The following is a 72089-nucleotide window of genomic DNA, read 5'->3' on the forward strand; positions in this document are numbered from 1 at the left end:
ATATTGCTTACCAATATATTACTACAAAAAAGACTATTTAAACTAAAGACATTCCACAATTTAAATATTTTTTTCCTAGATCGTAAACATATTAGACTGTTTGTATATGATAATTATCTAAATATAGTTTCTGCTAGCAGTCATTTGGGTCCAAACCTGGTTTAAAATCTACAATCTCAGTGAAACGGTATTTTTCTATAATAGCTGTTGTAAAACAACTTTTACTTTAATATTAATTAGTTTAAAAATCAAAATTGCAAATCTTTTTTTAAATTGCAGTACTTAATGAATACTTATAAAAAAGATGCTTCTATCATTTAAAGAATTAAAGCCCTGATGTTAATTTTATTATACTATTTTGGACTTTGAGAAACGGAGAATATGGGTTATGGAACATATACGTGTCCATAATGTTTTAAAGCATTAGGAAATAAGTAGTTGAAAATTGATGTTAAGGTATGTGTATTTTGGGTTTGGATAGGTTTTTCTTCTTTAAAATACCTTAAATATTATAAGGTTTTTTGAGTCAAATTTTGATTTTATTTTTAGATTTTTACCTCACATAATTGACCAAAATTACAAGTTCTAAACTTATAGTTTTTTGATGTGTATAATAGTAATTTAGATTTAGTAATTAATTTAATTAGTAGCTGACAAAAAAAAAGTATAGAAATTTAAGAAAATACTTGAGGTAAAAATCTATTTAATTTAGAGGTAAAATTGTACTTTATAAGTTTCATAAATCTGAGACAGACATTACTTTTTATTATGAAATTGAATATATGATGATTTACAGTGTTGTCTGATATTGGCTATATACAAGCACCAAAATGTCCATAGAAGTAGCTTGAATGCAGCACATAGTAAGATTAGTGAGTTATAAAATTTTTAGTTATATATACTTTTAATGTTACTACTGATAGTAATTTTTAATGTTTTACATTAAATACGCCTGGTAACAAAGTTCAACCTCTAAATTTTTTTTTATCTATTGATAATACTTAAGTTGTACTGTGCATTCGTGAGCTATTTGCTTTTAGTTTTGTGCACCCAGGCAAATGAACTAAATTCTAGGGATTTTCACATATTTTTCAATTTTTTGTAGTGATTTATAGGGGTTTTTCAGAATGTTGCAATTTTACAGGGTTTATAGGGAAGTGGGAACCCTGTGCTTAGCGATTTTTGTTTAAAATTACTTTTTTTTAAACTTTCTCAAAATTCAAGTTTTTCTAGGTTATTGACAACTATGTCATATATTTAAATTTGATTTAGTGATTTAGTTTAAGTGTTTTGTTTTTTCATTAAAAATTTTGAAAAAAAAAACTTGATTGTTATTTAATTATAAAAAACTTTTAATTTTTTTAGCTTAAAAGCATTCAGGACAGTTTAAAAGGTCACCAAAGAAAGTTTTGTTTTACTTAAATAATTGTAAACAAAGTATTTATAATTACAAACTTAAAATAAAGTTATTTATGATAAATTTAGAAAAAAAAAATTAGAATGTGTTTGTGTTGACAACAGATTTTTAAAAAATTTTGTTTAACAGAAAGAAGTGGCAATCTTTTACAATCCTGAACTTCAAAGAGTGCAAAATTTCAGTAAATAAAATGAAAAGCTTTAAGTACGCAGATCTTGGAACAAAAAAAATCTGTTAAGACAGCAACAATAAGTAAACACATCTGTTTACAAGTTTAGCTGATTATAATACAAGCGTCATTTTATTTACGGTATAATATTTACATTTTATACTAAAGTTATTTAGTTTTTACGCTTACTCGCATCCTTTATTTTACTTGTACATAAATTTTTGTACATCATCCATTACAATTTTCAAAACTATTTTTTTTATATATATTAGTATGAATGGTGCTATAGCCCAGTGGTCGTCAAGGTATACACTGGTGCACACTAGTGTACACAAAACTTTTTTTTGGTGCAAAAATTTTTAGGGTAAATGAAACTCATTTAGGGGTGCACGAAGTTTGTGAGATTGCCAATAAAAAAACATATAGTTAGATTAAGTATGTAGTCAATCTTTAATAAAACATTTAAAGAACACTGATTTAGGAATTTTTGGTAATTGCGGAGAAGTGTTCAATTATTAAGTATGTTAGACAAAGCCATATAAGTAAAATATCATTCTGAAAAAAAGGTAAACAAATAAAGAGGTCAATTAAGTAGCGGCTCAGATAAAAAGTTTCAGCTTCATTTATTAAATGGTTTGCATGTAGATACAAACTGAGTTAAGAATTTTAAGAAGAATTGCACAAATAGAAGTGTTTACGTAGTCCCACCACTAGCGGTGCTTATAAAAATTAGACCTTGGGGTGCACCGATTTTATTTTTTGCATCTTGTTGTACACAGAATTTGATTAGCTTGACGACATTTGCATAGCCCATAGAAAAACTGGTACATTTCGGCTTTTTTCTCATTTATTTTAGAAAATCTGACGATAAACAGACAGTTTCTACTTAATATTTTTTCATATATAATAACATTCTGCACATTCCTTATGTAATTTCTCATAAAACAAATTATATATAGTCATTTAAATGTTTTCAGTATGTTTTGTTATGTTGCAATAAATATTGAATAAAAAAAATTGTTCAAAATTTGCCATAAAACTATTTAATCTGCATTATGCCCATGCACAGTTTTTATTTTACTGAATACTTTTTAAATATTTAGCATTGATTTTTCTTTTCGAAATATTTTCTAAAAAACAAAAAAAAAAGCCAAAATGTACCACTTTTCCTATGGGCTATAGCACCATCCACACTAACCCAATAGAAAAAACAGTTCGAAAAATAGATTTTATAAGCTAAATGATGATGTATAAAATATTTTTTTACGAGTATTAATAAGGACTCGAGTAAGAAGAAACTTAAGAACTTTATTAAAAACCGTATAAGTTTTACCGTAAATATAAAGATGCTCATGTTTTATTTCGTTTGTTTTTTGTTTAACATCTTTGTCTTATACAGACAATAATAATTTTTAAGACTGTTTAAATCTAGTTAAATATTTAGTTTACATTTATTGAAAAATTTTAAGAACACTGGATATTTAGTAGGGGTAGGTGTCAAATGTGCTTTTTTCTAAGCGGGTAATAATTTTAATGACGAAAAATTTAAGTATATTTTTATAGAAAATTATTTAAGATAACAACAAAATAATTGCAAACACTTGTCTTTACTTAACGTAAATATGTAATGATACTCTCACTTTATTAAAATGAGATAGACTCTTTTAATATAAGTTGTTATTTAGTACTATTATTTTTTAACTATTGATTTATTATTTTATTTATTACATTTTTTTTATTTATATATAGAAATTTTAAAAATTCTATTTAGTACATTTCGCTATAAAAGACTTTAAAGTTAAGTTATATTTTGTTACTTCATTTATTTTTCCAACAACTTTTTATCTTGCTTTGATGCAAAATTACGTGACTAGTTCGTATTAAAATTAACTCATTCAGTTAAAACAATGTACGTAAGTTTAAAAAAAGTAATAATTATAATTTCAAATGTTAATTTAGTAGCCATTTATATTTAAGCTTGTTTATTTAAACACAATTGTTTTTTTGACCTTTTAGTCAAACTTATTTACTTTTTCTAACTCTATCGCCCTTTTTTAGACTTGAAGTAGCTTTAATGTCAAATAATCTGACTAAACAAAGTCAAGTTGTACCAGCAAAGAGTCAACTTGACTTTAATGAAAAAAAATATGTAGAAGCTAAAGAAATTTCGCTTAATTGCAAGATTGCTGATGGAAGATCTAACAGCACAATTTTCGTAAAGCTATGTAAGAATAATAGTAAGAAAGTTTTTGAAAAGAAAAGTATGAAAATTGTGAACAACATTTCCATAACAGGTTAAACTATTTTAAAATATTCTGTTTAGATTAGAGTTAATTTGTTACACTGTTATTACATAACAGCTTAGCTTCATAGTATTTAAATAGAAACAATATAAAACGAAGACTTTTCGACATAAACTGTTAATTTTTAAGACATTTAAAAAATAATTTTAAAACTAAGTACCTAATCATTCTTTTTAATTAGTTTAAACTACGTTCTACAAAAATTTAAGCAACCTACAAAGAGTGCTAGTAAGTCGTAACAGCTTAAAAATGAAGTAATTTATAAAGATAGAAACCATCATACTTTTCATTTTAATACATTTTTAGCTGTTTTTTTGCAGCTCAAGATATTCTATTTAAAAAAATATTTGTGTTTCTGATTAGTTTTTAAGTGTATTGAGGGATATTTTCAATGATAATTTTTTAATAAATTCTACTTGAAATACATACTTTGTTACCCACGTAAACAAAAATAATTTTTTTGTTTTGATTTATTTGTTTGAAAACTACGTTTAATCCGAATCTTTTAGACGCATGAGTTTAAAGTTTAAAAAGAATTTTTTTAATTTTATATTATTTTGAATGAAAAGTTGTATTTTCAATATATTTCAAACATAAAAAATATTTAGTCACGTTAAATAAAAATTAGTTTTGTAATCTAAGGATATTTAATAACTAAAGAAAAATGAAAATATTCTCAACTAAGTTAATTTTTAAAGCTTATTTGATCTACTTATGGAAGTATTATTATAAAATTGTGATCAGTTTTATATAAAACATAACAACTTTACTTCTTATATTTCAACAAAAATAAGAACGTTTAGTTCACAACTAAAATTCTAGAATTTTTTTACAACTGTAAAATGCTTTAGAATGTAGTTCAAAAAACTTTTTTGACATATCATTTAGTGTCTTGTAGTTATTTGCGAATTTTTAAAAGCCAAATCTTTATAACCAAACTATTAATATTTTAACAAATTTTTATTTATCATTTTAGGTTTAGTAGAAAAAGATGAAATCAATAATGTTATGGCCGTAAAATTGAACAAGCTTTTACTAATGGAAGACGAAGAAAACAGAATAACAAAGCTGGCCGGAGGCGGGATAGAGGTCAACAACGTGTCTACCTTTTACCAGTTTGCTAAAATCTATAACTTGTCTGTTTTAGCAACAACAACGCTAAACTACATAGAACGCTGTTTCACAATGGTTGCCGGGTCGAGCAACTTTCAACAAGTCGGTTTCGGCTCAATCAAATCAGTTCTTGCCAGCTCGAGCTTGCAGATAACTTCCGAGGTGGAAGTGTGGACAGCGGCGCGCGACTGGATCGGCTGCAACGTCGCTGAAAGAAGAAAACACGCGCGCAGCCTTTTGTTGAAAACTCGTCTTTCCTTGCTGTCAGACTTTGCTTTGAAAGAGGTTTTGGAAGCTTCTCCGTCGTACTTGGAAAGCGTGGAGCGCGCAGAAATGCTGAACAAGTTTCCAAGAGACGCCTCTGGTGGACGCGATTTTTCTACTGCGAGACACTGCAGTCAAAACAAGTTTGACATTTTGCTCAGCGGAGGTTTCAGTTACGAAACCAGAAGGCTGACCGATCAGCTGAATCAGATTCACGGAACCAACTTCAACCTTTCGAAAACTCTCCGGCCGATGAAGGAGGCGCTGGGAAGGTTCGAAACGGTGTTTTTGAAAGGCGCAGTGTACTTTTTCAGCGGCGTGGACGCCAAACTCAACTTGAAAGTTCAATTCAAAAAGTTCAACCTTTCCACAAACGAGTGGAGCGGCGAAAACTTGGAAATGTGCGACGACCGGCAGGAGTTTTGCGCGTGCGCCTTCATCGACTCCATCTTCGTCGTGGGGGGATGCGACGGGGAAGGGCGCGAAACGAGCCGCTGCGATCAGTTCACCGGCGGAAGATGGCGGGAAGCGGAGGGGTTGCGGCGAGCCAGGAGGTCGGCGGCTTGCTGCGTGTTCCGAGGAAGACCGACGGTGTCGGGGGGAGTTTTCGGCGACGCGGAGCTGTGCAGCGTCGAATCGTTCGACCACGCGGAAGGAAGGTGGCGCCAGACGGCGAGCATGGTGCGCGGTATGAGCGAGCACAGCGTCGTGGCCGTCAGGGGCAAGTTGTTTGCCGTCGGCAGCGAATGCTTCCAGGTTTTCGACGGCGAAAAGTTTGCTGTTTTGAAGTTGCCGCTGGACTCCTTCGAGTGGTTCCTGAAAGCCGTTTTGGTCGGGGACAAAATTTGCGTGTTTCGAGATAATAGAACTTCCGTGTTTTGGTACGATGTTAATGGGGGTGTTTGGTCAAAAGAAACATGTCAAGTTATTAAGAGTCTCAAGTGTTATTCTTGTCTAGCTATACCTTTGTTCTAGAAAGCAAGAAACTGATAATTGCATTAAAAGGTTGTTTATAAAGTAAAAATAAAAAAGACAGCGTGATTAAGAAAAACAAACTTATATATATATATATATTTAAAATATTGCTGCTTTTCAGCTAAAAATACAATACTGAAGTTACTTTAGTAGAAACTACTTTAAATACTTGAAATTTATAAAACTTTATTTGACATTAGAATAATTTCTTTCAAACTATATAAATTGATTCTTGTTTCGTTTTACTAAAACATCAAGAAAAGCTAGTTCATCATTGTTTTCCTTTTCTGAAGTAAATTTTATTGAAGAATGTGCTTTGTTCAACACATCAAAAAGTTCATCTATGTCTTTCTCGTCTTTTCCAAGTACAATACATTTAATTCACAAATGTATTCCCAACATGATGGAATAGCAATGGGCTCCCCGTTAGGGCCAACTTTGGCAAACATATTTATGGGCTTTATAGAAAGAAAGGTGGTCTCTAAATACAAAGTAACATATTATAGATATGTCGACGATTGTTTTGTACTTGGAAAAGACGAGAAAGACATAGATGAACTTTTTGATGTGTTGAACAAAGCACATTCTTCAATAAAATTTACTTCAGAAAAGGAAAACAATGATGAACTAGCTTTTCTTGATGTTTTAGTAAAACGAAACAAGAATCAATTTTTGACAACCGTTTTTAGAAAGAAAACTTTTACTGGTAACTACTTAAGCTTCCATTCATTCTGTAGCATGAAGAGAAAAACAAATTTAATAAGAACACTTTGCCATCGAGCACATAAGATCTGTTCAAGAGAATTAATTGATGATGAAATAAAACAGATAAAATTGATATTAAATCAAAATGGTTATCCACAAGAACTTGTTAATAAAACTATAAATTTACATCTTAATAGTTTGAACAAAATAAAGCCAGTAGGGCCTGAGAAATGCTTGATTCCTTTAGTATTGCCTTATGTCAATAAGAACTCAGGAGTGTTAGAAAGAGAGATTTGTAAATTAGTAAGTAGGACGTATCATTCAGCTAAGCCAATTGTTATTTTTATATCGAAACCAATGTTCAGACCTGGAGGAAAAGATCCGATAGCAGAATTTAAACAAAGTATGGTAGTTTACCAGTTTAACTGCTTCTGTGAAGCCAGTTATGTCGGAATGACCTCAAGACAATTTGGCAAAAGAATAAAAGAACATATTCCAAAAAGTATTGACGAATTTTGTAAGAGTAATGAGAAAATTAAATCTATTAGAGTAATAAATGCTTCAAAAAGATCTGCTATTTCTGAACACTTAGTAAATAACCTTGATTGTGCTAGTAATTATAATTTAAAAAGATTTAAAATTGTTAACAAATGTTTTCACATTTCGGATTTAATTAAACTTGAGGCTATTTGTATTTTATTAAGAAAACCTAAGTTATGTAAACATAAAGATTTTGATTATACTGTTTCGTTGTTTTCTTAAATTGTTTTATAAGTTGTTGCTTTGCTCTGTTTTATTATTATTTTTTTTAGTTGCATTGTAATTATAAGTACTTATGTATTGTTAATTACTCTTTGCTTTATTATTATTAATTACGTTGATTGCATTTCCACTATATAAGTTAAATTTCAAACTTTATTTTTATTGCTTAGTATTCAACTGATGAAAGAAGCATGAAATATATCTTGTTCTAAAAAAATTGAGTCTCATTTATATAGTTTGAAAGAAATTTATAAAACTATTAAATTTTCTAAATGTTGGATAATATAGATTAGATTCTAATTCCACCCCTCAAGCTTAAGAATGAATGTTGGAGAAATATTTTATATACTGACTTAGTTTTGGTTTTTCTTTGATTTTGCTGGAAATTATTATTCCACTTATTTGTAAAAAAAAAGTTTTATAGTATAACAGGGTAGCTGTCAAATTTCCACGAGCGTCCAAATGACAGAAGACAGTTTTGCACAAGGGGATAAAATTGCACGATCATAAAATTGCACGAAGAGACTTTTGACGAGCAGAAAATTTTGTACAGAAAAATTTTTACACTGGTCAAATTTTTTCTATTTTTTTTTATTAATTTTGATTTATTTTATTTTTTTTTTTTCGTTTTTACCCCTAACCCTTACCCTTGGTCGGTAAGATTTATTTTGTTTTTTTAATTGTTTAAATTTTTTTTTGACAATAATTTTTATTAGTAATTTTTTCATTTTTACTATCACTGTTACCCTTAATCTCGGTCGGTAGCTATTTTTTTATTAAACTATCTTTTAAATTCTGTTCATTTATTTATTTTTCTGTTTTTCTTTTACTCCCGTGCAAAAATGTAACTCGTGCAAAATTGACCCTTGGTGCAAAATCGTCTTCGTGCAATTTTGTCCCCTCTTGCAATTTTATTGTCCTGCAGTTTTGTCTTTGTCGATTTAGACCCGTTTCCAGGTAAATATATTTGTATTAACAACATAAATTTATGAGTTTTTAATTTTATATTTGAAATGTTACCATTTTGAACTTATTTTTATGTCCTCTTACTTTTTATGCATAAAATACATTATGTTACAAGTATTTTACACAAAACACATACAATCTTATTGGATGACAAAGTGCCTTTCAGAATAAGAAATTAATTTTAGTTAACGTTAATGCATGTTTTGTTATGCAGACTTGTTTATCTTCTGTTAAAAGCCATAATGTAATTTTTTTTTTAATTTAAAGCATTCTGTTTAGTACTTTATCATAACAAAAATTAGTTTTTATCAAAGAATGCTTTTGTTTCTAAAATTATTTTATATATAGTTAGTTATGAAAACTTGTATTGAAAACTATTATTTTAGCATTTCTAAATTTTAAGCCAATACATAAAATAAGGTTCAAATTGTTTAATTTGTATAAATTAAAAACTTTTATGAATAATAATTACTGAATCAAACGCCTAACATATTGATCTTCAAAAGTTTGTACAAACACATTATTAACTAGATAAGATCACCGCTTTAGCGTGAAACAATTGTTAAGTAATAAACTCAATATAACTTTTGTCTTAATTGTAACTTTTAGATATATTGGTATTTTTAACAAATAAAAAAAACAAATACATAACTTTTAATTCTACTTCTTAATATTATTAAACTTGATAACATCATGTGATACAATACGAATAAATTTGTTAACACAAGCATTTCATATATGGTACTTTTATTTTCCATATGAACGGGTAGCTTGAAAATCATGCAAGTATTTGCATAAAAATAGCAAATCGTTTGCATATAAGCATTATAAGACAAGGCAAAAGTGAAAAAAGATATTTGTTAAACGCTAACTTAAATATGTATTGTAGTTTGACTAAGAAAAAACTATTTATTGTTTAAATTGTAGTTGTTATCGAAACTATTTTAAGATAATTTAAGACAAATAAAAAGTTGATAAGGTCTTCGACAAACATAAAACTGTAACCTTAGAACTGGAGTATGACTGGATAACCGAAAAACTTTTTATATAACAAATCCTTATTGTTTATTGAACGACAGATACGCACCCAAAATATTTCGTCAAAATTTTATTAAACAATAAATAATTTAGTACTATACAAAGAAATTAGTTTAAGTTGTTAATTTTGAAACTATAAAAAAGTCTGTACTTCAAGAATGTATTAATAAACTTAAATGGAAAATTGACAACTTTTTGTTTTGTTCGTAGATTTTAGCCTTAAAAATTACAGTGTAAATAAAATTTAAAATGTTTTATTAAGGTGGAATATATTTAAGTTGGATAAAAAAGATAGTTTAACAGTTGTAGACTAACATTTAAGAAGAAAAATATTTTATTTTTATTATGTAAGGACTAAAAAAATTAAATTATTTACGTATGTACTTAACATTTCGTCAGATATTATTGTATTTAAATTATAAATAATTTTTACTAAAGATTTTGAATTAGTAGTATTAATGCATGTTTATACAGCAACATATTTTTAAAATTATAAATTAACTTTTTTCAAAAACCTAAAATTGGTAATTCGACCTTAGTTTATGGCATTTATAAATAAAAATAGAAACATTTTTTGGTAAAAGTTAGTTTTTTTTTCTTAATTTTGTAAACTAAGTGTCGACTTTGTTATATAAACAGTTTAAATTACCGTTAAAAGTTAAAGCTTTTATAAAAATATTAAGACTGAACTTTCATAAATTAGTTTTTAAAAAGAACATTGTTTCACTCCTACAGTAAACAATAATAGTTCTCCAGTTATTAAATAAATACAAAAAAAAAAGGTTAGAACAAGCAAATTGAAAGTATCATAAATCAAAATAACATTAAAACAAAGTTATGTAAAATTAAGAATATAGAATATACGGCGTAAAAAAAATTATTTGAAATAAAAGTTAACTAAAAAAAAAAAGCAAGATTTAAATATAATAACAATAGAAATTAGCGACCAAAGTTATAAGGACTTATCCTTTGTACATACAAATTTTTCAAATACTTGGCATCTAATGTATTTTACTTAGTATATTCATAAACTTGTTAGGCTTTTTTAAACTTTTTTCACAGCTAAACAAAGTTAAAGAAAAGCTTTCAATAACGGAAATTTTACGAATAAAAATGATCAAAAAAAGACTGTGTTTGTTTTTCGCATTGAAAACTCATATCGAAATAAGGCTAATATAAAGCTTTTACTTTTAGAAGTAAGGTATTTAATAAAAAATTAAACTATTTTTTTTGAACATTAAAGGAATAGGTTTAGTGATTAAAGTTTTAGTAAAATCTATAAACTAGTAGCTTCACTTACTCAAATTTTTGTTATTGTATTAGCTATATTATTTATTGACTGATTATGTTTGTATACTTTAAAATCAATTTAAAAACAATTTTTATTGTTTTAATTGGGCTAAAAGTGCTTAAAACCTAAAATAATAATGATTTACTTGATAGTTTAATATTTAATTTATTTTAAAAAGTACATATTAATATATTTTTCAAACAACTATTAGTTAAAAAAGTTAATAACACGTATTGTTACATTTTTTAGTATTATTAAAAGATTTTTAGTTGGAATTTGAGTAGTCTAAATTTAAATTGTTGTGCATCCTTCATAGAAAATTTTTATGTTATTCACTTTAAAGCTATATTTAATTAAAGTAAACCTAATCAAAAAATTCTTTTTTTTTAAGTTTAGTACAAAATGAAAAATAAATGACTTTCTTGCTAAAGTTTTATAATCGAACATGTTACAACAATGATGAAGTCTAAAATATATCAAAACAGTGAATAAAACTATTAACATGAATCTACAGTTATAGCTAGGCAAATACTAACACATCTTTCCCTGATTTTATCTACAATCGAGATGAAACGATTCATTTACCTAGAAAATTAAAATATTTAAAAACATTTTTTTAAACTAGGTTTTAAAATGTTTAAACAAATATTATCTATAAGCTTAAGAAAACCAGTACAAAGACTTCTAAAATGAATAAATACTATAAAGTATTATATATTTCTTTATATCTTTTTGCTGTTCTAACCCTTTACTATTTAAACAAGGCTAGTCGATTTTAGGAAATTTTAAACAAATATAATAACAAAGTTATACAAGTATGTAAAAAAAATGTGCGACTATATATAAACATAAAAGAGTTTCCAATCTGTTTAAGTTCTATTTAGTTTTGGTGTTTGTGATAGGTGTGTATTGGTATTTTATACTCCTTAAAAATTTATTAAAACTAAACATATATAAACATCTTTAGCTAAATGGAACAATAACACAAAAAGCTTTAAAAAAAATTCAGTGATCAAAGAAAACCTATAAAGTAGAGTTTAGCAACTTATGATCAATGTTTTGAAACAGGCACAGTGAAATGCTTTAAAATATCTTTATAATTACCGATATCTAGAAAAGTAGACAATATTATTAGATGCAACAGCTAAACAAAATCTGTATTTTAAAAACGTTTTACTGAAATTATAATGAACTTTTATATTTTTTTAACTAAATGTATCAACTAAACATTTATATAGTTACTTCTTTTTTTGTCTATTGTACTTTGTTTAATGTTCCTTGTTTTATCCTGGACAAAACGTTAAAAGGTATCTTAGAGGTGTGCGACTCAATAACCGAAAAGTTCGTCGTGCACTAGTTGCTAGGACTATATATTTTGACCTTTTTATTTGACGTTCAATAAATAATAACTATAGTGTACTTGTAAACTGGTTTTATGGTTCATTTGATTATATATTTAAGTTTATAATAATCTATACTAACCTAAGCTATAAAAATGCAGGCCGTCTATATTTTACTAAGCTGAATATTTTTAACCATTTTTGTAAGTAACACTAGAAAAACAAAAGTAAGTATTAAGTTTGATATTTGTTTTAATTTTATTAAAAGAGTCGTTAATAAAATTTTTTTAATTTATTACAAACTATAAAAACAAAAAACATTTTCAAATAGTACATATCAAACTATTTAAAAAGCATTCTATATAAAACTTGCATTAGTATAATACTTTTTCTAAATAACAATTAATTAGTGATTTGTATTGATACATATTGTATAAAAGCAATCAGTTAAAATGTATAAATGTGTTTTTTTATATTCCAATTCGCTCACTTTGAAAGATTGTCTAAAAATGAAGAAGCAAATTAAGCTGGAGATCAAATTTGACAAGAGCGTAATTTTTATAACAGTCTGGAACACATTAAAAGTGTGTGAGCTTAAGAAGCTAATTAAGAATCAATTTTGTAAGTTTTATTGCTAGTTTTACAATTTTATTTTAGTTGTGATGGTATATTACTGAACTATTTATTTAGAATAATAAGTTTAAATCTAACTGAAACAAGTACTTTTTCTTTTTTATATTTAACAGAAATATTTAAATTAAAGATTTTTTTTAATTTTCATAAGTAATTTTAAAATTATGTGTTAATAAAAATACATATACCTATAACTATTTTAGAAGTTTATCAGTTAAAATAAACATTAATATTTAAGGTTCTAAATTAAGCAAAAATAGTTCTTCACTTACTTAAAAATAAGGAAATAAATATGCAAGAATAATTCTTTAAGATTTCTAATTGCAAATCTAAGTTTCACCCTTTAAGGCATTTTCAATCACAATTTAAATATGAAAAATAAAAGTTAAACAAAATATGAAAGATACTTTAAAGTAAAAAGAAAACAAATAAACTAGAAATTGTAAATTATACTGGTTTGAAAACTCATTTAGAATTAGAATAGAATACTAAATAAATACACAATAAATCCCTTTGTGTATGGTAGTATGTAAGTTATTTAGTTTACTTATTCATTTTAAGCTGGTTGTGTTTAAAAACCTATTAGTTTTATGTACAACACCTTAGTTAAAGTCTTCAATTTATTTAGTAATTATAGTACATAAGGTTTTCATGTTTATAGCTCAAGACTTTTTATTTATTGTAGTGTCGAAACTATTAAATTTTTTATTTTATTTTATGCAATTATAGTTTATTTAGAGTTAATAGTTTAAAGTTTTCTTTTATTCAAGTTAATAGTTTGTCCAGTATGAGTATTTAAAAAGACTCAAGTAATTTCTGTGTTACAGTTTTTTTTTTTTAAAGTTTTTGCTTTCATTAACATTAAGAGAAATAAATAAAGTAAAAAACTTTAATTTCATATTTGTCTAACAGTTATCTCAAAACAAGTTTCACTAAAAATTAAGGGTCACAAACAAAAAAACCAAATTGAAGATGGTAGAAACATGGAGTCTTTAATGTCTATGAAAGTCAAAAACAATGATGTGATCGAGGTCTCAATCAAAAAATAGTTTGTTACATAAAAACATAAGTTTTGTGGTTTTCGAATTTGACGTTTTTATTATATATAACTTATATTGTTTTTATACTATTAAATTAAGGTTAATGTTAATGATCAGTTTATAAGTGAATTTAGCTAACATTGTAAACTCGCTCTATTAATAAATATAAATTGTATAAATAATGTGTTTTTGTCATTGAAATAATTCATTATTGTTTTAAAAATGTTTAACTAAAATAAATATAGACGGCCTGCATTTTTTATAGCTTAGGTAAGAATAAATCATAATAAACTGAAATAAATAATTTAATAGACCAAAAAAAATAATTTACAACAACATTATAGTTATTGTTTATTCAACGTCAAAATGAATACTCTTAGGTACTAGTGCACGCTAACTTTTCGGTTATTAAGTCATTTTTTTTTATAAACGTTTAGTTGATACATTAAATTAAAAAAAATTAAAAATTCAAATAAAGTTTTTATAAAACATTTTGTATCTAAGGCTAAAGTTTTACTTAAAAACAGGCATAAGTAGCTTATTTTATCAAGTTTTCGATAGAGTTTTTGTCAATTTAAACATTTTTAGTAAGTTCAAGTTAATTTTCTATTATTTTCTACTAACTTTACTTACTAATATTTAATGACTAGTCACCAAACTAAATGTTTTATAGTGTTGGTTTATAAATCCAAAAAGTGAATATTAGAAACTTCAATTCATTTGTATGCTCAATTTATAGATTTTACAACATCAGCTTAATTATTTCTAATATGAACTTCTGAGAGGCTTGATAAACCAAGCCCGCACTAATTCTACTGTTAACTAGTGTCTATTTTGCATAATTTATACAATGAACAAGTCTATACATAAAGTATGCAACAATTTTTATCAAATAAAAAAGAAACCAAATATTATCAAAACAATTATGGTTGTGTTTTATTACTTTACAAATACAGATTTTAATGTTTCAGCAAAAAAAAAATCAATTCAATAGATATAACATTTGTTGTTAAACATATTTATTACTTGTTCGTTAACTTAAATTTATCAATTTATTAAACACTTATTACCGTGTATAAAATTATATTAGCTCAGCTTTATAATTTTGAATAAATAATTTATTGAAAAAAGAAAGATATTAGGTATAATCAACTTACTTTGAAAAACAACAAATTTCTTAAAGTATAGTTTAGATTTAAAGGTATCAACATTGTGAAAAGAAAAAATAAGTATAACTGAACTCGTCAAAACTCATTTTCTTTAGACAATTATTATATCTCATAAAACACAAAGTAGCTCAATATAATATTTAAATTTAAAAGTTGAATACAGCTTTATAACATTTAATTTTATTAAAATAAAAGTTTAAAAGTTTAAACTAAATCTGACCTACTTTAATTTTGTTGGTTTAAAAGTTTTAAAATTTAAAATTAGTTTAACCAAATTTTAATGTGTGCTAAAATAAAAGTTTAACAGTTAAAATAAAGTTATAGATACTTTTTATATGTATTATCATAAAAGTTTAAGAGTTACACTAAATTTGACCTAAGTTGAACTTTATTAATATCGAAGCTCATAAGTTTAAATAAAGTTCAATATACTTTTAATTTATGGTTTTCAGGTTATGTTAATAAAAATGTTTGGTCGATGTTGACCTGGAAATATTTTGTAAGTATGTAGCATCGTTTCATTATAAATACAGTGTTTGAACTTATTTATATTGCTATTTCTTCTACAGCTAAAAAACTACTAAGTTTTCAGCTAAGTTTTTAACTAGGAGTTACTTTTATGATTTTAATTTTTAAACTTGTATAAAATATGCAATAGTTTTAAGTTTTACTTTGAAGCTTACACAGTTTTTAATCTAATAACTTATAACACATGTTCTAAAACTTGAAAGTTATTATGAATATTTAAGTTTAAAGAAAATTATTATCTAATTATCTTATCTTTCTATGTTTATAAAAGGTTTTAATTTAGTTCTAATTATTTCATTATACTGTATTAACAAACCTAATAAAAATTTTAAGCCTTTTAGATTAATTTATATAACTGCTATAAAGTTCTCTCAAAACTTCAATAAATTTTTATGTGTCATACTTCGGTTTTTTATAAATCTGAGTAAATTTAAATCTTATTTTTTTAAACTGTTTTCACCTACTAAATGTCAAAACTTTTGATGTTTGTAGTCGTTAGCTTTTACAAAAATAAAGATTTAACTACTTAATTTAATGTTCATTTATTTTTCTAAATTGTCTATTTTTTCAACTTATGCTATTAAAAGCTCATTATAAAAATTACGTTCAAGAGTCGTTAAATTCACCTACTATTAAACAAGTATTTACACAGTTTGTTAAAATTATTTTTATGAGCTGAACCTAACTGACGTGAGGTATAAAACACTTTTTGAACAATGTATTAAAGTTTCAGTTTTTTATTTCGTGTTGTTTTTATTTAATAGTTCAAAGAGTTTAATACTAAAAACATTTAATAGTTTTATATAACTTTAGTTAACAACTATTCCATTATTAACACACCAAATAAAAAAAATTCAAATAACGGTGTAAAATAACATAAAATATTACTGGTTCAAACTTTTAATTTAAAGTGTTAAACAAACATGAAATAGCTGTTTTAATTAATAAAATTTTTATGCTAAATACGTTTTTAGCTTGTAGTATAAACAAAATTATTTTAGTAAAATTAATGTAAACTTTTCGATGTTTTTCAAAAAATGTAATTTAAAATTCAATTCGAGATTCAATTAAAGACATGTGTTTTTACAGTTTTGACCTTTTTTTAAACAGTAAATCAAAAGGTAAATTAGATGAGGCACATAATTCACTGAAATTGCAACATTAAATATTTGCTCAACTCATAAATAATCGATGAAAAGGATCTCATGTAAAAAAAGAATTTATCAAAATTCTTATTTCTATCAACCATTTATTGTTTATATGTAATATAACTATAAAATTTGAAATCATAATCTGTTTCTGCTTAAATTTAAACATAACATGTTTTTTAAAAATAGAAAAATTAACTTTACTTTTTACTTTAAAAACTGTACAATATCTTTTTATTTTAATTTTAAAAACTTATGATATCTCATAACGTTTATTGAACACAAAGTTTGTGTTAATTTTTGTAGTAAAAACTTAGTTCTTTTTATATTATTTAACGTTATTTTAACTTTATAAAACATTTTTTTTAAATTCTAAAGTTTTTTTATTGTTTCAAAGGTTAAAAGTTTTTTAATCTTCAATCGTTCTTTTTCGTATACTTTGTCAGTGATAGTTGTATTCTATTTATAAAACACATCTAAATGTAAATAAAACCATCAAAAAAAAGTAAGACAATATTGTTTTAATAAATGTAAATCTAAAAACTAAATAACAACTAACTTGGTCAAATTAAACTTGAGTTTTTTAAATAGTTAGTTTCTTTCACACTAAAGTATTTTTGCAGATTGTAGAAGTTTAAGTATCATACTTGTTTAAGGTTTAGTTTTTTGAAACCTTATAAAATTACTGTTAAGATAAAAAATTAAAGTTAATTATATACAATGTTTAACTAAGTAACACATGTTGAAAAACTATAAAATATAGTCAATCAAAATGTTTTTGATAAAGTTTTAAGTTTATATATGTTATGAAAATCAAATTTGATATAAGAAGAAATATCGGTTTTAGTTGCAAAGAAAACTAAAACATTGTAAACGCTGATCTAAGAAATACTTATAACCAAAAAGTCTTTTGCAAACTCACCTGTTTCATTTATTTAGTTATTTGTATATTTTAACTTTACTAACGACGCCGCAAAAACAAAAAAAAAGCCGAAATCTTATTTTAGAAAAAATCTCATTGTAACATGTATTTATAAGCCAAACAAACTTATGTATTATAGTATACTCAGTTATTTATTCAATTATAAAAAAAGCAACTTTTCAAAGATTTTCGAGCAAACTTATGTAGTTTAAGAAACATGCTTAACAGTATTTATTTGACTCTTTATTTCCCTTTTAAACTAACAAAATCAGATATGGACCGGACAAAAAAGAAATACTTAAATATTTACTTTAATTTTAATAATTTTTTAAATAAAACTATTTAACACGTTGTTCAACTTTCTTAAAATTAAAAAAACAAAAAATAATTCTAGTAAGTCTATTTTTCATATGCGGTTAGCTTTTAGTTTTAGATAAATTCTTAGTAAGCATAAAATAATACTATTTTATGTAGTTAGACATATTTACAATTAAAGATAAATACGAACAAGTTAATTGAGTAAGAATCAATGAAAATAAAACATTTCTTTGTCAAACTATATTTTAAATCTATAAAAAAATATTTTTTATAACTCTGTTTAGTTTTGCTTGGCTAATACTTATGTTTTCATATTTTTAAAATTAAAGTTATCCAAATACTCGATATTAAATAATTTTTTTATATAACTAGTATTAACTTATTAATTATTATTAAATTGAAAATGTTATATTGCTTACCAATATATTACTACAAAAAAGACTATTTAAACTAAAAACATTCCACAACTTAAATATTTTTTCCTATATCGTAAACATATTAGACTGTTTGTATATGATAATTATCTAAATATAGTTTCTGCTAGCAGTCATTTGGGTCCAAACCTGGTTTAAAATCTACAATCTCAGTGAAACGGTATTTTTCTATAATAGCTGTTGTAAAACAACTTTTACTTTAATATTAATTAGTTTAAAAATCAAAATTGCAAATCTTTTTTTAAATTGCAGTACTTAATGAATACTTATAAAAAAGATGCTTCTATCATTTAAAGAATTAAAGCCCTGATGTTAATTTTATTATACTATTTTGGACTTTGAGAAACGGAGAATATGGGTTATGGAACATATACGTGTCCATAATGTTTTAAAGCATTAGGAAATAAGTAGTTGAAAATTGATGTTAAGGTATGTGTATTTTGGGTTTGGATAGGTTTTTCTTCTTTAAAATATCTTAAATATTATAAGGTTTTTTGAGTCAAATTTTGTTTTTATTTTTAGATTTTTACCTCACATAATTGACCAAAATTATAAGTTCTAAACTTATAGTTTTTTGATGTGTATAATAGTAATTTAGATTTAGTAATAAATTTAATTAGTAGCTGACAAAAAAAAAGTATAGAAATTTAAGAAAATACTTGAGGTAAAAATCTATTTAATTTAGAGGTAAAATTGTACTTTATAAGTTTCATAAATCTGAGACAGACATTACTTTTTATTATGAAATTGAATATATGATGATTTACAGTGTTGTCTGATATTGGCTATATACAAGCACCAAAATTTCCATAGAAGTAGCTTGAATGCACATAGTAAGATTAGTGAGTTATAAAATTTTTAGTTATATATACTTTTAATGTTACTACTGATAGTAATTTTTAATGTTTTACATTAAATACGCCTGGTAACAAAATTCAACCTCTAAATTTTTTTTTATCTATTGAAAATACTTAATTGTAACTGTGCATTCATGAGCTATTTGATTTAGTTTTGTGCACCCAGGCAAATGAACTAAATTCTAGGGATTTTCACATATTTTTCAATTTTTTGTAGTGATTTATAGAGGCTTTTTAGAATATTGCAAATTTACAGGGTTTTATAGGGAAGTGGGAACCCTGTGCTTAGCGATTTTTGTTTAAAATTACAGTTTTTTTAAACTTTCTCAAACTTCGGGTTTTTCAAGGTTATTGACAACTATGTCATATATTTAAATTTGATTTAGTGATTTAGTTTAAGTGTTTTGTTTTTTCATTAAAAATTTTGAAAAAAAAAACTTGATTGTTATTTAATTAAAAACTTTTAATTTTTTTAGCTTAAAAGCATTCAGGACAGTTTAAAAGGTCACCAAAGAAAGTTTTGTTTTACTTAAATAATTGTAAACAAAGTATTTATAATTACAAACTTAAAATAAAGTTATTTATGATAAATTTAGAAAAAAAAAAATTAGAATGTGTTTGTGTTGACAACAGATTTTTTAAAAATTTTGTTTAACAGAAAGAAGTGGCAATCTTTCACAATCCTGAACTTCAAAGAGTGCAAAATTTCAGTAAATAAAATGAAAAGCTTTAAGTACGCAGATCTTGGAACAAAAAAAAATCTGTTAAGACAGCAACAATAAGTAAACACATCTGTTTACAAGTTTAGCTGATTATAATACAAGCGTCATTTTATTTACGGTATAATATTTACATTTTATACTAAAGTTATTTAGTTTTTACGCTTACTCGCATCCTTTATTTTACTTGTACATAAATTTTTATACATCATCCATTACAAGTTTCAAAACTATTATTTTTAATATATATTAGTATGAATGGTGCTATAGCCAAGTGGTCGTCAAGGTGTACACTGGTGCACACTAGTGTACACAAAACTTTTTTTTGGTGCACAAATTTTTAGGGTAAATGAAACTCATTTAGGGGTGCACGAAGTTTGTGAGATTGCCAATAAAAAAACATATAGTTAGATTAAGTATGAAGTCAATCTTTAATAAAACATTTAAAGAACACTGATTTAGGAATTTTTGGTAATTGCGGAGAAGTGTTCAATTATTAAGTATGTTAGACAAAGCCATATAAGTAAAATATCATTCTGAAAAAAAGGTAAACAAATAAAGAGGTCAATTAAGTAGCGGCTCAGATAAAAAGTTTCAGCTTCATTTATTAAATGGTTTGCATGTAGATACAAACTGAGTTAAGAATTTTAAGAAGAATTGCACAAATAGAAGTGTTTACGTAGTCCCACCACTAGCGGCGCTTATAAAAATTAGATCTTGGGGTGCACCGATTTTATTTTTTGCAGCTTGTTGTAAACAGAATTTGATTAGTTTGACGACATTTGCATAGCCCATAGAAAAACTGGTACATTTCGGCTTTTTTCTCATTTATTTTAGAAAATCTGACGATAAACAGACAGTTTCTACTTAATATTTTTTCATATATAATAACATTCTGCACATTCCTTATGTAATTTCTCATAAAACAAATTATATATAGTCATTTAAATGTTTTCAGTATGTTTTGTTATGTTGCAATAAATATTGAATAAAAAAAATTGTTCAAAATTTGCCATAAAACTATTTAATCTGCATTATGCCCATGCACAGTTTTTATTTTACTGAACACTTTTTAAAATATTTAGCATTGATTTTTCTTTTCGAAATATTTTCTAAAAAACTAAAAAAAAAGCCAAAATGTACCACTTTTCCTATGGGCTATAGCACCATCCACACTAACCCAATAGAAAAAACAGTTCGAAAAATAGATTTTATAAACTAAATGATGATGTAAAAAATATATTTGTACGAGTATTAATAAGGACTCGAGTAAGAAGAAACTTAAGAACTTTATTAAAAACCGTATAAGTTTTACCGTAAATATAAAGATGCTCAAGTTTTATTTCGTTTGTTTTTTGTTTAACATCTTTGTCTTATACAGACAATAATAATATTAAAGATTGTTTAAATCTAGTTAAATATTTAGTTTACATTTATTGAAAAATTTTAAGAACACTGGATATTTAGTAGGGGTAGGTGTCAAATGTGCTTTTTTCTAAGCGGGTAATAATTTTAATGATGAAAAATTTAAGTATATTTTTATAGAAAATTATTTAAGATAACAACAAAATAATTGCAAACACTTGTCTTTACTTAACGTAAATATGTAATGATACTCTCACTTTATTAAAATGAGATAGACTCTTTTAATATAAGTTGTTATTTAGTACTATTATTTTTTAACTATTGATTTATTATTTTATTTATTACATTTTTTTTATTTATATATAGAAATTTTAAAAATTCTATTTAGTACATTTCGCTATAAAAGACTTTAAAGTTAAGTTATATTTTGTTACTTCATTTATTTTTCCAACAACTTTATATCTTGCTTTGATGCAAAATTACGTGACTAGTTCGTATTAAAATTTACTCATTTAATTAAAACAATGTACGTAAGTTTAAAAAAAGTAATAATTATAATTTCAAATGTTGATTTAGTAGCAACTTATATTTAAGCTTGTTTATTTAAACACAATTGTTTTTTTGACCTTTTAGTCAAACTTATTTACTTTTTCTAACTCTATCGCCCTTTTTTAGACTTGAAGTAGCTATAATGTCAAATAATCTGACTAAACAAAGTCAAGTTGTACCAGCAAAGAGTCAACTTGACTATAATGAAAAAAAATATGTAGAAGCTAAAGAAATTTCGCTTAGTTGCAAGAGAGCTGATGGAAGATCTAATAGCACAATTTTCGTAAAGCTATGCAAGAATAATAGTAAGAAAGTTTTTGAAAAGAAAAGTATGAAAATTGTGAACAACATTTCCATAACAGGTTAAACTATTTTAAAATATTCCGTTTAGATTAGAGTTAATTTGTTACACTGTTATTACATAACAGCTTAGCTTCATAGTATTTAAATAGAAACAATATAAAACGAAGACTTTTCGACATAAACTGTTAATTTTTAAGACATTTAAAAAATAATTTTAAAACTAAGTACCTAATCATTCTTTTTAATTAGTTTAAACTACGTTCTACAAAAATTTAAGCAACCTACAAAGAGTGCTAGTAAGTCGTAACAGCTTAAAAATGAAGTAATTTATAAAGGTAGAAACCATCAGACTTTTCATTTTAATACATTTTTAGCTGTTTTTTTGCAGCTCAAGATATTCTATTTAAAAAAATATTTGTGTTTCTGATTAGTTTTTAAGTGTATTGAGGGATATTTTCAATGATAATTTTTTAATAAATTCTACTTGAAATACATACTTTATTACCCACGTAAACAAAAATAATTTTTTTGTTTTGATTTATTTTGTTTGAAAACTACGTTTAATCCGAATCTTTTAGACGCATGAGTTTAAAGTTTAAAAAGAATTTTTTTTAATTATATATTATTTTAAATGAAAAGTTGTATTTTCAATATATTTCAAACATAAAAAATATTTAGTCACGTTAAATAAAAATTAGTTTTGTAATCTAAGGATATTTAATAACTAAAGAAAAATGAAAATATTCTCAACTAAGTTAATTTTTAAAGCTTATTTGATCTACTTATGGAAGTATTATTATAAAATTGTGATCAGTTTTATATAAAACATAACAACTTTACTTCTTATATTTCAACAAAAATAAGAACGTTTAGTTCACAACTAAAATTCTAGAATTTTTTTACAACTATAAAATGCTTTAGAATGTAGTTCAAAAAACTTTTTTGACATATCATTTAGTGTCTTGTAGTTATTTGCGAATTTTTAAAAGCCAAATCTTTATAACCAAACTATTAATATTTTAACAAATTTTTATTTATCATTTTAGGTTTAGTAGAAAAAGATGAAATCAATAATGTTATGGCCGTAAAATTGAACAAGCTTTTACTAATGGAAGACGAAGAAAACAGAATAACAAAGCTGGCCGGAGGCGGGATAGAGGTCAACAACGTGTCTACCTTTTACCAGTTTGCTAAAATCTATAACTTGTCTGTTTTAGCAACAACAACGCTAAACTACATAGAACGCTGTTTCACAATGGTTGCCGGGTCGAGCAACTTTCAACAAGTCGGTTTCGGCTCAATCAAATCAGTTCTTGCCAGCTCGAGCTTGCAGATAACTTCCGAGGTGGAAGTGTGGACAGCGGCGCGCGACTGGATCGGCTGCAACGTCGCTGAAAGAAGAAAGCACGCGCGCAGCCTTTTGTTGAAAACTCGTCTTTCCTTGCTGTCAGACTTTGCTTTGAAAGAGGTTTTGGAAGCTTCTCCGTCGTACTTGGAAAGCGTGGAGCGCGCAGAAATGCTGAACAAGTTTCCAAGAGACGCCTCTGGTGAACGCGATTTTTCTACTGCGAGACACTGCAGTCAAAACAAGTTTGACATTTTGCTCAGCGGAGGTTTCAGTTACGAAACCAGAAGACTGACCGATCAGCTGAATCAGATTCACGGAACCAACTTCGACCTTTCGAAAACTCTCCGGCCGATGAAGGAGGCGCTGGGAAGGTTCGAAACGGTGTTTTTGAAAGGCGCAGTGTACTTTTTCAGCGGCGTGGACGCCAAGCTCAACTTGAAAGTTCAATTCAAAAAGTTCAACCTTTCCACAAACGAGTGGAGCGGCGAAAACTTGGAAATGTGCGACGACCGGCAGGAGTTTTGCGCGTGCGCCTTCATCGACTCCATCTTCGTCGTGGGGGGATGCGACGGAGAAGGGCTCGAAACGAGCCGCTGCGATCAGTTCACCGGCGGAAGATGGCGGGAAGCGGAGGGGTTGCGGCGAGCCAGGAGGTCGGCGGCCTGCTGCGTGTTCCGAGGAAGACCGACGGTGTCGGGGGGAGTTTTCGGCGACGCGGAGCTGTGCAGCGTCGAATCGTTCGACCACGCGGAAGGAAGGTGGCGCCAGACGGCGAGCATGGTGCGCGGTATGAGCGAGCACAGCGTCGTGGCCGTCAGGGGCAAGTTGTTTGCCGTCGGCAGCGAATGCTTCCAGGTTTTCGACGGCGAAAAGTTTGCTGCTTTGAAGTTGCCGCTGGACTCGCTCGAGTGGTTCCTGAAAGCCGTTTTGGTCGGGGACAAAATTTGCGTGTTTCGAGATAATAGAACTTCCGTGTTTTGGTACGATGTTAACGCGGGTGTTTGGTCAAAAGAAACATGTGAAGTTATTAAGAGTCTCAAGTGTTATTCTTGTCTAGCTATACCTTTGTTCTAGAAAGCAAGAAACTGATAATTGCATTAAAAGGTTGTTTATAAAGTAAAAATAAAAAAGACAGCGTGATTAAGAAAAACAAACTTATATATATATATAAATATAAAATATTGCTGCTTTTCAGCTAAAAATACAATACTGAAGTTACTTTAGTAGAAACTACTTTAAATACTTGAAATTTATAAAACTATTAAATTTTCTAAATGTTGGATAATATAGATTAGATTCTAATTCCACCCCTCAAGCTTAAGAATGAATGTTGGAGAAATATTTTATATACTGACTTAGTTTTGGTTTTTCTTTGATTTTGCTGGAAATTATTATTCCACTTATTTGTATAAAAAAAGTTTTATAGTATAACAGGGTAGCTGTCAAATTTCCACGAGCGTCCAAATGACAGAAGACAGTTTTGCACAAGGGGATAAAATTGCACGATCATAAAATTGCACGAAGAGACTTTTGACGAGCAGAAAATTTTGTACAGAAAAATTTTTACACTGGTCAAATTTTTTCTATTTTTTTTTATTAATTTTGATTTATTTTATTTTTTTTTTTTCGTTTTTACCCCTAACCCTTACCCTTGGTCGGTAAGATTTATTTTGTTTTTTTAATTGTTTAAATTTTTTTTTGACAATAATTTTTATTAGTAATTTTTTCATTTTTACTATCACTGTTACCCTTAATCTCGGTCGGTAGCTATTTTTTTATTAAACTATCTTTTAAATTCTGTTCATTTATTTATTTTTCACTTTTTCTTTTACTCCCGTGCAAAAATGTAACTCGTGCAAAATTGACCCTTGGTGCAAAATCGTCTTCGTGCAATTTTGTCCCCTCTTGCAATTTTATTGTCCTGCAGTTTTGTCTTTGTCGATTTAGACCCGTTTCCAGGTAAATATATTTGTATTAACAACATAAATTTATGAGTTTTTAATTTTATATTTGAAATGTTACCATTTTGAACTTATTTTTATGTCCTCTTACTTTTTATGCATAAAATACATTATGTTACAAGTATTTTACACAAAACACATACAATCTTATTGGATGACAAAGTGCCTTTCAGAATAAGAAATTAATTTTAGTTAACGTTAATGCATGTTTTGTTATGCAGACTTGTTTATCTTCTGTTAAAAGCCATAATGTAATTTTTTTTTTAATTTAAAGCATTCTGTTTAGTACTTTATCATAACAAAAATTAGTTTTTATCAAAGAATGCTTTTGTTTCTAAAATTATTTTATATATAGTTAGTTATGAAAACTTGTATTGAAAACTATTATTTTAGCATTTCTAAATTTTAAGCCAATACATAAAATAAGGTTCAAATTGTTTAATTTGTATAAATTAAAAACTTTTATGAATAATAATTACTGAATCAAACGCCTAACATATTGATCTTCAAAAGTTTGTACAAACACATTAATAACTAGATAAGATCACCGCTTTAGCGTGAAACAATTGTTAAGTAATAAACTCAATATAACTTTTGTCTTAATTGTAACTTTTAGATATATTGGTATGTATAACAAATAAAAAAACCAAATACAAAAATATTAATTCTATTTCTTAATATTATTAAACTTAATAACATCATGTGATACAATACGAATAAATTTATTAACACAAACATTTTACATATGGTACTTTTATTTTCCATATGAACGGGTAGCTTGAAAATCATGCAAGTATTTGCATAAAAATAGCAAATCGTTTGCATATAAGCATTATAAGATAGGGTAAAAGTAAAAAAAAATTGTTAAACGCTAACTTAAATATGTATTGAAGTTTGACTAAAAGAAAAAAAAAACTATTTATTGTTTAAATTGTAGTTGTTATCAAAACTATTTTAAGATAATTTTTGACAAATAAAAAGTTGATAAGTTCCTCGACAAACATAAAACTGTAACCTTAGAACTGGAGTATGACTGAATAACCGAAAAACTTTTTATATAACAAATCCTTATTGTTTATTGAACGACAGATACGCACCCAAAATATTTCGTCAAAATTTTATTAAACAATTAATTTAGAAAAAAACAAAACATATAATTTAGTACTATACAAAGAAATTAGTGTAAGTTGTTAAATATGAAACTGTAAAAAAATCTGTACTTCAAGACTGTATTAAATAAACTTAAATGGAAAATTGATAACTTTTTGTTTTGTTACATAGATTTTAGCCTTAAAAATTACAGTGTAAATAAAATTTAAAAGGTTTTATAAAGGTGTAATATATTAAATTGGATAAAAAAGATAGGTTTAACAGTTGTAGACTAACATTTAAGAAAAAAATTTGTTTTATTTTTATTTTGTAAGAACTAAAACAATTAAATTAATTAAGTATGTTCTTAACATTTCGTCTGATATAATTGTATTATAATTATGAATTTTTATTGAAGATTTTGAATTAGTATTATTAATGCATGTTTATACAGCAACATATTTTTAAAGTTATAAATCAACTCTTTTCAAAATCCGAAAATTGTTTAATTCGACCTGAGTTTATGGCATTTATAAAAAAAAAACATTTTTTGGTAAAAATTAGTTTCTTTTTAATTTTGTAAACTATGTGTCGACTTTGTTATATAAACAGTTTAAATTACCGTTAAATTTTACGAATAATAATGATCAAAAAAAACCTGTGTTTATTTGTCGCATTTAAAATTTATATCGAAATTAATTAGTTAAGCTATTTTAAAGCTTTTACTTTTCGTTAGAACATATTTAATGAAAAATTAAACTATTCTTTTTCAACATTAAATGAAAAGGTTAATTTATTAAAGTTTTAATAAAAACTATAAACTAGTATCTTTACTTACTTATTTTTTGTTATTGTATTGGCTATATTATTTGTTGATTGATTATGTTTATATACTTTATAATCAATTTAAAAACAATTTTTATTGTTTTAATCAGGTAAAAAGTGCTTAAAACCTAAAATAAAAATTATTATTTTAATAATATACTTTACAATTTATTATACTAAGTACATAGTGATATGTATTTTAAATAACTATTCGTTAAGAAAGTTATAAACACGTATTGTTACAGTTCTTAGCATTATTAAAAAAAATTAGTTAGAATTTGAGTAGTCTAAATTTAAATTGTTGTGCATCCTTCATAGAAACATTTTTAGTTATTTACCTTAAAGCTATTTTAAATAAACCTCCCATAACCCATATTCTTAGTATTACAAAGTTAAAAAAGTAAGATAAAGTTTATAATAGGGCATGGTTTATAAATTGGTAGTAGCGTTTTTAATGTAGTTTCACTAAATGCAGCGGTTTTAACAAGTCTGTTTTTTAAACTTTGAAAAACTATAGTTTAAAATAAGTTAAATTAAAAAAAAATACAACGACAATATAAAAAAGGGATTATTTGTGAAACTTTTACATTTTTAAGCTAAGTTTGCTTCGCACCCGATTGAGTCTTTTTCGAAACTATAATTCAAAAACAATGAAATGTAAAAATCAAAGTAATTATAGTGCATGTAAAAAAAATAAAAGCGTAAAACTTTTTATTTCTTTAAATAAGTTGCAATAAAAGCAGTTGAAAGAATTAAATAAGACGAAAATGTTTTATACATCGATTAACTAGGAAACTTTTATACATTATCAAAAAGTTAATTTTAATATCTTGAAATAATTTTCAATATGTTATAATCACTTAATAAGCTAAAGCTATAAAACCAGTTTCGTGATAATAGAATAAAAACTTGAAATTATTAATTAAAGGTTTCTAAACAAGTTGAATAAAAAAATTCATGCACAATTGAGAATTAGCTTAATTTAATTAGAATTATACTGTTGAAATATACCAATAAAAGACGAATACATACACAATATGAAAAGAGCTACCGTTTACTCCAAATATATTTTTAAAGTTTCTTCAAATCCTTAAAAAAAGCTTTAACAAAATAATTATTCTGAATAATTTTTAAAAGTTAGAGTTCATACTTCTTTAGTTTGTTTTGATAGTCAGTTTTACTAAAATTTTCAAAACTTGAGTTTTTTAACTAATGATTCACTAAAAAATATAAATTTAAAACCAGGTGTTTTCTAGAGTGGGCACCAGAGTTGGTAAAATGCTAATAGTTACTATGGTAATTCAGCAATGAAGCGTATAAACTTTGGTTTGTTTTAAGTTAGTAATTTCACGCTCGAGTAAACAAAGCAGAGCTTTTTAACATGTCTGGTGGGCACTATTGTTCGTTGAGGGCAATTTTGGCTATAAGGTGGCAGTAATTAGTAAGAAGCAGAGTTTTATAATTGAATTTAAATACTAAAAATGTATTTTTTATAAAATTTGGGAGATTACCTTAAAGTTTCTGGCCTCAGGCGTTTAAAAGTATGAGTTTTGGAAACTTTAATCTAGGCTAGACGTACAACATACTATTTAGCTAATAGCTTACTCACTAAGGGGAATTTTTTATTCTTGATACAATTTCAACATTCTATATCAGAAAGTTAACAGAAAATTGTTATGAATCATAAATTTCAATAACATGGTAGTAACTAGTAAACTAAACTAAAGAATAAGATACATTCTTTATTAAAAAAAAGCTTTTTAGCAAAAGAAAAATTCAAAACTTGGGTACACAAAAAAAATTCAAAAGACTTGAAAACCCAACTTATGTCAAAATATTTAGTTTTGATTCAACTAAATTTTCACTATTTCAAAGTTTCTTACGTTCTAAATTAGTTAAAGAAGAAAAATAATTAAAAAAAAAATCTTAAATTAGACAAAATCTTTAAAAAAGTAGTTATCAATAATGTAAATGAAAGTTCTCTTTTGTTAACTGATTATAAGCAGAAAAAAACTTTTGCATAATTATAGAGCTTGTTTACTTAAGAGCTAATTTTATAAAACTTATGTTAAAATTTACTTTTCATTGCATCTGTAAAATTTATATTCAACTGGTACCATAGAATTTTTTAAAATTATCTTTAAAAGCTTATTTTTTTTTAAAGTTAAAAAAACATCAGTCTCAAACTCTACCCCTAGCAACAAAAACGTTTTCTAAGGAAAAGTGAGTGTGTTACATCATGTGTAATTTTACCTGCCAATTAGTATTCAACTTTATTTAACCATAATAAGATAAACAAATAACCTTATTTTAAACAAATAAAAAACCCTCAAGGACATACAATTTTGAAAACACTCACAAGGCCAAAATCTTAACAATAAAACAACAAATCAATGGGAAAATCATAGAGCTCAAATCTCAAAGCAAGTGTTCATCATTGTTACAGCAAACAAATCACGCCAATAACAACCCAATCATGTGATCACTGCCACCAGAGTGAATTCACAATCAGTTGTTGAAAAAATACAACACTATTATAATGAACACATTAGCATTAAATAACTATAATAAAAACTATTGATTAAGGGCATAGGGGGGTACAACTTTTTTTAAAAATTTGATCTTATTTTATATATTTTTACTAAGCTACAAAATGCTTTTTACAGATTTTAAAAGTTCAAAATATTTATTGAGATATAACTGGTCAAAGTTGAAGGCAACAATAGGATCCTTATTGGAGACGCAAACTAAAAGAGAAAATAATAAGAAGTCATTAAAAATCTATTTCCTCCTACGTTTTTTGAGATAACTACCTCAAATTTTCAGGAAATGTTCCTTGCAATATTTAAAAATTATGTCGGAACAAAATTTTATAACATAAAAACTGTTTTTTAAAAACAGTAAATAAACAAACATGTGCACCCATATAAATATCTTTCCCAATCAACAGACCAAAACCAGCCAACCATAAATCAGAATAAACACACATAAAACTGACCATACATGTATCAAGAAAAACTGATATTATGTACCAACTAAAAGCAATTAGTAATATCTGCATGTAACATAAGTTACTCAACCAAAGCATTCCAAACCTACTCGGTTTACTGGTTAAACAAATATTTTTGTAACTATTTAATATCATCCTTTTTTAGGTATTTTAAATTTTCTTGATCAATATAAGAAATTTAAAAATTTCTGGAACACAAGACCTCAACTTAAGACCCAAGTACCTGAATGAGTTGAGGTTAAGCCCTGTTATAGTTCTTTCAACCACAAAGTTATTTTTTTAATGTCTTTTATTGTGTGTATGAACCATACTTACTGGAGTAAAAATACTGTGGTCAGCCTCAAATCTTCCCAAAGTATTCACCATACAAAACTTACAAACTTGCAAATCATTAAATTTAAGAATACCAGTTTTCACAAAGAATGAATTTGCAGTGCAGGCATGCGACAAACATATCGTAAAATTTTTTCTGCACACAAATAATTGGCTTTAAATGACAACTATCAACACCAGCTCTAGCAGATGTACAATACTTAATATGAGGATAGAACAAGCTTTAATACACTATCTTCAAAGTGCTTGCATCCAAACTTTATCTCAATTTTGACACCATAAAACAACTCCTCAAAAGCTTGGATTTAAGGTAGTCAAATGTGCCTTGCAATTTTATTTGTTGCCTAATACCATACCTAGGTATTTAATATTTTCACTCCGCTCAATCATAAAACCATTTACCTTAATACTGAATTCAATCTTTCTTGCAGTTATGTCAAACAGCAACAACTTTGTCTTTGAATAGTTAATAACCAATGTATTTTACACAGCCATTCATCAATTTTCTTCACCTCCATATTTATAACAGCATAAACATGGTAAGAATCATAATGTTGATCACTCAGACAAGCATCATCTGCAAACAATCTCAAATTAGTACTTATAGCTGAAAATATGTCGTTTATATACACAAAAAACAACAACGTACTAAAACAAGAACCCTGAGGTATCTCAACATTCAAAATTTCTCACTCAGAAACAACATTATTTATAACAGTAGACTGACTTCTATCTTTTTAAATAACTTTGAGTAAAATTTTACGTTAAGTGTTTTATATTATTCAAGTTTTGATACTAAATTTTTATGAATATTAGTATTAAAAGCTTAAGTGAGATCCAAGAATACAGAACAATTTACCTTTTTTTTCATCACCCTTATTTACTTAGTGTGTCAACAATCTGATTTCATACAAAATGATTTCACACTGTTGTATCTAAACACATATTGTTTACAGTACAGTACATCATTTGACAGAAACTTATCACTCAGTCTCTCACACAAAATGACTCAAAGATTTTAGAAAACAAAGACTGAAGGAAAATAGGAATAAAATTACTTAATTGTTTTTTTTTAACCATTTTTATAAATTGACACTACCTCAGCATGTTTAAGAGAATTACGAAACATATCATATTCAACACAATTGTTAAACAATTAAGAAAGGTAGGGGAAAATTATTTTTGTATTAAGCTTCACAAAACAAGTACTAGAGACATCAGAACACTCTTATTAGAGTTCGTTGTTTTAATAAAATTTTCAGTTTTACTCCTTGATATTTCTTTAGCAAAACAATTTTTAAAGAGTTCAGAAAAACTCATCATAACCACAAGCAACATGTGTATTTTAAATTAAATCATTAGCAATAGACTCAAAATTTTTGATTATTACATTACCTATTTCTTTTTTTTTTTGTTCCCCAACAAAATTACAATGCTCATCAAGCAAATTTTTGATTTTAGAATGAGAGATAGGCTTAGAAGCAACAATATTTTTAGATATTTTTCCCAACTTTTTCTGTTTTTTTTTCACAGCCTGTTTATAATAATGTTTTCTTAGAGCATTCAATAACTCAATCCAGCATATTTCTTTATTTTTTGAAATAAATTAATTTTTTGTTGTTTTATTTTTGATATTGAACTTAAACATCAGATTTTTCTTTTTGATTGGAACAATATTTCCCTTTTTTATCCAAGGTTAAGTTTTTAGTTTTTGATATTTTTTATTTGAAATTATAGTTGGTGCGTGATAAACACTGTGCTACCAAACACACTCTCAAGCTTATTCCAACACTCATTTACATCATCACTTTTTGTATTACTTATTCTCAATTTACCCAAGTTCTTATTAAGATCATTTAAAAAACTCCAACATCAAACTTTCTAGAATTTGAACTTAAATATGATAACACAATACCTTTCAGTTCCTTAATATTTAATTTTATAAAAAACAGGCATATGATCAGATATATCATAATCTACAACATTTGCATTATGTTTTAGTTTGTTTTGTTATTATTATACTTATAGTTTTTATAAAAGTCTTATATGAAAATTAATTTTATTTTTGATAATTGACTTATCTTCCCTGTGTCCTAATTTAATTTTTTATATTTAAATACTGCAATACTCAAATTCAAGGCGTAAACCATAAAATGATACAACTTTTTTATCTGACTCACAAGTCAAATGTAACATATCTTTCAACTTGTGTTATCTATGTAACATAGGTATTTTGTGAAAAATTTAAGTTGAAAAAACGTGTAATTTTTACACATACTTAGGTTACCACACACTCAAGATAGCTCAAAATATTTTATTTTTGAAAATCTCAAAACAACACGGGATAACTCAGAATATTTTGAATTTGTTTTTCAGTCTCAGACTGACATAGGGTAGTTATGTTTTTTATAAAAAAACTTGAGATACTTTTAAGATCTTATAAAATCTCAGGCTGATTTTTATCCAATTAATAACATAAAAATTATTCAATACTATAATCTGATTTTTTATAAAACAGAGGGTGGTGATTTTACTTTAAAACCTGAAAAAAAAGAAATTTGATATAAAAAAAAGCCTGAAAAACATCAAGCATTTACATTTTTATATGCAAAATAAAATATTTTAGGTTGACTAATAAGTCATAAGAAGTAAGTTATACAACAAATATGTATACAATAATAAGTTATACATATTTTCTAAAATCACAAATAAAACTATTTTATAAAAATTATCTTTCCTTAATAGTTTATTATAAAACACAATTAAAATAGCATTAAAGTATCTTTTCATAGTTTTATACTATTATTTTTTACCTTAAATTTAATTGATAAAGCTTGTAGTTTAAAAATATAAGGAAATAAATCAGAAAACAAGAAAGAAATTTCTAAAAAATCAGAGACCACCCAATAATTCTTTAGAGTTTTGTTTATTCCGATTCAATTATATTTGTATCATATTTGTTTTTAATTTTATGAATTAGAAATTGTTTAATCCTGGCCTTACAATAAAACAAATAGTTGCAAATAGTTAAAAATTTTATAAACATTAACTCAAACGCAAAAGTATTACATGATTTGAATTTCCAAAAAAATTACATCCTTCATTTCTCATTAGACTTTCAAGTATTTTCACGAACAAACCATCCTAATTATATAATTTTAAAAAAATTCTCTGAATAATATAGCAGATGAATGAACATAAGTTTAGTAAGCTTCTTTAGACTTCAAGACCTTTACTTGAATTAGCATACCACAAACTAAAAACTTATCTTTTAGTTATAATACTTTACTAATAAAATGATTTTAGCTTTATGACGAATCAGATCAAAAGAAGGTTTTTCGAACAACACTTCTTTTTGGAATTTTTCTGAGAATAATTTTTACATAAATAAGAACAATGGAAATACTTAAAATAATTTAATCTTCTAATTAAATAATTTTTGGCGCCAAATGTTAAAGTGCATAATATAAAGAGCATAAGTTTAAATCAACTTTTCAATTAGCTAAGAATAGTATCGGAAATATTACTACGTGGTTGCAAAAGTTGTTCTTTATGTATTTTGTTTAAAAGAAGTTTACTTTCGTAAACTAAAAAATTATGGGAATAGCAATCTACTATATTTTTTTATCCTTAGGCTAAGTCATTCATTTATATTCTAAAACAATCAAACTTAGCACTTTAGTGACACTAAACGGTAGAAGAATTGTAAACTCAATTTTCTTATATGTTTGATATGAGAGCAAAGATGGATGAATAGTAATGACAATTATGTTTGCAGCTAATTAGAAACTACGTCTATCTGTTTCAAATTTCTTAATTTCGAATAAGATAGGCCAAAAAAACTACTTAAAGAAATAAGTTTACTAACTCAAAAACCAATAACATATATTGTTGTCGATCTATAAACTAGTTTTAATTTTGAAAACAAAAGTAGAGTTGGTATAGTTTTTACAAACCGCGAATGTACATATACATTAGTTGCTAAAATTATTTTAGTTTTTAAATGTTATTGGCAGTTTTGACATGCAGATAAGATCGTATCATTTGTTCTGCTTAAATATGATTATTAGGCAATAACGTTATTGATAAACGATCTGGACCATAATTTTCAGGTAATCATTTAGATATTGATTAAGTAAATTCCTAAAACATTATTACACTATAAACGTTTATCGAACTATAAAAGTTTTAAAGTTATAATTATTAGAATTAAAATAATGTTTAGCAGTTTTTTATAAAAACAAGTTGTGGAATAAAGTTATCTGTATAAAATATACAGATTATATCTTTAAAAAATAAGAAAAGACTTTTATCGTAGTAATTATTAAGAAAATTATTATATGTTGTATTTATTATGTATGTTATATTCCGATCTTTCATTAAAAAACTATGTCAAAGTCGTCATAACTACAATTACTACCTTTTATTTTCTGCTGTTTTTTTTATGAAATAAAAACTTTATTTCAGCTTATAAAATGTGTATGACAATGACTTTTTTAAAACTGGCTCATTTAGTTTCATTAAAACGTGTTATTAATACTCGCTGTAAATTAACAGTTTATTTCTTGTGTTAATATTTTGTATTCCATTTTGATAAGTAAATCAACGAAAATTATTTCTTTACAATAAATAAAAAACATAGTTACAATTTTAATTTGCATGAAAAATATTTGTTTTGGCGGTTAATTGAACTGACCAGCTTAAAATTAAAACTCATTGTGTACAGATTGAGAATTGTAACAGGTAATTACATCATTTATAATAATTTTCATTTAAATAAAAAATGCTAATGCGAAAACTGAACATAATCATTGATAATTTGTTAAGCAAAGTTTGTTGCATAATAGTTTTTTCAGTTAGAATCGCAAAATTTTAAAACATCTCGAAATTTTTTGGACTACTTTCGTTTATTCATTTGCTTTTGTAGTATATTAATAAAATAGTTTCATAGTTAAATTACCTTAAAGCTAAAGTATCATCTTATAATAAAAACAACATCTTCTCATTAACAAATCTACACTCTATTATACAAACATATCATCTCTAAAAACATATTTAGTTTTTTTTTACCAAGTTTGAAATAAATCAAAATAATTCTATTTTTTAGTAACTACAATTATCTTACTAAAATATGAAAGCTTGTATCAATAAACATTTAAACCTCAACTATTTGACAGTAAAACATTAATTTAAAAATATTATGGTAGTTTCATAACAAAAACTTGGTTTGGAAATTTTATCTAAAAGACATAAAAAAAATAAATTAAACAAAAATGTCGTGTTCACAAGTACTATATAACGATAATGTAATAAGTACCTGAGTCAATTTATTTAAGTTTAATGTACTGTACTAGCTAAACTATACGACGGTCTAGTGTTTGAAAAATTTAAAATAATAAATTATAAAAAAAGTTAAACTGTTATTAAATCAAATTAAAGTTATGCTAGTATCAATAAAACTTGAAAAATTATAATAAGAACAAAAAGCCTATCAGTTAATTACGTTATGTACAATATTAACCAATGACAATTATCTTATTTCCAGAAATAAATTTTTAATGTTTTGTTTTATGCTAAAACATACCACAATAAGATTACATCCGATTAGAATAATTAAATATAAAACAAAAATCAAATAAAATATACATAATGAAATATGTTTACATTTTTTTACGTTCAATCATTATGTCAGTAAAGAAACTTACAAGCTTTAAGTTTTATTTACTATTAAAGTCATGCATCAATCAAATCAAATTCATCATTTTTTCAAAAACTTGTGGGTTTCCACTTTCCATATTATAAAGCTTTCTATATTTAAAAAATGATTTAATGTGTTTTAAGTTTAAGTTCATTACTTTTAATTTTTTTTAAATCATTTTGATTTAATTTATTTTTGAGTTTTTTATCTCTAAAGAAAACTTAACTTTTACTATTTTCAAGATATTTTTAAATTATTTGGCTTAAAAACTTTTCTATCAGAAACTGCTCTCGTGTGATTTTTAGAAAACCAGATTAAATCTAATTGGATCAAATTTCGTTATCGGTTTAAATTTCCGGTTTTTAAGCAAATTTTAATATTAATCGCAGATTTTTAATTTCATTGATTTCAGATTTAATCATGATATAATTGCTAAAGTTCTCAATTAAACATCTACTGTTGGTGATAAAATAAACTTAATTCTAGCACATTGTTTTGTTTTCTTTTCCATCTAATTTTACTTTTAAAGTTTACTTTATTTTTAGCGGTTTTTATCAAAAACACTAGTGAGTAAAATTTACTTTTTTTATTATAGTTTACCTAGTTAGTATAAACAAACAAATAAACTACTTTTTTCATCATATAACACAATGATATATTTTTAATATCTAAAAGTATAAACCTTTGTATACTTTAGCGCTTTTTAGTTTTTCTTAATTCGCTTACCATAATTAGCACATTTACTGTATACAATTATTAACATTTCAAATCTTAAATATCTAGTGTTTACGTCATAACATTACAAACTCATTGCAAAATTAAATACTAACTCATTTTTCATTCTTAGTAAATTTTTTTGGAAGTAAGACGAAAAGCTTCAAAGTAACAATAAATAAAACTATTTTACTTTTTAGTAGCAAATTGTATTTATTTGTTTACCATTAACTTTTTACAACTCAATATAAACTACTTATTGTTATTATTAAATTAATGATATACGTTTTCTTTAATATGGTTTTAAAACAGAAAAAAGTTTTGTTGATAAAATGATATAACTTTTGAAGAACTTTAGAGAGTAATTTAAGTTTCTTAAGTTGTTGTAATTGCTAAAGTCTGCTAAAATGCTATTAACTACGACAATCATAAGGTTTTAATTAACAATTTATCTTTGATTTAAAGAAGTGGTGCTAAAATGTAAAACTTTAAACTTTCTTCCGTAGTTGTAAAAAAATTACTTTGAAGTAGTCAGTAGAAAACAAATTCTTATACATAAGTTTTGTACGTTATATAATAAAATATGATAGCGATATATCTAGTACAATTTTGTATCTAAAATACTGGAAAAGGGTACTTATAAAAAGAAAACATTTGTTTTATCACTATATTTTTCATAAATTTATAATCTTTTAATAAAAAGTAAAATTAATTTTGTAGATAAAGGTCTTAAGCCTTTATAACAACAAACAATTTTCTTAATTATTAGATGACTATCTGTCTGCAAAAAAGTACATAATTATTTCTTTGTGGTTGTTGATTGTCATCTTATAAAAAATAATAGCAAAACTTAAACAATTAAAACACATCAATCAACCACCTAGGTACCAGAATTAAAAATGACAAAAACACAAAATAATTTATCAAGTTAGTTAACAAACAGTATAAGTTAGACCAACGCTACGAAGTTAACAATACAACAAAAACATTTCGCTATCAGTTTATAACAAAAAAACAAGTTGAAACTTTTCCATTGCAATTATGCTTTGTGTTGCCGACGTTTATAAACAATATCATAATTTAGTTAATAATTAGTATATATAACTGAAAAGTATATTGTTAGCTTTTTTTTACTTGTTACTTATCTGATCAATTCATCCATTTTTATCACATGTTTTCATATACTAATTACTATTACGTGATTTAACTATAAAGATTAGTATGCTTTAATGATTGGATGAAATAAAAAATAAGCAAGTGAATGTTTTCATTGAGGTATTATAAAGCAGTGTGTTATACAAATTATTTAAGGTTTTTTTTTTTGCACAACCTTCTCTTACTGATGCATTTTGTTTAATTTACAATCATCTTTTTTATGTTATGTTTGTAACTTACCGGTTTTTATGAAAAGTTATAAATACAGAAGCTGTTAAAAAACTGCATATGACATCATATTTATTTTTGCTAAAATTATTTTCAAAAAGTCGCGTCTGATATAAAGTTAGGTCATTTTGACGGATTAGTCTGGAATTTTAACAGAAAATCTGACTTAAATTCGCTTTCAATCATTCCCTATGAAAAAACACTGAAAAAATATTTGTTATAAAGTTTATATACGTATGAGATCGAATAAATATTAACGCAAAAAACTATTTAATTGTAATTATTTGATGCGACTTAATTGTATACCTAAAATGAACTTTTGTCTTTTATATAAATTATACTGTCTTAACACGAAACAAACTACATAAACACCCATAACATATAATAATTTGTTATATTTAAAGTATTTGAATACAGACTTTCAATACCTTAAAGTTAATAAGAGTCTACCGATTAAACCCTAAGTGCGTTTTCCTTTAGCAGAATTTTACCATTATTAGGTTTTACATCACCACAAGTAAGTACTTAATTGTAAATTATACTACTTTACTATTGGTATCCAAGTTTTACAATGAATACAATAAAAAAAATCAAGTGAACCATAAACTTAGTGTTTGAATTTTTTTAGAAATAATATTAGAGTAGTACGTAGAACGAATGTGACTTGAACGTTAATCTACTATAAAACTTAGAATTCAAGTAATATGATATTTAGCTGTACACCTAACCTAGTAACTTATAACTAGAAAGCTAATGTAAAATTACAAGAAGTAAATAGTAAAATTCTAATAAAAGATAACTGACCACTGAAATTAGAAGTTTAACTAAAAAAAAAATTCTAAACATTTTAAGCGTTAACACAAAATTAAAGCTATGCATAAACAGATGTTAAATATTTTATTATTATGTTTATTATGTTGTTATTGTCTAGTTTTCTTTAAAAGTTTATTAACTGTAAACATCAAATTCTATGATCTTAATAACCATTCAAAACTGCTAACTACGTTTCAATATTAATAGAATTCTAACGAATATTATCCGCTTTTTGACGCGTTTTAATGATTATATCTACAACACCTGTTTATGCATAGATTGTGTAAACGCTTGAACAAATTACAAACTTATTCTAAGTTAAACTTCTAGTTATATTACTTAGTGGCATGTTGTTTTCAATTAAAAAAAATTAAACTTGGATTCTAAGTTACATGGTAGATTAGCAATTAAGTCACATTAGTTCTTCGTACTACTCTGATAATATATCTAAAACATTCAAATACTAAGTTTGCAATTTCTTTTAAAGGTTCCTTTTTAAGTAACGTGGTAACTTTTTTACAAAACCAATTTAGTTGTTTTGTAACTTTTATATGATTTACAAGTTAATTATATCTGAGCTTCCTACGGTAAGTTAACTAGTAGCTGGTTTTACGACTAAGTTTAATATTAACAATTACTGTTATAGACCGTATATATATGATACTAATCAAGGCTGATTAACTTGAAAATGTTAATGGCTTTACTGTTAAACAATTAAACTTTACTACAGCAGTTAAGTAAGTTTACAATAAAAGTTACAAAGTAGGTTTAAGCAAAAGGTTAACATTCACTGAACTATAAAAACTGATTTAAACAACTATTAAGCCGGTTATCATCAGTGAATTAATACTAATATCAAGTTAGTCATTAGCTATGCAAGTATTTAGTTGATAAAAGAGAGAAATGTTAACTGCTTATAGCTTGCCAAATAATTGAAAACAAACAACAAAGCCGGCAGTCTTTGTAGATGTACAATATTTACACAGCTAATTACACAAAGCTGCCTTTGACATTTAGTTTACTTCTAGCTTAATTCGGTTCAATTCAGTTTTCTTTATTTGATTTTTTAATCCTTAATTAAGCAGTATTACAAAATTAAGATATTACTCCATTTCATGTTTATTCAAGTTATGTACTAAATCAATTTAAGTGTTAGCGTTAAAATCTAAAACCGATAGTTTTAACTAAAAAGAGAGTAGCACTACATTATTTATTTTTGCAAACATATTGAATAACAAAAATATTTAGAAAGAAATATGTAAGAATTCATGGTACGGAAGGGGAAAAGTTTGTGAAACAAAATAAATGCTAGCTACAATAAGTACTAAATTTGGGTTTTCTCTTGTTAACAATCTTATAAGTTACTTAATTTATTTTTTTATGTTTTGCTACAAATTCATACTTGTAACAGCTTATTTGAAATTAGAAAATTAAAATGTTAAAAATATACAAAGTCTTTAACAAAATCAAATATAAATAGAAAAAATATTTTAATCAAAATTTTGTAAATATACTTAACGTGCCTTTATTTGTTGTTGGTTATTTAATTTTCAAAGTTTAAATATTTTTTTTAAGATTAATAAATAAAAAACAAACCTTTTTTCGAAGTTCAAATTTAATATATCAATATTGATTTTGTAGTTGTTAACTTCACAAAAACCTAAGTTAAATAGATTATTTTCTAACAGAAAATTTACGAAAACGTTGAGTAAAAATAATCGTTTAAAACTCAATTCCCTGCAAGTAAGCTGCATTAGAAGACAAATATTAAAAGGAGTTACACAAAAAGAACAAACAGTATCTGAGTATTACTGCAAATCATCAGATAAACCAATTGTTGTTACAAGGCGTTGTAACATTAAAAAGTATACAGCAAGATAAAATAAACATTAAATTAAAGTATATCATAAGTAAAAAACAATCTAAAATACTTCTCATAAAGAACTTGAATGCTTATTCTAAGCATTTAAAAGTAGCTGTAATTTTAGTGAAATAACTGTAAACATTCAAAATTTAATCATATAAAACTTTTTCTCAATATAAATAATCAGTTAATTTATCCAGATGGGTGTCGGATGATTGGGGTGAATGCAGCAGAAGTTGCGGGGGCGGCATAAAATCGAGGAAGTTCAAGTGAATGTCGTTGACTGCATCCGGGGATCTTTTGTTTCCCAATTACGAATGCGTGACGTCATCAAAACCTGCAACGACGCAACAATGCAACTCTGACGTAATTTTTCCTCCCCAATGGCACACCGGCCCATGGTCCAAAGTTTTGAATGTTTTGGTATAAAATTTGTAAAACAAATTAGCTTTTGTTTAATTAATATTTTAAATTTTGATGTGTAGTTCTATGAAATAATTTTATTTGTTTAATGTGTAGTATGTCTTGATTGTACTAAACTTAAAAATAATTAATTAAATTTCCAAGTTTAACTATTTAAGGTAAAACTTTCCTTCTTACCAAAAAGTCACGTTTTACCAAACCTTCTGATAAGTTTGCGGAATATATACGTAAAAGGTGCAACTTATTTTTGTCACAGTACATTTTTTGGTATGTATATTTATTTTTTAAACCTACAAGCGTACAAATTTAAAGATGTCAGTCAAAACTAAACTTTCTGTTTATTTTCATAACACGTTTTACGAAACTTCTTGGGTGTTATATTTTATTATTGTGAAGTCTTTAAAACATGTCAATCTGTGGTCTTAGTGAAATTTATGGATTAATTAAATTTTTATGACGTTTTTAGTTTATTTCCTGAAAACAAACTTTACTTTTTAATAAAAAATTGTTGTATAACAAACTTTAATGAGATTAATCACTTTACTAATACTTAACTAATACTAAATCTTTAAACTTACTTTCAATATTTAAACGTTTTTATTTTTTAAACTAATCATATGTTTTATGTATTCTAGCTTTAGCTGTGTATAGTTAACAATTGTCTCAAGGGCGTTTTTTTTTTTTTGCTAACAGTCCTTTCTTTAAATACCTAAATGTACGAATTTATATATTGAACCTAAAACTAAATACAGTTTTAGCCTAAAATAGTTTTTATTTATTTTTAAGTAAGATTAAATTCAAAATTAAAACTTTCTAATAAATTATATAGTTTATTTTTATTTGCAACATTTTTATACAAATTTCTCAATATAACCTCAAACAAAATAAAAAATGTTAAAAAGATCCAGTTTTGCCAATCTATGCCAAGTGACAATAAATTCAAACTTACAAATTTTCAAACATACAAGTTTATTGTTTTATGAATATTTCTGTGTTATTTTGATTTTTTATTTTCATTCTACTTTTTAACTACAAAAAAATAAACTAAAAATAATTTTAAAGCTTATATAATTTTTACTCTTAATTTTATTTGCTTGTATACCTGGTATTATTTAAAGTTTCAGGCAAATCAGAATGTTGTAAAAGTATGACTTGACACTTATAAAACGATTTGTAAAACCAAATTGTTACACTGAATAAAGTGCTAGTAATTAAAGATAACAGAATGAATAACTTGTATATTTGAAATGAACATTTATATTTATTATTGATAATAAATGATCAATCTAAACGAATAAGAAAACAAAAGAAAGTCAAAAAAAGTAGTATGTTTGGTCTATAATTTAAATCAAAAAACAGTTTTATATTTGGAAACCAAGCAAAATTTTTCAAATTCTGTATTATAATTTTAAAACTCAATGTTAGTTTCTCAAATGTAATATTAGAAAAGATTAGCTTTTCTGAACTGATAAAATAAGTTGTAAAGTATATAGTAATAAAGTTAAATCGTATTAGATTTGAATACTAATTTTAATTTGTTGAATTAAAGTTGCTTAAAAGTATTGATTTTTAAGCCAGTATTAATAAAACATGCAAAACTTAAAAAAAGCAAAAAGCCTATCAATTATTTACGTTATGTACAATATTAAACACTGACGATTATGTTATTTTAGAAATAATTATTTCATGTTTTGTTTTATGCAAAAACATACCACAATAAGATAACATCCGATAAGACTAATTAAATATGAAAAAAATAAAATGAAATATACATAATGAGAAATAATTTTTACTGTTTATTACGATCAATCGTTATATCAGTATAAAACCTAAGTTTTATTTCCTATTTAAGTCATGCATCACTCAAAGCAAGTCAAATAAATCATTTTTCCAAAATCTTTTTGGTTTTACACTTTCCATATTATAAATCTTTCTATATTTAAAACACAATGTAATGTGTTTTCAGTTAAAATCATTAACTTTTTTTTATATCGTTTTAGTTTAACTTGTTTTTTTAAATATTCTAATCTCTGAAGACAACTTGATTGTTACTATTTTCAAAATATTTTTAGAGATACAGTTTTATCAGAATAAGTATTAACACATTTGCAAATTAACAATTTAAAAGTGAATGACAGTTTCTATAATTATATTTCTTTTTTATTTATTTTATAAATCAAGTATAAATTACATGCAAACATTTTTCTTTGGTTTATTCAAACAACATTACATTAATACAATATATAAAACTACTTGTATAAGTTGGTAAAAAACTGTGACTTCAATTTAAGTTCGCGTATAAACTCGACTAGTATTTCTATTTATCGTCGTTCAGGTTTGGTTAATAAAAATATGCAGACCAAAAATATTAGTTTACTTTTGTACAGATTTTATACTGGCAATAAGTTTATTTGAATATAGAACTTGAAATACGATAGTAGCATATTTCAAGAGAGGTGAAAAAAAAAGTTGCGATTGCTGAAGCTGGAATGAAAAATAAGTTGAAAACTGTATTTGCACGCGAAAATTAAAATTAACTTGAAACAAACGAAGCGTCGACGTTTTGATACTTAGTATAACGTTGTTTTAGTGTTAGCACTACTGTTTTATATTGTTTTTAATAACATACAATTCACTTTTTTTTTAATCATTTTATTTGGATGTCATCTAATTACTGTGACCAGTAAAATACTTTAGCTGACATTTTTAGCTATTTAGACCAAGATAATTTTGTGATAAAAGTAAGCAGAAAATAAAAATTCGACCCTAAACGGAAACATCTATAAATCATTTATCAACTTTTTGGTTTGTTGATAAACATTTTATCTAAGAAACTTTTTTAGTAACTGTTTTAATTGTACAAAATAATATTGCTGAGTTAGATTCATGGCCAAAAAAATTACGAATTATGCCCTAAAATTTTGCACAAGCAACTCAGAAAATCTACACATCGACATATAAAAAGTTTCTATTTACAATATCAATTTACAATACTTTTTAAATTAACTATTTAAAAACCAAAGTTTAAAAAATAAAAGTAAACTACTAGTAGTAATATAGTTATTTACTGCCTAGTTTTAAGGTCACTTATGATAAACCTCAATATTTTAAAAATAATAAAGGTAAATACCGAAATTTTTAATGCTTCGTTTTATAAACAAAACTATTAATCAAAAAATATTTACTTCTTAGTTGAATAAAATTAAGTTTATATTTACATGTATTAAAATGTAAATTGTAGCAGTAAAGCACTACACGATGCTGCATAGTTGTTTCGCTGCTGCTGCAATAAACTATATTTCAGTACGTCATAAATAAATCTAAAGATTATTCTATTAAACCGGTCATAAAAACCATTCGCCTTAAAAAACTTTTTTATCGGAAATCGCTTTCCTGTGACTTTCAGAAAACTAAATTGATTCCGATAAGATTAAATTCTGTTATCGGTTTAAATTTTCGGTATTAAAACAAGTTTTGATCTCAATTGCTAACTTCTAATTTCGCTGATTTAAACATGACATTACTGATACAAGTCGCCAGCTTAATTAAACATTTAGTGTTCCTTATATAGTATACTAAATATTCTGAAAAAGTTTTACTTTATTTCCAATTAGTTTTGTATTTAATTTTTTTGCGTTTTTCATCAAAAAGTCGAGCGCATTTAATGAGATATACATATTCTTACCGCTTACCAAGGTTATTGAACGACAACAAAAATGCTTAAAATATTTGGTCTTTGGACGCTGTGCATAAAAAAACAATTTAATAAAAACAAACAGCTAAAAAGGTATTTAAGAAAAAACAGCTAAAGTACTTTCACTTGATATTTTATAAAGATAAAGTGTTTTAGTATCTAAAAGTGTATAGTGTACTTTTGTATACTTAAGCACTTTATAGTTTTTTTAAATCAAAAAATATTAGTTTTTGATAACTTAATGATAAACGTTGTTAATACGACAACTTAAAAAAAAAAAAAGAATATTGTGAACTTATAAAATGATTTAAAGTTTAATGCAAATTCTTGAACTATTTCAAATGCTTTAGCCTAATAAATAACTATTAGTTTTTTTGACAATATAAGGTTTTGATTGACAAAATACCTGTTATTTAAAGAAGTGAAGTGTTGTAACAATGTAAATGTTTAAACTTTTCTTCGTAAAAATAAAGAATTTTCTTAGGAAGTAGTCAGTTATGTGGAAAACAAATTCTTATAAATAATATACGTAGAACAACTTTACCTTTAAAATATTTAAAAACTCTATTAAGAAAAAAAAACTGTATTTTTCTTTAATAACGTTTTTAATCAAGTAAATGTATTTTCAGTACAAAATAATCAGAGATAATATATCTAAATCTAATAATAAATAAATATTTTATTATTAATAATATAGATGACTATCTGTCTATTGTCTTAAAATCATAATTGTTTCTTTGTGGTTAATGATTATCATCATATAAAAACATATTTAAATGAAAATATTTGAAAAATCAAAAACCACATTAACACCAGTATCTTAAATAATTAAACACTAAATAATTTATTAAATTAATTCACACGTAGTAGAGCTTAGAATAACGCCATAATGTAAAAAATGTAACAAAAACTTTTCACTACTAAATTATAACAAAAGAACTATTAAAAATATTTAAATCAGTTTCTGTATGATGTTGCCGACGTTGATTAGCAACAAAATTGTTTGGTAACGCTTCAAAACAAAACAATCATTGGTGCAACTCAAGACTATTAAGTTCAATTACTTTCTGGAATTCCTAATGGCTACTCATGTGGACGATATGCTCATCAACATCATATGTTCTCGTATACTAATTACTATTACGTGATTGGACTATCGAGATTAGTATTTAAGAGCTTTAATGATTGGATAAGTTAAAGAACAAAAGAGTGATTGTTTTCAGTAAAATAACTACATTATTATTAAGAATAAAATATAAAAGCCGTATTAGTTAATCTAGATCATATTTTTATAAAACTTTTATATTGTTGCATAAATTTTAATTTACAATCAAAACTGTTGAGTTACGTTTGTATTATATCTATATATTTATGAAAAGTTGTAAATATAGCATCTGTAAATGATATCATAATTATTTCTGCTAAAATTATTCTTAAAAAGTCGCATCTGAAATTAAATTAGATTTTTTTGACGGATTAGTCATGAATTTCAAGAGAAAATATGACCAAATTTACTTTCAATAGCTCAACATGAAAAAAAATATTAAATTGCTTTTCAAAATCTATAACAGAAGGTTTAGTATAGTAAGCTAAAATATAATTCAAGCTACAACTTTTTTTTCAATTTAATCGCGTTTTGATTTATAAAATCATTTTTAATAAAATATGCTAAAATAATTTGAGTACTTGAATTCAAAACAATTTGCTTTTTGTATTAATTTTTTTATAAAGTATACTAATATAGTTCGAGTAAATAACTGCTCAAAGCATATTTAAAATTAAAAAATTGTAAAAAAGATGGTTTTCAGCGAATTTTATTTTCACGTAAAAGATTAAACTTCTCAGTAACATGAAAGAAAATATTAGAAGTTTGTGAACTAAAACTGTTCTGAAATTGATAAAAATAAGTTTTAAGAAATTTATGTAAGGCGAAGTTTATAGTGTCAACGAAAATACAATAACTTTTACATTTTTTCCTTTGTTTTCCGTGAAGCTTGTTTAGATTTTTTATACCTCAAACTAAAAACTTCCTTTTTAAAATTTCTATAAAAAACTAAATTGCGATGCTACTAAAAGTTCAATTAATAATAAAGTTGTAATAATCTATTGACATGTTGAACTTATTCCCATCTGTAAGGTAAAAGGCTCAACAACTATTATGACGTAACAATGCTGCAAATATAATAGTAGATGAGTGCTTGATGTTGATCACTTGACACTAACTTTGTAGTAAACAACAAACTCGACACAACAATTTGTTTTTTATTCAAATAACAGTTTTTTTGCACTATATATTCAATTAAACTATTTAGTATTAATTTATCATTTTACTTAAAGTATCTTTTATAGTTTATTCGACTGTTTTTAAAACTAACTTAAGTTATTTCTATAGTTAAGTTTGTTCATAGTTTTCTTACAAGTACGTTTGTTAATTTCAAGAAAACTACAGTACTGTGGCAAAGGTAGAAGACGTAGGTTTATGACGTATTAACTAAAAAGTTTTCGAGGAAAATCGGCGTGCGTTTAGTGTTGTGGTTAATAGAAAATATTTTAAATGTTTGCTAACACGTGTGTTCAAAAAGTTTTTTTTTAGTTTGTTATACTCTGTATTAAAGTCACCACAAAAATATTCACTGGTTAAAAATTCTCGCAAGATTTTAATTATAGTTATAAAACGTTGAGTTTATATAACACAAAATATATAATTAGCTTTTTCCGTTAGTATTAGTTTTTAAATACTTGTCAGCCAACCAAAAAAACCAATGACGTGAATAATGAAGCTTGTGATTAAGAAATCTTTAAAAAAGCCGCTTTCTGACCTATTTGACATGTTTATCACCTAACAACCTCAAAAATTTCAATTTTAAAAGTAATTTACAATAAAACTTTCAATTTGTACCAAGCACTCCATCATAAAAAATATTTAGTTTCCATTGTTTAAGATGTCACTTATGTACTTCTGTCTAGTAAAGCATAAAGTCTTTTTTGTATTTGTTGTTATTGTAAATAATTGTTTATACAATTTCGTGTGAGCAGGAGTTTCTGCAACATAAACAACAAAAACCAAGGGGTCTTAAGTGTCGTTGAAACGAGCTAGGAAGCGTTTTTATATTGTTAATTGAGAACTTGAAATTAGTAGTTTATATAAGCAAATGCAGAGAATATAACTATTTTAATCCAGACAATAGTAAGCCGATTTTCATACTAAATCGCTTGTCATACTAACTTGAACTCTTATGTGAATTTTATTCACAAAATTTTTTTTGTACTTATTGATAAGCACTATAACAAAAAACTTATTTCGAAAAAATAGTAGTATACAAAAATAAATTGTAAGTTTTAAATTTACAATTTTCCCCTATATTTTCTGTACACCAATTTCAAGTTAATTTGTGCACATTTCGATTATTATTGTTTTTTTGATGACTAGATCTTTGTAAGATATTATTTGTAATAAAAAGTGCACAATTGCATATGATTAATGTTTGTACATGTGGTTTAATTAATTAATTGTTTTAAAAATTTTATAAACATTAACTCAAACGCAAAAGTTTTACATCATTTGGATTTGTAATAAAATTATATTGTTCATTTCTCATTAGACTTTTAAGTATTTCACGGAAAAACCATCCTAATTATACAATTTTAAAAACTTTCTCTGAATAATAGAGCAGATAAATGAACATAAGTCTAATAAGCTTCTTTAGACTTAAAGACCTTTACTTGAATTAGCATGTAGCATACCACAAACTAAAAACTAATATTTTAATTATAATACTTTACTAATAAAATAATATTAGTTTCTTTATTAATCAGATTAAAAAAATGGTTTTAGAACAAAACTTCCTTTTTGAATTTTTCTGAGAAATATTTTTACATAAATAAGAACAATGGAAATACTTAAACTAATTTAATCTGGTAACCAATTAATTTTTGGCGCCAATTGTTAAAGTGCATAAGTTTAAAGCAACTTTTCAATCAGCTAAAAAATACTATCAGAAATTTACTACTGGTTGCAAAAGTTGTTCTTTTTGTATTTAGTTTAAAAGAAGTATACTTTCGTAAACTAAAAATTTATGAGAACAACATTCTACTATATTTTTTTATCTGTAGGCTAAATAATTTATTTATATTCTAAAACAATCAAACTTAGCTATTTGGCGACACTAAACGGTAGAAAAATTGTACTTTTACTCAACTATTACTCAAATATTACTCAACTTTTTTATAGATTTGATATGAGGTCAACAGATGGATGAATAATTCTGACAATATGTTTGCGGCCAATTAGAAAAAAACTCTATCTTTTTTTAAACTCTTAAATTCGAAAAAGATTGGCCAGAAATACTACTTAAAAAATAAGTTTACTAACTCAAAAATCAATATAAAATATTCTTGTCATAAAATAAACGATCAATAAACTTTTTTTTTTTGAAAGTAAAAGAAGAGTTGATATAGTTTTTACAAAACGCAATAGAGCGTATATATTAGCTGCTGAAATTTCTTAAGTTTTTACACGTAATTGGCAGTTTTGACTTACAGTTTAGATCGTATTATATATTTTGCTCAAAAATTATAATAATAAAATATAATAACGTTATTGTTAAACGACCTGGACCATCGTTTACAGGTAATCATTCAGATATTGATTAAGTAAGATCCTAAAATATTAGTACACTACAAATCTTTACCGAAATATAAAAGTTTTAAAGTTATAATTATAAAATTTAAGTAATATTTAGCAGTTTGTTATAAAAACAAATTAGAAAATAAATTTATTTCTATAAAATGTACAAATTCTATCTTCAAAAAAATAAGAAAATACTTTTATCTTAGTAATTATTATGTAAATTATTATATATTGTTTTTAGTATATATGATATATTTTGATCTTTCATTAAAAAATTATGTCAAGTTGTCATAATTACAATTACTACCTTTTGTTTTTATTTTGCTGTTTTTTATGAAATAAAAGACTTATTTAAGCTTATAAAGTGTGTATGACAAATGACTTTATTAAAACTAGTCTATTTAGGTTCAATATAAAGTGTTTTTAATACTAGCTGTGAGTTAGCAGTTACTTTCTTGTGTTAGTATTTTGTGTTACATTTTAGTAAAAACAAACAACAACAAAATTTTCTTTATAATAATTAAAAAACATAGTTGCATTTTTAAATTCCATGAAAAATATTTTTTTGCGGTTAATTGAACTGACCAACGTAAATCTTGACAGGTAATATTCACTTATAATATTTTTCGTTTAAATTAAAAATGCTAACGCAAAATGAACATAATTATTGTTACTTTAATTAGCAAAGTTTGTTGCAAAATAGTTTATCGATTAGAATTTCAAAATTTTAAAACATCTTGAAATTTTTTGGTCTACTTTCGTTTATTCATTTGCTTTTGTAGTATATTAATTAGAAAGCTCCATAACTTAACTACTTTAACGTTAAAGTATCATCTGATAATAAAATCTTCTTATTAGGAAATCTACACTCTATTATAGAAATATATTATCTCTAAAAATAAATTTAGTTTTTATTTACCAAGTTTGAAATAAACTAAAGTATTTCTATTTCTTTGTAACTATAAATCTATAATCTTTCTAAAATATGAAAGCTTGTATTGATAAACATTCAAACATCAACTTTTTGACAGTAAAAAAATGCATTAAAAATATAATGGTAGTTTCATAGCAAAAACTGGGTTTGAAAAGTTTATCTATAAGACATTAATAAGTTAAAGTAAACAAAAACGTCGTGTTAAAAAAGTATATAACGATGATATAATATGTACCTGAGTCAGTTTATTTAAGTTTAACGTACTGTACTAGCTAAACTATACGACGGTCTAGTGTTTGAAAAATTAATAATAATAAAAAATAAAAAAAAGTTAAAATGTTATAAAATCAAACTAAAGCTATGCCAGTATTAAAAAACTTGAAAAATTATAATAAAAACAAAAAGCCTGCCAGTTAAAACGTTATGTACAATGTTAACCAATGACAATTATGTTATTTTCAGAAATATATTTTTCATGTTTTGTTTTATGCGAAAACATACCACAATAAGATTACATCCGATTAGAACAATTAAATATGAAAAAAAAATCAGATGAAATATACATAATGAAATATGTTTACTTTTTTTACGTCCAATCATTATGTCAGTAAAGAAACTTACAAGCTTTAAGTTTTATTTCCTATTAAAGTCATGCATCAATCAAATCAAATTCATCATTTTTCCACAAAATTGTGGTTTTACACTTTCCATATTATTAACCTTTCTATATTTGAAAAATGATGTTATGTGTTTAAAGTTAAAGTTCATGACTTTTAATTTTTTTAAAATCATTTTGATTTAACTTATTTTGAGTTTTTTATCTCTAAAGACAACTTTTACTATTTTCAAGATATTTTTAAATTATTTGGCAAAAAAACTTTTCTACCAGAAACTGCTTTCGTGTGATTTAAACCAGTTTAAATCTAATTTGATCAAATTTTGTTATCGGTTTAAATTTCCGGTTTTTAAGCAAGTTTTAATCTTAATCGCAGATTTTTAATTTCATTGATTTCAGATTTTATCATGATATAATTGCTAAAATTCTCAATTAAACATCTACTGTTGGTGATAAAATAAACTTAATTCTAGCACATTGTTTTGTTTTCTTTTCCATCTAATTTTACTTTTAAAGTTTACTTTATTTTTAGCGGTTTTTATCAAAAACACTAGTGAGTAAAATTTACTTTTTTTATTATAGTTTACCTAGTTAGTATAAACAAACAAATAAACTACTTTTTTCATCATATAACACAATGATATATTTTTAATATCTAAAAGTATAAACCTTTGTATACTTTAGCGCTTTTTAGTTTTTCTTAATTCGCTTACCATAATTAGCACATTTACTGTATACAATTATTAACATTTCAAATCTTAAATATCTAGTGTTTACGTCATAATATTACAAACTCATTGCAAAATTAATCACTAACTCATTTTTCATATTTGATAAATCTTTTTGGAAGTAAGACGAAAAGCTTCAAAGTAATAATAAATAAAACTATTTTACTTTTTAGTAGCAAATTGTATTTATTTGCTTACCATTAACTTTTTACAACTTAAAATAAACTACTTATTGTTATTAATAAGTTAATGATATACGTTTTCTTTCATATGATTTTAAAACAAAAAAAAATTTGTTGATAAAATGATATAACTTTTGAAGTACTTTAGAGAGTAGTTTAAGTTTCTAAAGTTGTAGTAACTGCTAAAGTCTGTTAAAATGCTATTAACTATTTGACAATCATAAGGTTTTCATTAACAAGTTATCTTTGATTTAAAGAATTCATGCTAAAATGTAAAAGTTTAAACTTTTTTGCGTAGCTGTAAAGAATTTTACTTTGAAGTAGGCAGTGGAAAAGAAATTTTTATACTTAAGTTTTGTACGTTATATAATAAAATCTGACCGCGATATATCTAGTACAATTTTGTATCTAAAATACTGTAAAAGGCTACTTATGAAAAAATTGTTTGTTTTTAAAGAATATTTTTCATATATAATAGTATTTTAAGTGATGAAAGCTTAATTTTATAGATAAAGTTCTAAGCTTTTATAAAAACAAACAATTTTCTTAATTATTAGATGACTATCTGTCTGAAAAAATTTACATAATTATTTCTATGTGGTTGTTGATTGTCATCTTATAAAGAATAACAACAAAACTTAAAAATTTAAATACACCAATCAACCACTCAGGAACTAGAATTTAAAATGACTAAAACGCAAAATACTATATTAAATTAACTCATAAACAGTATAAGTTGGACCAACGCTACGAAGTTAACATTAAAACAAAAACGTTCCGCTAACAAATTTTAACAAATGAACTGGTTAAAAATTTTCCATTGCAATTGTGTTTAGTGTTGCCGACGTTTCAAAACAATAGCATAATTTGTACAACTGAAAAGTACACTATTAACTTACTTTTTCTTTTTATTTTTTTAAGGTTACTTATCTGATCAATTTGTTAGTCATTTTCGCATGTTTTCGTATACTAATTACTATTACGTGATTTAACTACAAAGATTAAAATGCTTTAATGATTGGATGAATTTAAGACTAATCAATTGAATGTTTTCATTGAGATATTACAAAGCAATGTGTAGTATATGGTTATTTATATTTTTTTTTTAAAGCCGGCATGTCTTAGTAAATACATAGTTTTTTTTTATATAAATTTTTGTAAACGCTTAATTTTTTATAGCTTATTGCATAAAGTTAAAATGCTCCATACTATAAAAAAGTAGCAGTTAATTGTTTTTTCCTGAATAGCCTGTTTTCATCTATGATTAGAATTAATACAAATCTAATTATCTGAAGTGTAAGTGTTTAATTGATAAGAGTGAGAAATTCTATCAACTTGCCAAACTAGTAACTTGCCAACTAATTAAAAACAAACAACAAAGCAGGCAAGTCTTTGTAGATAGTTAATATTTGCACAGCTTAACAAACTAAATTGAAACTTGATACTTAGTTTTAATTCAAGTTGAATGCGTCTAGTAACAATTTTAGTCACTAAACTTTAGTTAAACAGTTTATGTACATAAAAAACTTTAAATAAAATTCATAAAACATTTTGTAGAGTTTCTTAAATTATTTTTTTTTATGAATAAAAACTACTATTTTATGATAACACGATTAATAAGTCATTCAAAAAAATCACTTTTTTTGGTTCAAAACCTTTTTTTTTTACAAAATAAGTTAACTGAAAATGTTTTATTTATGAACATCATAAGACGTTTACAAATTTCATATATATATAAATAGAAATAAGTGTTTAAAAAGTTATGCGTTTTTTTTTATATGTTAAATAATGTATGTCATTATAACGGAATACGTAAGACTTTATGGTGTGGAAGGGGATAAATTTGTCACGCTTTACAAAACCATTTGTAATTTTGTAGATTAAATATGTAAAAGGAACAAGTTATTTTCGTCATTGTACTTTTTACAATCTGTAAGTGATGTAATTTAAAGATGTCCGTCAAATAAACCAGTGCTTCTGAAATGGGGTTCCGCAAAGCCTTTCGAAATTTAAAAAGAACATTTATTAAATTAGAAATTTTAATGTAAAATTAAATTAGGGGTCCGCGGAAAAGTTGAACTTTGGAAAAGGGTTCCGCCACTAGAAAAAGGTTCAGAAGCACTGAAATAAACTATTCATTTTGTTTTTAAGACATCAGTGTTTACCAACTTCTTGGGTGTTATCATTTATTTTAAAAAGTTTTTAACAATTTGTCATTTTGTGGTCTCGGTAAAGTTAATAGGATTTACTATATTTTAGTGCCGTTTTTAATTGATATCCTGAAAATTTGTGTTTTTTTTTAACTTGTTATATAACTCCCTAAATTGAGATTAATCACTTCACTAAAACTTAGTAGCTTTACGTAGTTTTAAACATATCGTCAATTCTTACCTACTAAATTTGAATAAAAAACAAAAACTATAGTTTATCGTATCTGTCACGATAATAAATTAAATATTTTCTAGTTCACATCACACTTTGAGTTGAAATTCACCAAAGTTTAAAATTTAGTTCAAAAGAAATATATAGTTGTTATTAAATTACTTCATAAGTTAGATAATTAACATAAAAACTCAACAGTATTCACGACGATGCGGGCAAGGATACCAACATCGAACTGTTTTCTGTCAATCAGAACTTCAGACACTGAGAAGCATCAAATGTACAAACACTAAACCAATCAGCAGACAGAGTTGTCTAATTAGAAAATGCAGAGTCAAAAAATTTACTTGGAAGTGGACACCATGGGGACAAGTAAGTATTAACGTTTTTGTATAGTAATCTTAATTTTTAAGTAGTTTTTTACTAAATAGATACAACTTAAATTTATCAACTTACTGTTAAAATGCTGTAACAAAGTAACGCAAAGTTTCTTTTGATTTCAAAATTCTCGAATAAAGTCAAAAAACTTATTAACGAATCACAAAAGTTAGTTTTGGCCACTTGTATAAACATTACGTAACCCCAAGCTCTTAAAATAAGTTTCTTTGTTTTATGTTTACATTCGGCGACGGCAAAAGTCAAACATCGCTACTTATTTATGCTTTTGGTTAGCCATTAGTCTCACTGCAAAGCTTTATAACAAGAGAACATAAACACTAGTTAAATAAATACTAGATATAAATTTTCTTAAAGAAATTTAAGTCGAGAACTTTAAATTGTTTAATTAAAAAAAAGTTACAACTTTAAATAACTAAAGTAAAAATTTGAAAAAAAAATTCAAGTTTTTCATATAGAGTCGATTTCAAATTGGTATAAAACTAGTTATTGAATTATATTGAATTTGTTTGTTCAGTTACTGACATTTCTATATGCTTCTTTAAAAAAACTAAACTATTTATTTGAAATATATCATTTTTCTTCTTTAAAATTCAACTTAAAATCTTAAAATTGTTAAAAAGTTGTAAAACATGAGTGTGGGTGAAAATCATAACGGTGGAGCATTGCACAACTGCTGCATTAGAGTTGCTGCAATCGGCTAAACTTTATACGTCATAAAGCAATCGCAAGCTCATTCAGTTTAGCCGGTGCAAAAGTATGCGTTAAAAAACTTTTTTATTGGAAATATTTTCGATTACATGTTTAAACTTTAATGGTAGAAATGTTTTTTATAATAAACGAAACGCCTTCATATCTGTAGTTTTTTGTTTTTGTAAAATAATTCGGACAGATTTGTTAAACGAATTTCACGTAGAAATGTAGAAATCTCTTTCGTGTGACTTTTGTAAAACTAGATTAAATCTAATTAGATTAAATTATGTTATTGGTTTAAATTTCCGATTTTAAGACAAGTTTTAGTCTAAGTTGCTGATTTTTGATTTCGCCTATTTAAATATGACATAATTGATATAAGTCGTCAGCTTAATTAAACATTTAGTGTTAGTTTAATAATAAACACAAGTGTACCAAATTATCATTAATTTCTAAGTAATTTTATGTTTAAACTTCAGTTTTATTTGTTGCGGTTTTCATTAAAAACACGAGAATTTTGAAACATATAGTTTTACTTTTTTACCGTTTAACAAGGTTATTAAACGATAAAGACAATGCTCAAAATATTTGATCCTAAGACCTCGTGCACGAAAAAATCTTTTAATAAAAACAAATAGCTAAAACAAACTGCTAAACAGGTTATAAAAAACAAACAGCTAAAGTACTTTTTACTTAATATTTTATAAAAATAAAGTTTCGTAATATCTAAAAATATATAATGTATCTTTGTATACTTAAGCAACTTTTAATTTTTCTAAAATCGCTTAGCATAATTTTATGATAAACTAACATACACAACTTAATGAAACATTTTTTCTTTATGAAAACTTAATAATAGTAAAAGTTTAATCAATAAGTTGATAAAACTTCTAAAAATGCCTTAAAGTTTATTACAAATTTGTTAAATGATTGTAATCGCCACAGTCTAATAAATAATTATAAACTATTTGACAATCATATGGTTTAAATCAACAAATTACCTTTGATTTAAAGAATTGAAGTGATGTAAGTGTGTAAAATTTTAAACTATTCGCGTAGTTATAAAGAGTTTGTTTTGAAGTAGTCAGTTATGTGGAAAGCAAATTCTTACAAGTAACAAACATAATACAACTTTACTTTTAAAATACTTGAAAACTCTATTTAGAAATGATTAAAACATTTTTTTTTCTTCAATAACGTTTTTCATCAAGTAAATGTCTTTTAGGTGCAAAAAAAAAATTCAATGATAATATATCCTGATTTAATAACCAACATAAAACATTGTTATTTACAGATGGCTATCTCTCTGTAAAAAAGTAATACAGTAAAGTAAATAGTTGCATCTAATAAAAAAAGTTTTATATTAAAATAGTTAAAATCACAATTGCACTACCAACTAAAGTGATTAAGATACGAAAAGATTTATTAAATCAATTCACAAACACCAGGGGTTGGACCAACTCAACGAAGTAAACAGTATACCACAAACGTTAAGGTATTAAAATTTTAACAAAACAACCATTTCCATTCAGTTTCTGTTTGATACCTGCGACGCTGAAAAGCAACAAAACTTATTGTTTTCACTTCAAAACAAAAACATAATTAGTACAAGTGAAACAGTAAATTAATGAGTTTGAATTTATTGGAATTCCTTGTATCTACTCACGTGGTAAATTTTTTATCATTTTTACGTGTTTTCATATACCAATTACTTCCACGTGCTTGGAGTACTGAGATTAATTCTCATTAAATATTGGGTAAGTTAAAGAACAAAAGAGTGGTTGTTTTCTGTTAAAAACCGTATATTAAAAAAAAAGCTTACCAGCCGTATTATATTATTATATTTATATTTTATTTATTATTTTTTATTATTATTATTGTTTTTTTATTATTATTTTTTTAGATAACTTTTGTTTTATTCCACATTTTTAATTAAAAATCAACACTTATATGTTACGTTTGTATTCTTTATTAATACATTTATGAAAAGTTGTAAATATAGCTTCTGTAAATGATTTCATAATTACTGTTGCTAAAATTAATCTCAAGAAGTCGCATCTGAAATAACATTAGGTCATTTTGACGGATTAGTCTGAAATTTTAACAGAAAATATCACCAATTTTACTTTCAATAGCTCTATATAAAAAACTCTATTTAGCTATTGGTCATAACCTGTATAGGTTTATTACAATAAGCAAACATTTAATTTAAGTAGTACTTTTTTTTTGAACAAATAGATTTTTGTATTGGAAAAACAATGTACCACAATATTTTGAGTGAATTAATACCCAATACATATTTGAAATAAAAAAAAAACTGGAAAAAAGTTGCGTTCCATGGAATTTCGTTTTTGCAATAAAGTTTAAATTTCCCAGATACATGAAAGATAACATTAAAAACTAGTAATCTAAAACCAATCTGATATTGATAAAAAGAACAAGTATAAAACAAATTTATGTAAGGCGAAGTTTATAGTGTCAACGAGAATACATTAACTTCTACGTTTTTAAATTCCCATCAAAACGTACAGACGTTTAATTCTTTGCGGTTCAAAACTACACAACATTTGATAAGCTTTTCGCGTGACTAAATATTTTAAAACTCTGTTTTCCATGATGTGCTTTGAGTTTTGTAAAACTCAATTTAAAAAAGTGTTCTTTCAAGTACGCTTATAGATATTTAAAATGAGAGTTGTATATAGTTGTAGTTATTATGAAAGCTCTATACGTTTATGAAAATGTTGAACACACTATGAGAATGTTGCCATCTGTAACAGACAACTTTCTAAAACCAATATGACGTAATAATGCTGCAATTATGATAGCAGATAAGTGCTTGTATAAAAATCACTCGACACAAACGTAGTAGTAAACAATAAACTCAAAACAACAGTTTATTAAAAATAAAAAGTCTTTTGCGTTATAAATTAGGTTAAACTTTATTTTAATTAAAAATTAGATAATAGCAATTTTTTTATTGTTTATTGGACTTTTTTAAACTAAACTAAGTTATCTCTATAACAAAAAACTTGCACATAACTCGTGTAAAAGAGTTTTCGCTAACGTTTTTTAAGTTAAACTACAAAGAAATAAAGAAAAATAATAGTGTTGTCGAAAGGGAAGAAAACGTAAGTTAATAACGTCATAGTTGAAATGTATTTCTTGGAAATGTTTGCGTGAGTTGGTGTTGTGGTTGCTGTGAAACTTTTTAATTATTTGTTTAAAAATACCAACGCTTGTGTTTTCAAGTTAATGTTTTAACACTTATTATAACATATGTTTTATTAAGGTCACCAAAAAAATGTTTAGTGGTTAAAAGTTCACGAATGATTTTAGTTATAATCGTGTAATGTTGAATTTATAAATTACAAATGTATAATCTGCTTTCTCTTTTTATTATTAGTTACATCTTAACCTACCGTAAAAACCAATGACATGATAATAAAACTAACAATTAATTTTATTCGACATGTTTATAACTTAACAACCACCGTAAAGTTCAACTTAAAAAGTAATTTGCAATAAAAACTTTTCAATCATTACGAAAAATTGGACCCTTTAAAAGTAAAAACTAATCCATTTCCATTGTTTACAGTTGTTAATTTTGTACTGCTGTCTGCTAAAGCATAAATTCTATTATGCTCTTGTTAATAATGTGAATAACTGTTTATACAAATTCATGTGAGTAGAACTTTTTGCAACGTAATCAGCAAAATCCAAGAGGTCTTAAGTTTAGTTAAAACGACAAAAAAAACATTTTCTATTGATATCTGTGAACTTGACACTAGTAGTTTGTACAAACAGTTGTAAACTATTATCCGCTCTAAACAATGGTAATTCAATTTTAAAATCGCTTGTAGTATCAAATTGATTTTTTTGTGTTTTTAAAACAATAACACATTTCATGTTTATTGATTATGGGTATAATTTTTTAATTATGTACTAAAACATCTTTTTGTTTGAAAGTTTATAGTTTAATACTAAAAATTAAGTTTTAATTTTTAGTCTAATATAATATTATTTTAATTAAAAAATTGAAACAAGTATTTGTGTTTGAAAACTTTTAAATGTTTTCTAACAGTATTTATACTAATGAAACTTTAACTTTATTTTTGTCTTGACTTTAGCAATATGGTTTTGTTTCTTTAATTAGAAAAAGTGATTGACTGCTATGAGTTAACAAAAGAAAAAACCATCTCTTTATATTTAAAGTTTATGTCAACAAAAATGTTAAAACTTTTATTATATAGTGTAGTACATTAAAAAACTTTCTAAAAATTGAGTTGTTTTCAGAAAAAAGTTTGTTAGTTTTTTAAGTGTTTAAATTGTTATTTTTTAAAGCAAAAATCATATTTTTATCTTGTTGCTGTTTATTTATTAACAATATAGATTGTGTATGACGAATGTATTCTTCAAAACTGGTTAATAACAAAAATAAAGTTTTTTTTTTAATTCTATTTATATCAACTAATGAAATAAATATTTGTTCTACGTTTAAATAATGTTTGTTTTGTATATCTGTTTTTGATGACTAGATCAACGTAAACAATCTTGTTTTGAAAATTTAATAGTTGCTCTTTTTACAGATCGATGTTTGTACTAGCGGTTATTATATTAACTAGCCATTAATTGAAGAAATATGAACGCTTATAAAAAAGTGTTACATCATTCGAATTTTTGAAAAATTAAGTTATTCCTTTCTCCTAATACTTTTAATATTTTCACTGAACCTTCCATATTAATTATATAGTTTATTGAACTTTCTCCGGTATAATATATAACAATAGATTAACGTATGCAAACTTTTTCAGATTCAAATAATTTTTAAGTATTTTAACTCTATTAGCTTGTGCTGAACCACAAACTAGATGATTAATTATATAATATAATTTTTCACTGATTTGGTATTAAACATTTTTGATAAATGATAGTAACATAAGATTTTTGTAACAACACTTCTGCTTTTTGAAATTTTCTGAGAAACTCTTGCACAGAAGTAAGTATAATGGAAATAATTTTAAGTAACTTAATGCGATGATCAACTAAGTTTTGGCGCCAAAAATTTAAAGTGTATATGTTTACGGCTGCCTAGATAATATCGAACACTTTTAATGTTTTACTTAGTAGCATAAAGTTCTTTTATATACCTAGATAAAAAGTATACCTTTATATGAAAATAATTTGGTATAATAAAATTGAATAAAACCATTATTGCAATAATTAGAATGTATTTGTAAACTAATTTTACTTTAAAATAGGTATTTCTATCATAACTTTAAAGGGAATTATAAAACAAATATTACGTTTTATATTTTTAACTTTGGTTTTTTATTTAAAACAGACCTTAAAAGTTACTTAAATAAATATTTCTCAAGTCTCAAAGTTTATTGGCAATATTTTTCAGTAGTTATCAAAATAAAGCTTCATTTATTGCAAAGTGAGTTAAACCAATTAAAAAATAAATAAAAGTCTTTTATACAGACAAATAATATTAAAAATTTATATATAGACCTTTAAAACGATTAAAACATTTATATATGAAAGTTTATACTTCATCTGCGTTAAATAGTTTTAACCTGTAGATAACTAAACATCAGTTTTCTAATATTAACAGAAACGGTCAATTTTTCATTAAAAGATTCTGGTTAGTCAAATCTTTTTATTCAAATGATCATAATTTAATTCATGTACTTGAAAAATATATTTAAACAAGATAGTATCGGTTTGGAAGAGGCAGAAATGGTTAAAACGAGTCATTCTAAATCTTTCTCACATACAAAACTTTTTTTGGTGCTTTTAACTCCAATTGCTACGTCCTCGAAGTCGCTCCTCGCAAACCAGCAGAGATTTCTGCTCTTTTCGCCGTCGTAAACGCGGTAAGCCGACATCCTCTCGCTATCGTAATCGGAAGGGGACATTATCACATACTCTTCCCATGTCTCCCCAACGTTCCTCACCCAAAACTCGTCCCAAGTTTGGATCAAAGGGCCGAGCGCCTCCCTTTAATATTATTTTGTACTTTACACAAGCGCAGTTAAATCACACGTTCAACTTATTAGTCAGTTATAAAAATACAGTTTAAATTAACTTTTTAATTACAAGGTAATGACTGACGTTTGAATTAGTAAACTTACTTAATATTTTTAACATATTGGTTGTAGGTCTTTTTTGAATAAAATGTAGACCGATAATGCATAATGGGCCTCGTCTGAAAGCCGGCGAGATCCCACCCTTCACCTTTGTCCTGACAAATTTTTCTCGCATCGTCGTAAGTAGTTGCAGTCTGATAATAATCGTAATAATATTGCTTTCTTCTAGATTCGTGTTTGATCAAATGTCTGTCTTCGGGAAACTCAATTTCCCAAGTGTACTCTGTATAATTTAGAAGTTAACAATTAAAAGTTTGTATACATCTACCTTAGTGTAAACTATAGTATACAATACATAAATTTAGTAGTATAAGTAAAAGTAGAGTTTCTAGCTGTGGTTTGAAATAACAAAATAGTTCTTCATTCGTATTTTGTTGTTTTTTAAGGCAAGTGCATTGGAGTTTATAAGACATTTTCACTTTATTCTAGACTTTTTATTGGATTATTAGTACTTTTAAAAGTGATACAACTATTTTAAAACTTTAAGAACACTGCTTAAATTTTAAAATATCGGTTTTCGAAATCTTTAAAAAACTTAAATCCTACTTAATCACAAAAATTTATAAAATTTGAATAAACACTTTTTTTTAAATTCTCAACAATAAACTTATTAACCTTGACAGTAGTCCCAACTTCCATCATCATGGTAACACCAAGGGTAGGGCGATGTCCACCAGGTCCAGGTCTTGTACCTTCTGACGCAAGTGTTCCCATATTCGGGTGTTACCCCATTCCAATTGCTGAAATCACAAACACTGTTGTCGAAAGTCGTCACAACTAAGCTTGAAAACCCTGTGAAAATTAAACGAACTTGATATTTTTGCTAAATTTTTTGGTTTAGCTTTCCAAAGTTGTTTCGACAAAACTTTTCGAGAATAAAACATTACTGTGTTAATTTAGAAATTTGATTTTATAAAATGAAACATGAGCTCGTTTTTTTAAGAATAATTTTATTTTTATATAATAGAATTAATATTTATTCATTTTGAAGGTTTTATTCTAAGGTAAAGCAAATTCTAATTATATTTATGTAAAATATTTAGATTTTAGTTATTAAAATATAATTTTTTAACTTTTTTTAAACTTTTTTAAAAATTTAATTAACAATACTTTAAGTGCAACAACTGCTATGAAAAAGTATATTTCTAGTTATTCATTTTAACGAAGACGTACATCTGTTTGTTTTTTTTACTTATATATACATATTTCAATACAAGTATAAAATATCTTATTTAAACTTACTAGCTTGACTCAATACAATAAACGCTGCTACAACCTGCAAAAATAATATTTTTTTACTAAAATTAATTGAAAAATATTCACGAGTCATGTACGTATTTACAACCGATTTCATTGAAAAAAACAAATTGTTTATATATTTTTCATTTAGGTTTAATTTATAAAGCAGTCTTTTTAATCTTTTAAATGAAATAAGATTAAAAATCAAAATGTTTTCGACTTATTCAAATGTGAGATACTATTTATAAAAGACTTTTATTGTGTCTTTCTAAAGCGAACTTAAATTGAAAGTGAAATTTTTGCTTACTTAAATATATTGTATAATATAAAATTTTAAAGAAAGCTTACTTTTTAAACAACTTACCAGAAAGGTAAAAGCAAATCTCATTGTATTACTTCTATTTCGCCAAATAGTTAGTTTTATATTATAAACTGTTTAAAAATAACGTATTAGCTTCTAATTTAGTGTTTAATATTTTATACAAACTGTGGTGAAAGATACGATTTGCTGGACATTATAAAACAGCAGCATTGCTTTAAAATATATATTAGCTAATTTTAACAGAAAAATTTATAAAAAATTCTAGTGTTTTATAGAAGCTAAAAACTAATAAATACATAACTTTAATCAGCCTTAATAAGTTTGGTACGTAAGTATGAAACTAAACAATTAAAACTTTTAAATAATGTATTATTTATTGAGCGATAAAAGAAAAGTACTTTAAGTTTTGTCTAAGGACCTGGTGAACGAAAAAACATTTCGGTTATTGAGCCGATATAATATGAAAAACTCATTAAATATATTTGCAATAAAAAGTTAACATTTATAAGAGCATGTTTGGATAATCTATTTTGGATTTTTAAATACCTGATTTATAGTTTATTGAACAACAAAAAAAGACACTCAAAATAATTGATCATACGACTTGTTGCACGAAGAACCTTTCGGTTATCGAATCCACAGATATCTCTAAAACACCCGTCCACTAATAAATTCAAGTTATTTTAAAGCGTCTTATCAAAATAAAAGCAATTCTATGAAATAAAATAATTATTTGATATTCAAAAAGAATATTAGTTTTGTTAGAAGTTTTTAATTGGTTTTATCTAGTTTTTATAATTTTGTATTGTTTTTTTTATTTTTTTTTTGTTTTTTAGCTTATTATTTTTTATAAGTTAAGTTGTATAACTTTATGCCTAAATGACATTTTTATTTCTAAATCAGGTTATCTTAAAACCATTAATCATAAAATGTTGTTTTTTAAATGTATATCATTTCTAATATTTTTCCAACTGTAACCTTTTTTTTAAATGTTGAAATAATTCTTATTGATATTATCAACAACAAAAACATATAATTCTACCATAATAAAGATCATAATCACTGGTTTAATACTTTCTGTTTGACTAATAAATTAAAACATACAGTTCGTATTTTTTTGTTTTCAAAACTTAGTTAAAACTACAACAGAAAATAATACAAAAATTATTATTTACAATAATTTTCAACACAATTCTTTGATCAGATTTGTTTTAACTGCTAAAGAAAAAAAATTACATTTTTTTAATACTAACAATCTATTTTAATTTTTTAGTTTATATACAGTTTTTTTTTTTGCCTTTTATCTTCCGGTACTTTTACTTTATAAATTTGATCTTGTGAATTTTAGAAAAATAAACAAAAATGCATGTGATTTTGACACTAAAAAAATGAAAACAAAAAGGTCGTAAAAAAATCACAACAGCATGTGATATGACCTAAAAATAGATTAATAAAAATAAAAACAATGTTAACGAAAATAAGGTTGTAAAAATGTACAAAAAACATGTGATTTAAAAAATCACTTGTACTTTTACAGTAATTTTTTAGAAAAAATACTATGTAAACTATTTTACACAAAACGTTATATGGTCTTTGAAACAGTTTAAGAAAGTTTTTAGTTCTATCTTAAGTTGTGATTATAATTATTGTATATTAAAATAACCGCGAACTACTTTTTTCTTCATTATTTTTTTATACTTGATACAATTATATAGCTAATGGGTTTTCTTTTAAACTAGTAAAAATCTTGTTGGTTTGATCTAAAAAGTCTTAATTAAAATCAGTTTAGGTTAACAATTTTTAAGATAATTAAAGGTACATTTTGGACCATCAAAAAATCTAATAGTTTAAAACAGAAACAAAAAAATATTTTAAAACTACTTGAAATTCAGTTTTAACGCTTGCATTTTTTACTCGGAACTCTTAGACAATAACTTATTATATACTAAACTTAATATCTATAAGTTTAAAACGAAACTCTTCAATAAAAACTAATTCTTACAACTTAAACTTAGATTAGTGATAGAAATTTGAACTAAGGTTATAAAGTTTCAACACACTTTGAATTTACGTGTAAAGAAAAAAGTTTAAACCCAGAAAATAGATTTAACTCAAAACTCAATTAAACTCAATTAAGTTTTTAAAAGAATAATATTTACAATAAGTTAGCTTTTGATAGTTAATAATGTATAATAAATTTACTTTTTTTTAAAGTTGTTTGATATAAATTTTTTACCGGCGTTAAAAATTAATAGTATATAAATAGCTAAGTAACTTAGTTAAATCCTATCTAAAATATTCTAAAAGGTGTTGTACTTTAATTATATATTTTAGTACTTTTTTTTCAAATAGTTATATTTTTTAGCACAGTTTTTAGTCTGACAAAATATTTTTCAAAAATTAAGACAACTTCTACATATTTTAGTTAAGTTTTTTACAATGCTTTGTTTGCTTAATTGGTTTAATATGAGTTACTAGCAAAGTTTATATATGAAATTCACCTCACTTCATAAAAAATTAGCAAATAAATTATAACAAAAGTAAAAAGTAGCTCTGTAAACATTACTTTTTAAACAAAAAAGAAGTTTAACATTTAAACAAATAAACCAATAAAGTAGTTTTTTTTGCAAACTTAAAAAATTACAATAACAAACTTTATAATAATCATAAACAACTTATGCTTGATATTACGTGTTTATGATTAAAAGTGTTAAAATACGTTATTGTTTTATTTTAAATTACATAGTTAAAACCAATTTTTTGTACATTAGAAATCTAAAACGCTTTCATTCCTGATAAGAAATTAAAATCATTATTTTAAGTATTGGACTTCAAGTACTTTAATACTTTATACTTCTTTATTTTGTCTTTTTATTAACCTAAAGCTATTCAATTAACACTTATGTTTGTTTATAGTAATGACATTTTATAGATACATACTTAGTGTACTTTTTTTGTAATTGTAATAAAGTTATTAAAAAAAACTTATAATCTTACAAGTATTTATGATTTTGATACCATAATTTATTTACCTTTATACTCGCAAAGATGCCATTTTTAAAATAAGTATAAGTTTCAAATAAACAAAGTAAAGCTATAATGCTTTAAAATGAATTTATAAAAACTTAATATTTAAAGAAACATAAGCCTTTTTTTATAACAAAGTTAAAACATTGTTAGGCGACAAATAAGAAATCAATTTTATAAAAATTCAATTATCAAATCGAATACAAGTAAAATGGAAAATATTTCTAAAAAACTTCTCTGTTGGTAGATAACTTAAATTAAAAACGTGTTAGTTATAAAATTTAAGCTTAACTTCTCCGATAAATATATAGTTTATAAAGTACACACTTTTTGAGTATATAGAAACTGAAAAAATTTAATTGCATTGCAGTTTTCCAAACTTTTGCAAAGATATAGTTAACTGCATGATTTAAGTCAATTTTTAAGATTTTTACTTGTAAATGTTTTAAATCATAGTAGTCCTTTTAAGAACGAAAACATTACCACGCGACTATTAACTTAAATTATTCATATTCACCACAAAAAGCATTTCAAGTAAGATAAATTATTTTAACTACGTAGCATACCTATAAAAGTTTATTATTTGAGTTTAATCATAAAAAACAAAGTTATACACAAAATTGTTGTATTATAATGTTAAACTTTATTTTAATGAAATAAACTTGTAATAACTGTATTATCAGTTTTATAGATATTTAGAGTGTGTTTAGAAGCTGGTCAAAATTGTAAGGTATTTATATATATATTAAAGTACAAACAGTTTCACAGTCTATTAAAAGCCGACTATAATTTTACGTAGTTTTTTTATTTCTGAGTGTTTTAATACATCTAAATCCACCTTAATTTATGAAATGTATTTAGATCTATAGGTTTTTTCTTTGTTTTTTCTTTGATTGCATTAGACAAAAATATAATGTCGTATTTATAGGTTCAAATAAAATTTACTAAACTTCTGCATTAAATTTCAGCTAAAAGTTTTAATATATGTCCATTAATTTTTGGTTAAATCATGACTAGCAAATATTTGATTTATAGTTTATTAACTCTTGTACACATATGATACTTTAAAGATTTTACTTCGATAGCAAAAATGTATTCTAAGCTTTAAAAACGATTACGAGAGGTTAAATATTTCAAAGATTCAAAAAATTAAAAAATTGTAATTGCTAAAGCTTCAATTTTTAGCGTTTAATCAACCAAAGAAAAACTGGTTTGTGCGGAAAAAAAAATTCATACAACTTTAAACATCTGAGAATTTTTTATTTAAGTATTAATTTTTTAGACATTTAAAAAAAAGCTTATTGTTAGCTTTTCTCTACAAGTATTTTTTTCCATCTTAAGTATTTTTTTATACGTTTAACTACTTACTGCATGTCAGTAAAAGTTTTAAATTTGTTTTTTTTTGGATCATAAAACATCTTTATATACTTTGTAAAAACGTTATAGTAAATAGGTTTTATAGAAAGACAAAAATTTTTCTGATTTTGGTTTTTAGTAAGAAAGTTATATAAAACAAAGTCCGCAAAAAACCTCAAAAAAACTTAAAATTTTAATCTACATTTAATTTTTTTTTTTTACTTTCATTGTCAGTATATATATAATCAAATAAATTGTTGTACCATTAACACTACAAATAAACTAACGATTATTCAACAAAACCAAAAAGTGTTTGGTACAAGCATTTGAGTTAAAACTTATTAAAAAAACTATGTTAACAAATACTTTATAGTATAATTGGTTTAAATTTCTATAAGAAAGGTTTCTAAAACATGGCAATTATTCTAAAAACATTTAATACTTTTTTTATTATTAAACCTACTTTCTTAAGGTTGTTCAAAATTATTTCTTTTCAACACACATGTAGTAAAAGTGCTAATTTTTAACTTTAAAACTTCACGATTGCTGCATAATTACTTAGCTATTGCAAGCGGCTAAATTTTAATTCGTCATATAAGAAATCGAGATCAGTTTGACCGGTGCAAAATATTTGTCAAAAAAAATTTTTTTATTAGAACTTATTTCGTGTGACTACAGTTTAATTTGAATAAACATTTTTATTAGTCTAGAACTTATTGCAACGTTTATAGAGTAATTTTTCAAACAAAAACTTTATTCAATGCAAAATGATTTAGTAAAATATAGAAAATTAAACAAAAAATGTTTTTTACAAGTATAAAATTTTTAAAACTTTTTACAAAAGCCTTTGAAAAACAATAAACAAAAATAGAACATAAAAGTACCTACTTTTTTGAGTTAATATTATTCATACTGTAGACAAACTTAGCATCTGCTTTATACTATTAATAAAAGCAAACACATTTATCTAAAAGATTATAGATAGAAATAAGCTTAAACTCGTGTAAATAAAAGAAATATTTAAACTAGATAATATCGGCTTATAAGAGGCAAAAAGATATATATAAAAGCATATACTTTATTAAGGTTTAATTTGTTTAAACTGTAGACAACTAAACATCAGCATTGTACTAACAACAATAAAATAGCATTTATTTACTTAAAATATTATTTAAATTGAAAAGTATTAAAATAATGATATATAAAAATATCTAAACAGTATAATATCGGTTTATAAGAAACAAAGGATTAGAAATTCAAACGTGTCATTCTAAATCTTTCTCACAAACAAAACTTTTTACACAATGGTGGTAATCGAACCCTTCGTACTCGCACGTCGTAAACAAACTGAGCTTTCCATCTTTGTCGTTGCCGCGGTAATAGAGGTGAGGCGCGTTCTCATCGCCATCATCAATCTCATGAGCTTCCATGAATCCCCCGATGTCCATCCAACGTATTTCGGTTCCACGTTCCTCACCCAAAACGCGTCCCAAGTCTGGATCAAGGGGCCGAGCGCCTCTCTTTAATTTTATTTTTGTGTTTTAGAAGTTAGTTAAATCACACATCCGACTTGTTAATGCGTTTTTATCACGCAGCGTAAAGTAACGATTTACGATTGAATAATTTCAAAAAGTAAACTTACTCAACATTTTTAACAGACTGGTTGTAGGTCTTGTAGTTGAAGCTGTGATACCAAGGGTATCCGCGAACGTTGTGGTAATATTGCAATATGGGCTTCGCCTGGAAACTGGCGAGGTCCCAACCTTCACCTTTGTCCTGACAACTTTTTCTCGCATCGTTGTAGGTAGTTTTAGTGTGATAGTAATTATAATAATATTGCTTCCTTCTCGATTCCTTCTCGATTAAATGTCTGTCCTCAGGGAATTCAATTTCCCAAGTGTAATCTGCAGAGGTTTAAAAATTAAAAATTAAAATTAATGTTTCTACTCTAGTGTAAACAGTAGTATAAATAAATTTTATAATATAGCATTAGTAGAGTTTCAAGTTGCGGTTTCATTCATTTTTTGTTGTTTTTTAATGCAACAACAGTAAAATTTTAGAGATATATGAAATATTTTATGAATACTGCTAAAATTTTTAAATATCGGTTTTTAACCGTTCACCAAGTTTTTACTAATTTTTTTAATACAACAATAAACTTAATTACATTGACAGTAACCCCAACTTCCATCGTTATCGTAGCACCAAGGCCAGTTCGATGTCCACCAGACCAATTTCTTGTACCTTCTGACGCAAGTGTTCCCGTATATGGGTGTTACCCCATTCCATTCGCTGAAATCACAAACGCTGTTGTCGAAAGTCTTAACAACGAGGTTTGACAATCCTGTAAAAAATAAATAGAATTAAAGTAAATTATTTTGAAGTTTTGTGGTTAACATAGTCAAAATGGTTTCTACAAAGCTATCCTAGGAGAAAAAATTGCAGAGTCAGTTTGAAAATAAAAACTAAATTAGTTATTCTTGAAGATAATGTATTCTGTTTTAATTCATAGGAAACTAAAAGTATCCATATTTAGGTTTTTAATTATATCACTGTATTTTTTCCTTGTAGAGTTAGTTTAAGGATAATTCTATTTTTTAGATAAGATATTTTTGCTTTAAACCGTTAAAAACTTAATTTCTCACTTTTTTTTTCTAATCTAATTAAACCATATTTTAAATGTAAAAACTGCTATGAAAAATAATACTATATTTATAGTTTTCAATTCCAACGGAGACATAAAGTTTTCTGTTTGTATGACTTTTACAAACATGTTTCAATATAAATATCAAGTATCTAATTCAAACTCACTAGCTTGGCTTAATGCAATAAACGCTGCTAAAACCTGCAAAGCATGATAAATTTATTACTTGAATTAAGTTTGAAACAACCAGTACGAATCAAATATATATTTATAGTTAATTTCACGATAAATATCTAATTCATTTATATAATTTTTTGTTTAGATAGTATTTATAAAGCACTTTTAATTTATATTATAAGGTTAGATGAAATTAATAGTCAAATAAGTTTTTAGTTATCTAAATACTTAATAGTTTGTTTTTAACTTCTACTAATGTTTTTAAAGTGAAATAAATTTTAAAATGAAATGAGTGTTTGCTTATTTAAATATATTATATAGTACATAGTTTTAAATAGAGCTTATTTTTTAAACAACTTACCAAAAAGGTAAAAACAAATCTCATTCTATTGTTTTCTATTTGGCCAAATTTTAAGTTTTATATTATAAACTGTATAGAAATAACTTTTTAAGTTCTAACAAACTAGACTATTTTTCTTTCAATTATTGAGATAAAAACGAAATTTAAGAGAGTAATCGATCCACAGGGGATATAAAAATTAGAAATATATTTTCTTAAAGGAAAACTTTTCTGTTTGAATAAGATTTACATTTTGAAAATCCGCATTGCGGTGAAACATTGTAACTATTTATCTTTGAAATAAAAAATTATTATTTTGTTTTTGTACTAAGTATAAAATTTTCTTAAACAAACTGCGGTTTAAGTTATAATTCGCTGGAAATTTTAAAGCAGCTGCATTGCTTAAAGATATGTGTTTACTAAGTATAACAATAAAGTTTCTAAAAATGTTTAATAATTTAAAAAGTTTGAAAACAAAAAAAATATATAACATTAATAAAACTCAAACATTTAAGTGTGTAACTATAAAACTAAGAACAAAAATACATTTTTGATTTGAACAGATAAAAAAAAAACTAATGATATACTTTTCATTAAACGATAAAAGAGAAGCGTTCAAAGAATGTAGTCTTAGGATCTTGTGCACTAAAAAACCTTTTGGTTATCGAGTCGATATAATATGAGACTCTTATCCAGCATACTTGCAAAAAAAAATAAATAAGAGCAGGTTTAGATAACTTATTTTAGATATATGAACACCTGGAATATACAGTTATTTTGAAGCGTCTAAT

The 72089-nt window shown here is 25.1% G+C and overlaps 2 protein-coding genes across 2 annotated transcripts; both read left to right on the plus strand.

Moving 5' to 3' along the window:
* The first annotated feature begins 4897 nt into the window (after positions 1 to 4897).
* LOC145834812 (kelch-like protein 35) lies at positions 4898 to 6241 on the plus strand. Its single transcript, XM_082942327.1, has one exon. The coding sequence runs from the start codon at positions 4898 to 4900 to the stop codon at positions 6239 to 6241; it is 1344 nt and encodes a 447-aa protein (XP_082798453.1).
* Positions 6242 to 23406: 17165 nt separating this feature from the next.
* LOC145834824 (kelch-like protein 35) lies at positions 23407 to 24750 on the plus strand. The gene has a single exon (XM_082942337.1). It carries the CDS (start codon positions 23407 to 23409, stop codon positions 24748 to 24750), a length of 1344 nt encoding a protein of 447 aa, XP_082798463.1.
* The last annotated feature ends 47339 nt before the right edge of the window (positions 24751 to 72089 follow it).

The sequence above is a fragment of the Thalia democratica genome, chromosome 1 (genome assembly GCF_965202585.1).
Source record: "Thalia democratica chromosome 1, ktThaDemo2.hap1.1, whole genome shotgun sequence".
NCBI classification, from domain to species: Eukaryota; Metazoa; Chordata; class Thaliacea; order Salpida; family Salpidae; genus Thalia; species Thalia democratica.

What these genes read in the sequence shown, in the direction of transcription:
- LOC145834812 (XM_082942327.1), top strand. Translation starts at nt 4,898, where the DNA reads ATGGCCGTAAAATTGAACAAGCTTTTACTAATGGAAGACGAAGAAAAC.
- LOC145834824 (XM_082942337.1), top strand. Translation starts at nt 23,407, where the DNA reads ATGGCCGTAAAATTGAACAAGCTTTTACTAATGGAAGACGAAGAAAAC.